This window comes from Phaenicophaeus curvirostris, chromosome 15 (genome assembly GCF_032191515.1).
Source record: "Phaenicophaeus curvirostris isolate KB17595 chromosome 15, BPBGC_Pcur_1.0, whole genome shotgun sequence".
In the NCBI taxonomy this organism is placed as follows: Eukaryota; Metazoa; Chordata; class Aves; order Cuculiformes; family Cuculidae; genus Phaenicophaeus; species Phaenicophaeus curvirostris.
In genome coordinates, this window is record NC_091406.1 from 3,365,014 (window position 1) to 3,437,102 (window position 72,089).

Here is a 72,089-nt window from a genome sequence, read left to right on the forward strand (position 1 = left end):
TGGCTTATGGATAAGGTCACTGTTCTGTGGTAATCTTGCTAAATGCTGTTGGTTTTGGACTAGCATTCAAAGGATAGATAAGCAAGAGCAAAATGATAACCAGAATGACTATTCCACGAGAATAATTTAGGGAAAAAGGCACATGAATTTACTGGGTAAAACATCTGCCTGGAGAATCTGGGATCTGGCTCATCCTACTGTCCTGTTCCTAGGTGTCACTTGCTTCTAAGAAGCTTGCAAAATGAAGAAAAGGAAATAAAGTTACTCTCTTGCCTAACTAGTAGCTGTGCCTCTTTACCAGCTTAGCACTTCTAGGCCATATATCCATGTAGGAACCCCAGTTGTACTTCTTTTTATATGTATTGACTTAGTGGAGTGCAAACATGTTAAAAAGTTCGCTTTCTCCTTTATATGAGTCTATAAAAAAGCTCTTAAAGTGGAGTCATAGGGTTTCAATGAGACAAATGAATGATCAGCCGAGACCTAATGGTCCTTTCGGATGGATTAGGTGCTTTAGTGTGAGAAATTTCAAGATGCTAATCAGCCTGGAGAGTTTTCATGCCTCCAGCACTATGTAATGACACAAAATATTGCGATTCCTCCGAGTTATAATGGAATAGGGGAGTGGGATGCAGTAATAGGTATCACTCGTGATATCTGATTCCAGTTACAGCTATGTTTTCAGAAGTCTCCAGGCAGCAGAGATTTCTTACGCATTTATGGGAATCTGAGTAAAACTAAACATATACATGCTAGCTTGGAAATTTTTCTAACAGCTATTTGGACACAGTAATGCACAGAAATAATTGTAAACACATGCATGAGTAGATCAGTGTGTGTTTTCAGTCCCTGCTTTTAGGAGCAATAACACATTAATATATTTTCTGAATTCTGCAAACACACTGCAAAATTGCAGCTCCATAAACTTAACTTTATGTGCTCTTCTAAACTGATGACACCAGTATAATATGAAGATGTTTTCCAGTTGGGATTTAAGAAGTTCTAAGACATGACAGAAGCGTTCATAGTATGATATTTCAACACAAATTTTAACACTCAAGGAGTTGATCCAAAATCAGCTCTCCAGTGAGGAATGGATCAGTTTGCAACACTTACTGTGGAAGCGATAGATCCCACTGCCAGAGCTGTAAACCACACATTTGCTGCAATAGCACAGGAGCAGGTTGCAGCTTCTCAGAAGGAATCACTTGCTGTACAGAGCTGTTGCACTTTATTTCTGTACGTTTGTAAATTCTGAATTATGTCCTGTCGTATTTGCAGGCGTGCAAGCACTGTGTTTATATCCTGTGTTCTTCACTGAGATCACAAATGGGATCATTCACTGAGAAAAAGGGGAAAAAAAACCCAGGGTACTTAATCTGCTTTTTCCTTCTATGAGTTGTATTGTTTTAGGAGATAAAGAGCAAAACTGAAATGCTGGAAAACAGCTCTTGGAATATCTCTCTTTCTACAGGTTCACTGAGCATCAAAAGGATGCACCTGAGTTACTGCTGGCATTTACTAATAATGCAAGGTGGAAATGGTTAACTAATAGCATGGGGCTAGGAAATCAGCATTCATCCCTGGCACAACTGCTTCAGGAATCCTGCCAGGAACTAGTAGCTGAAAGCCTCACTAAAACCAACAGGGCAACACTATTAAATGCCTGGAGTCTTAAATGGTTAGTGGTTTGTCAAGGTGACGTGCTTGTGGTCTTTATTGAAATACAAGCAGAGCGATGTCTCTGTTATTTATAGAAAGGTGTAACCAATGCAGTTTGCGAGCATTTATATTGTTGTTACAAGAATCAAATCTTATCTGCATAATTACAAAATTATATTCTGATAGGGATTCTTATTTAAGCCTGTTACATGCTCCAGCAAAGCAGAAAATCCTTTCCTGAGCACCGTTAATAATGGAGCATTAAGAATACACTGTTTTCTTTTCTTGGTTTATATACATCTATTTATTTTTAAAACAACTGTTTTATGCTGCTTTCTAGGATTTACCTCCCGGGTACTGAAGAGATCTTTTCCCTGGGCCTGGCCACAAGAAGGAATATCTCCACGACCGTTTCTGGTAATGTTCCCTGTGCCTTGCTGGGACCAGCCCTCTCCCTCCCACCGCATTCTGCAGCAGGGATTGGGACAGGGATTGAGGTGGAAGATGGGCTGAGGGGGGTTATTAGCTCTAGGGAAAGTGCACAGCCCAGGAGAGGCAGATGATGTTCAGACACTCCTTTCCGTAAGGATTGAACAGAACTTGTTTTTTTTGGAGAAAGTCATTATATGATGCTATAGGACTAAAATATCTTTAATTTCCTCCAAGTAGTCTTAGTCAAGCCCAATGAGGTGGATATGTCCAAGCACAAAATCCTGCTTAGGCAGTGCTAATTGGGAAACACAGTAATGGTTTTTGAAATGAAAGGGAAGGGAAGGAGTGAGACCCTCACAAAAGGAAGTAGGTGAAAGGAAGGCAGGAGGGAAGGGCAGATGGGGTAACTCCTGACAATTAAGCCTTCCTGGAGACATTCCCTGCTCCCCAGGCAGAACCTGCCTGGCTGCTCCTTCCACTGCTGCTGCTTGTGCGCAACAGATGCATTGGCAGAGCAAACAGGCAATAATAATAATAAAGGTGGCCACTATCAGTCAGGCTTTGCTTGCTGAGCCACTGGGAATTCACATCAGCAGAGGCTATGGGACTGCCTCTCCATTTAGTGCAGAGTTATGGTCAGACAACTAAGAGGGGAGCAATCCATAGTGAGGGAACCTCTGTAGGAAACCAGGTTCCTTGGAGTCCTGTAGCTGGGAGATGGTTTAGCAGGCTCACCTGTACCTACTCCACTTAATGCAATTAGCTGCTAGGATCCATGGGTGAGTCTTCCCACACTGTGGGAAATGAGCTTCTCTCCCCAGTTTTGTTAAGGCAAAGCAGTAGATGGAGTGGTGGAAAAAGAATGTCAAATCAAACCCTTTCCTGGGCAGGGCACTTGCAGAACTGGTAGGTGCAACATTAGTGTTATGTGGCTTTATTATCCACATGTGCACGTGTGGAATCAAAAGCCAGTGGCTAGGCTGAGCAAACGTTTAGGGTGCATAGGAGGAGAGAAAAATATCTGTTTTCTTGTGTGAGTACAAAGGAGTGCTAATCACACCAGGAACAGCTGCAGTGCACTTGAAACTATAGAAGACCAGCTGATTCCTACCAGCTTTCCCCAGCCAACTGTGGCAGCACCTGAGACCTGCCAGGTAAAAACTGGGCTCTGTGCTTTGTCCAAGTCATTAAAGCTCCACTTGGAGAGAAGTGAGTGAGGAACAGGCTTTGCTTCACTGCTTAGAGAGTTACTCAAAAAGAAAAACAACATACCTGGAAGAAATATTTCAGTCCAAAGTAATATTTACTTGAGGGCTTAAAACTTTGTAAAATGCCCTGCAGGTCATGAGCTATTCATCCTGCTGTGTATTTCCCTTTAAGAAGGTGCTTGTAAGTACTACTGGAACACATGTGTGATGAGGGGTTGCCATGGCAAACAGGTTTTGGCACTATTTAAGACAGAGTTTTATTGCACAGCAGAATAAATAAGCATGTTAAAGCCACATACAGTAACTTGTTGGCGCATACATTAATGCTCCCAGGGGCTGCAATAACTTAAGCACCCTCCCTTTAAACATTTTTCAGCGTTTTTTTTCCATTTTATTGACTACATGCATTTAGTATTAGGGCTAGGAATGTCCCATTTCCACCCCCTTTTGAAGTGAGTAATTGAGGCAAAAAAAAGGAGGGCTGTCTAATAAATCATAAAGGGGCATTGTGCACAGACAAGAGGGGTAATTTTCCTTTCCCTAACATACATGAGGATAAGCCAGCCTGAGACCTGTCTAAATCCTGGTGTTGCTCCCTCTAGACACGAGTAGATCGGCGTGTTTGTATTCCTGATGGAGCCGGAATAATCAGAAATAGTTTCACACCGTTTTCTGCACTCTGTCTTGCTCTTTTGTCCCAAGCCAGCATTTTACCACATCACAGCAGCCAGGTAGTTACTTCAGCTTTAGTCATTTTATGAACCACCTGTTCGGGTCCCAGTTTGGCTCCCAGTTCACACCAGTGACTCCCGTCAGGTCTGGAAACACTCGCAGCTTCAAGGAAGTGCTGCAGGGGAGGCAAGAGGCAAATCTGAGCCTGTAAGAGGGCTCAGGTTTGTGGTGCTCTTAAAGGTGAACATAAATTACACTTTATAATGAAAGCTCTGGTTTAAGAAGAGTTATTAGTGTATTAGGCTGGGCTTTATTAGCTCGGAGGGCTCGGAGCCGTGTGGGAGGTGTGACACTGGCTCCCTCTTCTGTGGGAAGCAGTAACTTTTCTGGTTTGGAGAACTTTGAGGCTGCCAAAAGCAGACGAAGCCCACAAACTGTCCACCATCCCCTCCCACCTCGGAGACATAAAAGCACAATTAGGGCAGACAGGGTCAGATAACGCCCAGCTGCAAGGCAAGTGCCAGAGCTGCCTCCTCCCCTGGGGAGCCCAGGGTGGCCGAGGGGTTCGGCTGGAGCTGGCAGTGATGGTTTCTTGTTAAAAACTGGGGAATTGGGGAATGCAATGGACCTAATTCTCTTCAGGTTACTGGTGAGTAAGAAAATCAGTGGGAGAGCGATTAGAGTCCATCTCACCCTAAACGACAACTGCAGGCAGTGCTGGCTCCTTTTGTACTTGGGGAAAAAACCACCCCATTTTACATATTTCCTATAATTTTAGGATGAAAACTGTAATGCATTTTACTCTTTGGGCCCTTTTTGCCTCTTTCCCCACTGCCAAGAGGACCCCACAGCCTTTGGCAAGGCTTGGGCTGATCACAAGAGCTGCTTGTCTGCCCTAAACTCTGCTGTACGCTCTGCAATTGAAGTGTCTTCAAACCTCGTGAAACAAGGGAGGGAAAGAGCCAATTGCTTGATGAAACATGCATGTCAGTAATATTGCATAGTGATAGGTTCATTATGAATTACAATCTGCTGAACGAGAGAACTCATGAGGGAGGGATTGTGCATGAGGAGAACAGAAAGAAAAATAGGAGGGGGGTGATTTTTATGCCTATGAGGGTGTCTCCTGGGCATAACTGGAGTTGAAGACCTACCATTTTGTTCTAACTGTTTGGATTTGCTTGCAATTAAAGCCTAGTGGAGCTGTCAGGGGCTGTTGACAAATATATTACAACCAACTTGGGCGAAGCAAAAGTTACTTAGAATTAATCCATCCCTGCATAACACTCCTGTTTCAGAAGAATGTGCCAGGAGGAGTAAGTACAACCCTGACCGCGTTTGAAGAACCTCCTCAAGGTGGAAATTTGCAAATAGGGCTACTGTAGTATGTAATGAGAAGCTGCAGGGCTTTCAATTATCCCACATAGTCTGTCTCTTTGCAACTTGACTGACAGCTAATTATGCTGGTGCCATTTTTTTTTGGCAGTGGAATTTAATCTCCCAGATGGAAAGCAAATCAATCTGCCCATCGCTGCAGCTGAGGCAGACTTTGGCTCAACTTTAATTTATTCTCTTAAGCCTAAGAAGGCCGGTCGTTTCAAGGTACAAAAATATCAAATTCCTTCCGTTAACCAGGCTGGTGAAAAAGTGTGGTAGAGTTGGGATTTTGTAGAATACGCTGTGAAGTGTTGTCACTCCCTTTTGTGTTAGAAACAGCGGTATCATCTCCCCTTGATTCCTCTTCGTGGAATCTGACAAGGAAGAAGCATTTATGAGCAGGTTGCTAGTGATAATGGTTAAACATGAGTTGGGGAGGCATTAAGTAGGATTCTATGGAGGAATGAACTAAATCTCTGAAGAACTCAACACAAAAAGGAATTGGTGGCAATTTTCAAGCACTTTAGCCAGTGTGCAATAGCCCAGTTCCCATTGGGTTTCTCGACAGGGATATAAATACAATCCTTCTACTTACCTGCACTCTTCAGGCCTATCAATTATGCTGCTCCCTCGGAGTTGATGTTACAAGTTTAGGTATTACTGTCCTCTGTAAAACCATCAGAGAGCAGAGTATGTGACCACAGGCTATGGACCTCATCTTCAGGCACCTGCAGCTCCTGTCAATGCTGTTTTTCAGGCTAGAAACCCCAATTTTAGCTAGGATCAAGGGGAAGGAGCTCACAGAAACTTGGTGTTAACGAATGCTGGAAAATTGGAGCCTTGTTTTTCTGTAAACTTTTGTCTGTTTGGCTAACGCTGTTTCAGTCTGTGAGTGGTACCTACATTTTTGCCTGTTATCTTCCCTTTTAAGGGACTTTCTCTGAATTCTTAATCCCTCATAAAATATCAGCATGTCCTAATAGCCAGAAAACAGGACCTCTTCAGTGTAACTTTGCCAGCAGGGCATCTTTTTACCTAGGGGATGAATTTCAGAGCACGGATGTGGCAGAGATGTGAAGATAGACCCTGCCTTTTAGGGCAGGGATGTAGAGGAGACAGTGAGGCTCTTGGACCCTTTAGGTAGAAGCAATCGTTTGAACTTTGCACTGGCAATTGTCACCTTCCATAAGGAGAAGCATGCTGGTAGGGAGGGACCATATTAGTACCCAGGCAGGCACATTAGGGGTCAGCTTCCAGATGATTTAATAATCTAAAATTACATAATTATTTAAAACTATTTTAAATAGTCTTAAACAATTGGAACAATTATTTGTTCTTAATTTGCCTAGAATTTTAAATGCTGATGATAAACTGTATAAAGGAAGGACCCAAGACCTCTGAGCCAAATGCAAGGGCCTGAACCATCTTTCCATACATCCCATCAGGGTTGGTCCTTGCTCAGCCACCTTACTTCTAGAGATGTCCCAACCTCTGCTACAGGGTGATGTACCTCTGAATTTGCCAAAAAGCTAAATTCACGCTTCCAAAAGTTCACGTCCAGGAATGAGCTGAAGGAAATTCAGCAGTAGTTGCTACTGACTGAAACTAACTGTAGGAGACCTGATTTGAGTGGGATGTAACGTGAGACTGAAAGTCTAACCTGTCTATCAGTGCACTAATCACCCAGGAGACACAGCAAATGATCAGCCCTTCCCACACTGTTAAAGAAGCAGAGGCTAACCAAATGCTCTTACTCACTGCTCCCATTTTTTTCAGGAATAAAAGAAAAAATTAATTTCACAAAATGAGGATTCAATGAGGGGAAGCTTCAGAGGACGCTAGGTTGTAAAATGGGGGGGAGCTCCTGAAATGACACAACTTGATGCACCCTGAGGTCAGCATGGCGATGAGTCTTCTCTTCTGCTGTGCAAAATATCAGTGGATTAAAAGCAGAATATTAGTGAAGAGCAAGGCTTGATGTAATGAAATGAAAATGCTATTGGCCACAAAATGCTTTTAACTTTCCAAAGTATTGAGGCAGTTGAGAGAACACCCATTTTGACTGTTCTTCTCACATCAGATCCATAATGAACTTACCATTAAGAGAGTGAGCTATAAGGGCCTTCTTATTCATGGCCTTCCCAAAGTGGGATTTGTTTGGAAATGGAGCTTGCATGTTGAGCTGTAACAAGCAAAACACGAGGGAGATTCCTGAAGTACTGTTGTCCTGGCCTCAGTACATATTAGCAGGAATTCCTTCTGTTTTTCCTGTTATGTGTAACCTGATAGGTTACCTCTTAGCTTTTTGAATATAAGCCATAACCTACCCAGACTGCCCCAGGAGGCTGAGTTCCAGCTTGTTTTTTGATCTCCGGTGTCCTTGACAGAGCGTGCTGGATTTCAGGCCCTCAGAGCAGTGTTCCTCAGGCTGCAGGAGATGTGGGTGAGCACTGACTGAGGGGCAGGGTGGTCAGAGGCCGGCTTGCTCCTTCAGGCAGACCTTGCCTGGCTATGAGTGCGACGGGGACCAGGCTGGGACAAAGTGATGGAATTGTGGTGTCCTCTGAACACAGCGAGTGAATAAGAAAGAAGGTGCTCTGGTACTTGCACAAGAGAACAGCGATGCCCCCATGAGCTTCAACACTGCAAATGATTTCACACAGCAGAAAACTTGGTCTGCAGTTATGAGTTAGAATGAGAAGAGCGAGCTTCTGACAGGTCTTGGGCTGTGGCCCTGCCCACCATGGGGAGCAGAGCGTTTTCTTTGAGGCAATCTGTAAAACCCTTGATAACTGTTACTGGTGACACTGGGATGTGGTGCTGAGAGCTCAGAGACTTGTCAGGTGGGAGAAAGACCTTTTTTTGCAGAAAGACATGAAGCTGAGCAAAGCAAACATCGCATTGCAAGCAATCCCAGTGAAGTCAGTAGAGGTGTTTACGGAGCCAGCAACTGAACACACAGCTGAGATGTGAGGCCAGAAGAAGCAAGTTGAAGTGATTGGAATTCCACTAGTTTGCTTTGGGATTTTCTAGTTGAAAGGCAAAAGCTGGCCCTCCCAGCATGGTGCAATGGGGCAAGACAGCTTTATTAAATGCTGTGGGAGGCTGTCTTTGAATACTTGTGCACAAACATTTTTTTCTGTTGTTGACATAAAAATGTGAGACTTCATGCAGTAAAGTCTACTGAGCAAAGACACCACAGAGCTGTAATCTGGACTTATTTTGATGTGCACATTCCTTCCCTGTTAAAAATACCCTTCTGTGCTGAAACCACCAGGGCCCTTCTCCCACCAAGCGCTTCTTCAGGCACCTGCTGAGCCGTGGTTTTTGTATTTCTCAATCCTCAGTGACACCTAGTGAAACTGGTGAGAAGTGCAGGCTCGGTTTTATTTCTAGGGACTGATGCAACTTCAGTCACGCATGCTTCACAATGAAACGCTGAAGTACTGCACCTTACTTAATTTGCTGCCACTTGAATGGCTGTCTTGGGAGACCTGGTACCAGAAGCATTTTGGCCATTTACAAACGTTTAGTTGGAGCCCACAGTATGGTCAAACACCTTCCATATTTGAGGCATAAAATTAATGTTCTCTTTCCTCCTTTTAAGTTTGTGTGTGTGTTTAGAATGACGCTGTTTTAAGTTTTCTCATCTGCTGCTGCTCCTCTTCCGCAGCCCATGGGAAAGCTGCAAGTACCTGGACTGCTATACAAAACCCCAAACTGCTGCAGGAGCTTAAGCTACACATTTTTCATATCTGGTATCCCTGAGCATACTGGAAAGTCAGTCAGATTTAGTCTGCTGGTTGCTCTGGATCAAACCAGAGGGGGTGTGAAGTGCTCTTTCATCAGCAAATGAAGTTTTCAGCAGAGATGGAAAACGTATGCCTACTCTCTAGTAAGTAGCACAGAGACTTCAAAGGAAGAGCTTCTACTTCAGAGCCAGCATTCACAGGCAACAGCTTTGGAACATGCAACCTCTTCTTCCTCAAAGTACAAACCCGAGCGGCTTCCGTAAAGGTTTACGCTGGTATGGATTTCAGCTGTGCAAGTGCTACAGCAATGAGTACAAACTGGGCTTGTAAATACTTGGGAAAAATACAAAGTGGCTTCAAACAGGCCAGTATTAAATAACTGGAACGAATTAAAGAAACTCTAGGCCTTGCTTGATCTAAAAGGCTTCAACATATCAAGCTAAAAGTCAATTAAGTCAGATTCTGAACAGGAAGATGTGAAGCACCAATGGGAAAGTCTGAATACTCACTGGAAAAAAAGATCCAACTGCCAAGTGTTGCTGGGCACGCTCACAGCCAGCAGACTCCACAGGGAGGAGGCCCAGCATCTCCAACCGCATTTCCAGGCTGCTGGTTCAGATCTGGTGTTTTATTGTCCCTCTTAGAGCAAACATTTAGAAAATGAAGGTTTAAGGGAAAAATTAATTCAAATACACCAACAGTTCAAACATTTTACTAAATTGATTCACACACTTTCAAAATTGTAAATATAATTAAGGACAAGAGGGTTTCTGTATTTTTTTTTCTTCCAGATTTATCATTAAGACAATAAACAAACACAAATTAGGTTTATAGCATCTGTTCTTTTAAAAAAAATGAAAGGAACGCCACTCGATGTATTGATAAAGCACCACGACACAGTTACAAAATAGGGTCGGCCTGTTTCTTTCACAAGTAAAAGACTACATACTCCCTAAGGGCTTTCTGCTTTAATCCATACTTCATTAAAATAAAACTATAAAATCTCCTAAATTACACTAAGTTCAGACGATGCCTGGGATACAGTGCATTAACAGCAGTAACGCCAACTATCAGTGCCAACATAAAACATTTTTAGAAAGTAAAAACAAACAAAAACCTCCCACCCACCCCAACAAAACCCCCACCTTTATTCCCCTAGAGGAGCAAATTTAAAATAAGGGCTGCTCTGCTTCACGATGAGTTAAGGAGTTGGGGAGGACAATGGGCAGAAGGGAGGGCTGGTTCTGTAGCTTTCTAGGCTTAGTTGGCATCTAGTTTGGCCATTTCCTGCACGTAGATCCCTATACTCTCGCTGTCAAAGAGCACGAAGTACACCGTCTTGATTGAAGAGGACATTGTTGACACAAAATAGCTGGAGATGGCTTTCAGGATCAGCTGAGCGGCTGTTTGCTTTGGGAAGCCGTTTCTAGAAGGAGATTCAAAACAAGAAAGAAAATCAAGACTTGCTGAACAAGCTTCTGATGGTGTAACCTTGAAGGGAAGGCTCAGTCCTTTCTCTACCACAGTAACTAAAGCCACAGCGCCAGTGTTGACAGCTTGAATTAGAAGCTACAAGCTTGTTTGTTTAGGCAAGACTTAAAATGTTCAATCAGAACAAGTCTCAAAATATCCGCACTAAGTCCACACACATTAATGGGTTGAACCTTACAGTATCTGATAGGTCAATTCTCATTTAATAGACAAGTAAACCAATGGCCTGAAGTGTTCCAGGAAGCAGCACATTCACCAGAGTTGCAGAGTCAAACCTGTTCTGAAAGCAAACCAACCATTAAAGAGAAATAAGAAGGGAGAGATAACTCAATATAGAAAATGAAGCATGAAAAGACACAATGTACAAAATGGTTTAACTACTATTAATGGTTAATAATGCAGCACAAAATTAAAGAAGTTAATAACAACAGTGGTTGAGTTTTCTTCCCTGGAGGGGTTCAAAAAAAAATGTGTAGCTGTTGGACTTCAGGGCATGGCTTATTAGGTGTGGTGGTGTTGGGCTGGTGGTTGGACTGGATGAGCTTAGGGGTCTTTTCCAACCTTCATGATTCTAAGTTACTTGCACGGCCTTGCTGCAGCCGGGAGAGAGGAGGAGTTCTGCACTTTGGCAGTGAGAAACAACACTAACAATACCCTTCCCATTTCAAATGTGGTAGAAAAAATGAAGCAGTCTAAGGGAAGGTGAGCAAGTCTGCTCTCCTGGGCCGTGGTGAGCCTGGGGGTCAGTCTAACTTTACTGGTCTTCGGAAGCCAAAGGAGCTGTGTCAAGTCTGAGGACACACTTAAGGGACTTGATAGCTTTTTCAAGCCCACCTCAGCGACATTTCCAACGCTCCTGACATCCTTTTTAATTGTAGGTTGATTCAATCTAAGCACAGTCAGAAGAAAAATACCTTGAAGGACATCTAATCTGTATCAACCGGAGAGACCAAAAACCCAGAGGCCTTCCTACTTCCCTAGTGACACCTACAGAAGAGGATCCTGCTTCCTTCCTCTGGAGAAGCCCCAGACAAACAGAACAAATCTCAATGCTTTCTCAGATGACAAAACTGTGCGACTGAGTTTCAAAGCTCAGTGCCTCAGCTGGGAACCCTTCTTACAAGTTTTTTCCCATTTTTCTCTCACAGCCCTTGTCTGAAAGTTTCATCTGATCTTAAAACCGGTCAAGCGCAAGTAGAGTGGTCTGAACAAAGCCTGAACTGTAAGTTTTATAGGTCATGGCAAACTCCTGAAATCACACCTGGAACCTGCTCTGAATGTGGCCCAAGCTTTGCTGCCCTATTGCTCATGAAGCGCTGTTCCCCTCCTCAACAGTGGATTCACCCTCGCACACCCCGAGCTGCAGTGAAGCGCATTGCAGTGATCAGTCTGAAGGTGATGGGACATCATTCACTGTTATGAGCAGGGCCCAAACAGAATTTGAAAGAGCCTGTTGTGCATCACCTTGTTGCTGGACATGCACTTAGAGACAGATGATGGTTACTACTTCTTGTTTTCAAGTGTGTATTATTAATGCTACTAATAATTTACAGATTACACGGATGACTGAGTCTCCCAGGAGTTTCCTCAGCAATTCCAAGAAGCTGGGCTAAATCCACCTCTGGCACTAATAGATGCAGCATCACTTCGCATTTGTTCACTGAAGCACCAAACTGATAATAAAACACTGTTGCACTCTCCCTCTCATTACATGCTGCAAGACACAAAACGAGAAAGGCAACTGCCTGTGTCACAGCCTGCCTCCTGCACATTACCTTGCCATAAAATACACTCTGAGAGCAATTCTGTGGTAGTGCTGCCTGTAATCTGATATGATACAGGCTGCCTGAAGATAATGCTTGTGATAGTTGAAAAATGATGACATGAAATAGTTCATGCTGTTTCTTTCTTTTCTGTAAATGCCCATTTTTTTCTTTCATTGAAGAATAAAAAAAGGAAAAAGCATTGTGAGAAAATCTTGTAGTCTTCTAAAGCCAAATGAGCTGGTCAAGGAGAATCAGCTGTGGGACAAGTTAATCAACTGAGAGCATTATTTTGACATAGAAGCTACTTCCTACTGCTGGTCTACACAGAATAAAAGACACCGACACTGTGTCTCCACACCTGATCACTTGCTGGATACCAATGAAGGCTGCCCCCTGGCAGATATTGAACAGATCTGTGAGAAATTTTGCTCCTGAGCAGGAACTGTCATGCAGCATCAAAATCAGGGTATGGACTATTTTTGAACTGCTAACAGGGGACTCATCAGCTTCCTCTTCAGAAGCGTTCCAGGAGGGTGGTCACAACAGGGCAAATGGAAGAAGAGCAGCCTGGTCAAACGGAGGCATGCAGACAGGGAAGCCGATTAAACGGAACTGTTTAGAAGCACAATCTCAAAAGAAAAGAAAGAGATACTGTAGAAAAATGAGAAGTAGGATGCTGACTCAATGGCCACGTGCAGGCCACAAGAAGAAACAGAAGCCTCTCATGTTGATCTACTGGTCTGAGTTAAATTCTTGTACAAAGGCAGTTTGAGACCTTGCCCAAGGCAACGTCAATTCAGATCAAAGTCAGAGCCTCAGAATGAAACCCTGCTCTGTGGATGAGTTTATGTTCAGTCCTTAACTGCTCTTTCCCTGCTCTCCTGTCAGCCCTAGCAGAGTGAACTCCAGGCTACCTTTCCACAGCACCCAACTTGTGCTTTCCACAACTTCGCTGTAGCTGAGCATCTGGCCCACGGAGCACTACAAGCATGCTATTTTATTTTCCCCTGTGATTTATTTGAACTGCCCTCATGTAATCCCATTCCTCAACTATAAAAGAGTATGAAACTGTTTATGTGGGTTTATTGGGTGATGTCTGCTTGACAGATGTCTGTACTAGAGCAGCTGCATGCATGTGGTGTCTTTGGCATTCGCTGTCCTTCAAAGCTTCACTTTTAATTTCTTTTTAACGCTCCCAACTTCATAAAAACAAGTCAAGAGTATTGTCAGAGTATATTCTGTTCTCTCCAAAATTAATTTAGGCTTCAATATCTCCAATTAAGAGAAAAAAGAGAAAATACACAACCCCATATATTTCTCAAAGCCTGTTCATCCCTCTCCATCTTTTAAAAGCACCACTTCAACTGGCTTGAGTAAGAATGACATGAATGTGCCAAGTCCAGAACTCAGCCACAGCCCGTGCCTGTCATAACCAGATTTTGTAACAGAATGTGAATCTCATGATTATTCAAGGTTTCATCATCTTTCCAGCACCACTCAAAGACTTCCCAACAAGGGCTGGGAATGGTTCTTCCCTGGGAGCAATCCAGAAAAGAAAGGGCTCTGCACAAGATACTTCACATTCCATGGTCACTCTACAGTCCAGGAGGAATACGGTTTCTCCCAAAATGGAATTCAGAGCTGCTCTTTGTACTGGTCAGCCTGTGAATCCGACAGCCAATTCAACAGGTCAGCACAAACCCTCCAAAATATTTCTCTAGCATTCCACAAAGTTTGCTCATGTTATCCTCTTAAATGACATCTGTGCCAATTAACTTGATTTGGAGCTTTGCCTGATGCAGGTTGCTGAAATATATCATCCTAGTGAAAATTCTTTTTATTGTCATTCACCCAAAAGCCCAAACAGTGCTTTCTGCTCTAACCCACAGAACGCGCAGGAATTAATCTAGTGTTGCAACACAGCACAATGGGAAGAATACTCTTGCTGTACATCAGCCAACTTCTTTCACGGCAAATTCAAAAGGGGCAGTTGTTCAGGGCTAAATACACAACTGTGTAATTCACCCCGGATTTGGCCCTTGGTCTTCATACTGAGTCATCATTAAGGGTCAAATGTTTCAAATCTCCCTCCTCACCCTAAGTCCCTAAGATTAAAAGTGTAGTCTTGTATTCAGACTCTTAAGAATGTGATCCAACTTTCAACAACACTGAGCATCCCGTACAAAGCCAAAGCACCTCAGCTTTAGACTCTGGCTTCCAGAACCTTGGCAATTTAAGCCCTTTTTCTTCTGAAAGAGCCCCATCATGCAAACTGTGTGGAATTCAGCTTATGGATTTTGAGCGAAAGCCTGAAGTGACTATGCAAATCCTGAGAATCAAGGTACTTCAGGTTTGCTGCGTAAATGAACACTAAGGCATGTCCTTTGGTCATCCTGAGATATATATTGCAGTAAGTTTTATTATGCACTAAAACTAGGTAAAATAGACCCCTTTTCTTCATGTTCTCCTCCACATCCCCAACTTCTAGGAACAAATTCATAGTCTCAAAAAAATCTTTTAAGAGATTGGAACATACAAGGTAGCTCTTCAAAAATGTGACCTATTTGGCATCAGGTTTGTGTAATAGCCTTACCTGCCACTGCCAATTGAAGGAAATGCAATTGATTTCAGCTTCTTTTCATCAGCCAGAGCCAAGCAGTTCTTCACCGTCTTTTCCAGCAGCTCCTCACATTTGTCTGAGCCCCAGCCTGGGCTGTTACAGTGGATCACAAATTTCGCAGGCAATCCGTGGCCAGCACTGACAACAGCTGGTAGGAAACGAAAGTGAAACATAATTGGTTTCCTCTCTTTAGGATTAAAAGAGTGCATTTGTGATTAAAATAGCAAACAACTGACAGACATTCCTTTAGCCCCTGTGAATGTCTTAGATTACAAATGACACAGCCTTAAAATAGAACAACATTATTACAGAGACTTTGTATTTTCTATTTCCAGCTGCACTTCGCTGTGGTAATTTATAAATCACAGCTCTTATTTTAGAGAGAGCAAGAATTCATGGCTGACATCAAAAGAAACACATTTATACTGGGGATTGTGCAACCTTGTGTAACGTGTAAGGAGAAAGGCAGTAATCTGTTAGACTGTAAATCATTCAAGGGATGATCTTGCCTTGGTTCAATTTATTGCAGAGCTGCAGTAAGTAATGGGATGCTGGACAGTCACCCAGAGTTACGACTTGTGTGACCTTCAGCTACTCCTGCTAAATACACAGTTTGGTTAGCTACCTTCTGATCGTGCTGCAGCCCAAGCTGGATCTGTTCAGAGCTATTAGTGCTCTGCAAACTAGTAAGGCAGGCTGGAAAAGAGGTGAATTAAGATTTTGGCTTTATTTCTAGCTTTGTTTCCGAGTAACTGTAATGAAAACATTTTGTGTGATTTCAAGACTTTGGGCGTGGTCTTATTTAAGCTTTTTTGTGTATGGGTCATCAAAGACCACTTAGACAACATTGGTTTTAGTTTACCTCCTTCATTACATCCTCGACAGACGGCTGGTGTGCATGCATTTATGTATTTACCATGTTTCATTGACACTGTTTATACACCAGCAGGTGAGGCCTCGTCTGTACAAAGGAAGGAATTTTTACCACATTAACCACATATCGTCACCACAATAATGTCAGGGACATGTGGGGACCAAGAGGATGCAGCACAGCCTGCTCACAAACTACTGACAGCCAAGGATTCTCCAGACAAGAGAGGCTTTCTCTCAGCAGGAGAAGACATTCTGGGTTCACCACTTCCTATCACAGGGTGCCAACAGACTATGCTCTGTCTGGCATGGTAAGATGATCACTGCCATTTCTGAACCCACAGGTCTGTGGTTGCAATTAAAAACTTGTACGTTTGGTTTTGTTAAAGCAAAAGAGGGAGGCAACACAGCCTAATCACAAGCTGAGGGAAGAAAACACCCAGGCAAAATCTCACAAGGGCACGTACTGAACCTTCACGAAGAGTCAGCCTCCTTAACATGCACGCTCTGGGATATAATCGTACGCAGCCGCAGAAGCAGAGGCATAGAATCACAGCTTATGTCTCCAAAAACAACAACAAAAATATCAATAATTAAAAAAAAAAATCAGGTTTGTAAATGTGCTTGGAGGCCAGAAATCCTGTACTCCACTCTGGAATGGTTATGAGGCATTTTGTTTTTCAAGTATAGTAAAAATAACTCTTGGAGCCCAATTGTCACATATGGATACTATCCTGTAGCTGTGCAGGAAAGAGAAAATACTCTGTCATGTGGCATTCTGACCGGAGGTTGATCAGAAAAGCACATTTTGAAAGACAATAGAAGCAAAAGCATTTATGCTCCTATGAATTTGTAGATCCTCAACATGTTGAATAGCCTCAGTGTTAGGCAATGCTAATTTGTCATAATGTGTGACTTAAATGTTGGCAGACTCAGAATACATCATAAATCCAAGAAAAATCTATTAAAAGCAGCTGACATCTCTCTAGGCAGATGTGAAATGTGGATAATATCTTCATCCTGAAAGAATAAAATACTGTATTGATACACATCACCAACTTTAATATTTCTCAGGGAATGTTTTTTAGCGTAGTCATTAATTAACTCATTAGGATTCTGCTGAGGACAAGTGTTAATTACCAAGAGCAGTTGTCCCTTATTTCAAATGCAAATGCTCTGAAAGGAGAAACAAGTTATGCTTTCACTGCAAGAACAGCAAGAGAGAACTATGAACATGCTCTGTGTGGGTTACAATTAGATTCCAGGTAAGGATACCTATACAACTGAGAAATCCAAGAATTGGATATCCGTATGACTGAGGAGCTGATGTGTACCAATTCTTCTCTAGATCATCCAACAATTCCTAACAGTCAGTTTCTGCTGGTGTAGCACAGAGCTCCCCACAGGGTAGGACGGCCCGGCTGCTCCTGGATCCAAGGGATGCACTGATGGCTAAGAAAAAAAATCTTTTTTCCAACCAAACCTGTAAGCAGTTTGGTCTGGGCTGATAACACTGCACAGAAAGAAGCAAAAACCCTGTAACTGATTCTACATCTTTTTGCAGAACAAGAATTCCAAGAAAAACTTATTACAAACTTTAAAAAGCAAGGGGGAAAAAAAAACCAACTCCAACTCAGTAAAGCCCCAAATGTAAGCAGCTGTAATTTTTCCAGTTGGAGCTGAAGTCCGACAGGTCCCCATCAGCTTCAGTCAGAATGCGTTTACAAAACTGCAGGCACTGTGTTTGTTTTTACAGCATAAACACAGATGGTGGAATCGGCCTTCGATATGAACAACGTGTATCAGCAATTTCACAGATGGTGTAAAATTATATATTGTCATTACCAAAGTTTATTACTCATACAGTAGATTTTTCTCAGATACTACATAAATTTGGATAACTAGGCATCAAAAAGTCACAAGCTTTTATAGTGATGATTTTGGCACTGATTAAATGAAGTATCCAAGCAGATGCTTAACTTTAAGCACATGCTTAAGTTCAGTGAAAGTGGTGTTTCAGCAAAGCAGATGTTTAACAGAGTTGGATTCAACTGTTCTGAAAAATAAGCATCTCATCAATTGCTTTTCTGACCTGTGCCCTTAATAATCAACATGCATTGTCTACGCGTGGACCTGTGCACAGCCCCCTTTCACTTGCAGTATCACATCGCTACACCATTTCCCAGATTCTTTGGGAAAGGTTAAGACCCAACGTGTGTATTTTAACTTTGGAGAACACAAGTATCACATAACCCGTAGAAGCTGTCCGGAGAGAGCATGAACCCAAGTGTGGTACCAGATGCTGACTGCGATGCCGCTTGCCGCTGCCAGCCACGCCAGGGCCCACAGTGGTTTGTTTGTAAGTTCCCGAAGCGCAGAACCTCACCTCCGGCTATGTCCAACGGCCCGTTCTTTTTGCGAAGCTCAATGACAGCTTCCACAAACTCCTTGCCGCCTTTCTTTTCCAAAGTGCTCCCTGAACAGAGAATTGTTATTTTACTCCTCTGATCCCACAGCAGACATAGGACTCATCGGTATTTTTCATTACATCATTCTGGAGTTTTCTGCCCAAACGTTTTTTTGGGGACTGCAAAGTAAGATCTAAACCTTTTGGGACTTCAGAATTAGCTAGCGATTAAAAACAACAACAACAACAACAAAAAGAAAAAACCAAAAAAGACAACCCTAACAACCCAAAATCCTGACATCGGTAACCCTTGCTAACATTCTCAGACTCCGGTTTTAAAGCAAACCATCTGACATGACATCCCTACCTCCTTCCTTATCAGGAGCATCCGTTACTGTGAGATGTTCCGGAAGAATGGGCTAGCTCAAGAGCGGCTGAAGGTTTGTAATTCCTTCCCCTACGATTCATTTCCCCTCTCTCTTACAAACTGTTTCAAAGAGCCATTTGCCACAATAAGAATTTGAAACTCACCTGATCTTGATCCCTGACCCCAACAGGTGGCACCAGGAATGAAACAGTCTCGTGAGTGCAGCGGGCTGCTTTACTTGGTAACTGCCCAGTTTGTTGAGCCACCTTTAACCAAGAGGAAGAGCCTCAGAAATAAGGAGAATCTCTAAGGAACATATTCCTCCTTCTCTAACTACAGCTAAGGAGCTGGACAAGGCATTCTGGGAGGAGCAGAGCTGTGCAGTGTTTCAGGGCAACCAAAAGGTATGCTGGTTACAAAGGCAGTCCATCACTAAGTGGTTTAGATCTTATTTTGCAGCTCTAGTTTTAAATATTAACATTAAAAAAAACAAAACAGCCCAAGAAAGCATTTCCTAACTACATAAGCATCCCACATAATTTTGCATTGTGCATATTAATTATAAAGGTAGATAAGTAAAAAGCAGTGATATTGCAAAGGCTCTGATTTGATATATTACTTTGAAAACATATTACTAGGATTGCTAAAGATCTGGACTTTTTTTTGGTGAAGCCCTTTACTTTCACTGATGAAGCAAGAAAAAAACGCATTTTCTGATGGAAGTGCACATAGTGTATGCTCAGGGAAGCAGCGCCCCTCCTCCAAGCCCCTGTTCACTGAACGGGGCTACAGAACTAAGGACTCCAAGATGCTTTTGTTTCAACACCATCGCTACATTTCTTGCAAAATGAAGATTCAAAATTGAAAACAATGAATTTGTTTATTCATTCAAAAACTTACTCTGTGACCCTGCTTCCATTTTGCTATTGGAATTTGTGGCTTTTGTGCTACAAAAGCTGAGAATAATTAAAAATGTATGCTTTTTTCTTTTGCTTTTTTCATAACCAATTCACAACAAAAGCTGTATGGCAAGGTCAGACCGTGTAGGGTCTTTGCTCTTTGTGCTCATTTAAGCCTTTTTATATAAATACTTCGGTTTAAGATGATTTAAAGAAATGCCTCACTAAGAATGTTCTGAAATGCCAAGTTACCTATCCTGGTGCAACGTGAGTAGAAGGAACCATCTTACAAATCTCTTAAAAGAAGATGGTAATGACCTTGTTTGTAGCAGGCAAGGTGTCTTAGGAGAGTGTGCTAGGAAGGCAGATGCACCCCAGCAGCGAGGTGCTTGGAAACATGCTGAAAGGCCAGCATGACACACAGTGCCCTTTGCAGAACCCATCTGGGAGATGTGGCTGATGCCAGGGTCTTTTCAAATCACTACGAGAGGGGAGGGAAAGAAACAGCCTTCCGTTACACTTATATTCTCGCCGTATGTATTTCCATATCATTCCTATATTTGTATATATTCCAGTTACATTCCCCTTGAGTCCATGAACTCAGATCAGTCCTAAACCCATGACATTCCTAATTCTTAATTCCTTGTTTCAAGGGGAAACATAATTAAGCCTTGTGCAGAACCCAGGAACAAAAAAGATCTATTAAATAGGTCATTTCTTTGCCATTGCAAAACTGTTGTACATTTAATGGAATTTAGCCTAGTTCGGTTTAATTCAGTCCAGAAGGATAAGCTTTTTCCTTTCCGCTGGGAATTAATTTATAATTAAAAGCAATGAACAACCTTGCCAGTTTATTTCACTGAGCTCTCTTCTTGTAGATCTGGTACAAAGAAGAGCAAAAGTCTTACAGGGCATGAATTGGTGAGGGTTGCTGATTTCCTCCTCAATTACATTCTTCTTCTGATTAATAGTGAGGGTTTATTTCGGAATTATATTCCAGAACTGTGCTGTAAATTAGCTTCAGCTGGGAAAGGGTATATGGTATTTAACCATTTTCCACTACATTAGCAAGTTTCTTGATGGAAGTCTTGCTTCACAGCTTCAAGGTTAGGAGCTTATTTGCTCACAGGCATAAATATGTGTCACTCCCATGAGAATAAGATCATTATCTCATGCTTTCTGAGCAGGCATTGGTATCAGTGTTGAAAACAGCGTTAGCAGAAATTTTAGGCTCTAAAATTCTCAGGATAAGCCCCCAGTACATTTAAATTGTTAGGGAAAAAATCAACAAAAAATTAAAAAGAAAAAAAATTTAGATGGGTAAAAGTTAATCATTGGAAGCTAAGCATTTGTGCACTTCTATTCTTCCTTACAGCAGTCAGAGGCAACAGGAACCTACACTAAGGAATGAGCAGTGCAGCTTTGAGACACAGCTTCCTTTGTAGGGTAGGAAAGCATTTCTTTGTCAAAGACAGGAGACAAGCACATTTGCTGCATGGGTCTGGCAGACTTTAGAAGCATATTCTTCAGAAACAGGGTGTTGTGGCTCTTTTAATATGTCTGTATAATGTTTGGCCAGCCAGGTCACAGCTGTTGCTGCCCAACAGGCAGTAGGGAGCTACATTTGCCTGTGTGTTACTTGGGAAGCAGCCCCTGCAGTTAAAGCAGGTGTAGGACACGCCAGCTCTGCAACAGGACACGCGTCCCTCCAAGCCAGCACTGCGACAGAGCCTCAGGCATGGAGACAGGCCATTTGCATAGCGATGTCAAGGTTAAGATGAGATGTACAACTGACGCTGGCGTCAGGTGACTGGTTTTTAAGCCTGGTGGCTCATCACCCTTACCAGCCACTCCTGTCTTCAGGCCAAATTCTGATTTGCCTTCTCAAATTACCAAGGCAGTTCAGTGAAAGTGCTGCTACCCTTCTGCAAAGTCCTTCAAAATACCGTACACAGGGAGTGATATTACTAAGATAAGAGTTACTCAGGGGACAGTTAAGATAATGAATCAAGATGTCTATCATGTTTTCTATCATGCCTTCTCTCATCAATGATCAACCACCTGAAAAACCTATGTAGTGTCCCCAGCCACGTGCTCATGGGCATGAGGACCGCTGAGCAGGGCTATGAAGGTAACAGGTCGATAAGGTGAAGTATGAATAAACTAATCAATCTTAAGAGTTCAGAAAATGCAGATGGGCTAAATCCAGCATGTCAGATGCAAACACCTGAAACTTGGCATGGAGAGGGCGTACTGGAACTAGTTAGAAATCTAAAGACTCAAACCATATTCAAACCAGGCATTTAACATGTGAAGCAAGCAATGCGGCCATTCATTTTCCCTGGTCACAGGCTGGCACTGAACGCACAGTTCCTGCACTTTAAATTTTGGCAGAGTGCATTCCATTGTTCCTTCTGAAAGTTTGATTTGGTGATAAAAATCAAAACTACCTACTCAGTTTGCAATTATTCATTTCTTTTTATTATCAGTCAGGACTGCTGGAAGTGAGAAATGAATGCAAATCTGCATAGCTACATCAAGCTTGTGGCTGCTGATTGACCATGCACACACATACAAACTCCGCAGCACTGAACTTGCCATTACCTACTTCACCACCGGTGTAGAAGTCAGAGTTTGTCGGGTGAACGACAGCATCACTGTCGATCGAGGCAATGTCAGCCTGTACAACTTGCAACTACAACAGGTAAACAGATGTATATCAACCACGTTGGACAGAGACCCAGCACAGGCTCTACATTTACACATGTACCAACGTCCATATTTTCCTACCTTTACATCTCCAAACCTTGCGCCAAAGAAGTATGCTGAGTTGTGTGTGCAGGTGTGTGTAGAGAAAGGGGTGTAGGGAACAGGAGGAGGAATATTGAGTATGACATCATCAAATCAATGTTAAAATGACAAGTCAGAGCAATGACAAGAGATCATTTCCAAAGTTTTAAAATCAGCTAATACCCCATTGCACTTTGCAGAAACCTAGAATAACCAGTTCCCCACAGAGCATGACACTAAAACATGGAATCTGTTTAAAAAAAGAAATTCAGGATCATCAAGCCAAACAAAATAACTAGTTTCTCCATTTTGCCAGCATCAATAAGCTGACAGGCACTAATCTTCATGCATATAGTGATTCATCATTTTGCTTCTAAAAATGATAAGTCTCCTGCACATGAAGGAAACCAGGTATTTGCAGACAGGGTTGCACTGAATCTGCTGTAAAAAATATAAATGATCGATCTTGTATTTTGAAGGTAAAGCATATTTTGTAATTATGTGTTGGGATGGCTCACACACATGTAAAAATATACCTATTTTTGAAAAAGGCCCATGTAAAAATAAGCCACCTGCCATCTTTTTCTTGCTAAACTACATATGCATGTTCCCAGAGGAAATGCAGTAGCAGAAGAATCATGAGGTTTATTCCATTAAGGAAGTTTTAAACAAACACAGCAGCATGTGTAATTAAACAAGAAGGGAAACCAGCACATAATGCATAAAAGTTAATTTTTCTTTCCTTTTGCTGCAGGACAGGCTTCTGTTGAAAAAGGATGTGGGTTTTTTTCCTCAATGTGGAAGAAGACAGAAGCTTTAAAAGCAAGGCACCATCTATGACAGCACCTACAAGTTCACTGTTGGTATAACATCACTGTTTTGTTTTCAGCTGAACTGGGAGTAATTGAAGCATAATGTAAACAAATTATTTGACTGAATTAAACTTGAAATCAAGATAGGAAACATTGGGGGGCAGTTAATTATTGAATTACTCCTCTTTAAAAAATTTACAGCTACTCTGAGTATCAGAAAACAATCTAAGACTGCAGTTAGAATGGAGAAACTGCTTATTTTGAAAACAACCTGACAAAGAAGTATTTTAGTCCTCAAAATATTCAAATAAGAAACCCCCCAAAAGAGCTAACAGTCACATATGATCATTATGGAAAAGAATTTAAATGATTTGTTTTAACTGAAATCAACTTGAAGACAAGCAATAGCTGCAAGCATTCAGATTTGGTGGAAAAGTATTTTGAATGTTCTTCAACAAAACAGAACTTGCACGATTTGAATTTCTGCTCTTATTAAATAGATGAAGTCCTAGGGAGTAAATTCTGGGTTCCATAATTTCCATGTGACCGTTAGTTGTGTCAACCCATGCCCCATTTACCTAGGTCATCTTTAAGGTCAATGTCAGCATTGGTAGGATTGATAATGGCCTCCACCTCGAAGCCGGCTAAATTACTGATTTCACTGTGAATAAGGTTCAGCTGAAAAGAAAAGCATGAGGTGGGAAATAACAGGACAGCTGGGAAATCACAGAGAAGCTGCAGAAAAGTGAGCTTTGCAACACAGATGGAGATAGCATCACTGCAAACAAATATGCAAAATAAAAGGCAGGTCATAAAGGAGGGTTATTATCCCAAAAGAACTCAAACACAAGACTCAAACACTGTTCACACTAGGAGGACATGAATGTACCTACTGACAAGCTCTAGTTTGGCTTTATGGTGGCCGCTATCTGGGATTCTTATTCTGGCATTAGAAGAGGGTATTTATTTCTCCTCAAAGTACAGCTGAAGGATACCCATATAATTTCCTAAGCATCGATTACAGGAATGTTTCAGCACTAAAACTGGATAGAAGATGCTGATCCTCCTTCTTTAAGCCATCAACATGAACAGGTCTTTGAGAAAGTCCAACACCTCTCTTCAGCGATTCCTCCATCCTAACAAGGGGACATCTTCCTCTTTCCTTATCAGTGGTCACCATATTCGGTATCGGAGGCACTTCAGTTTTCATTTTTGTGGCTCTCCTGCCTTTGTGAATGGCTGATGAAGTGCTGTAAGCAGGCACTATTATGTGCTTATTGCTTCTACCTTTAATTTTATTTGCTCTACTTCCTTTCGCCATTTATGAAAATAGAGATTTTTGACCTCACCCACTGATCTCCATTAACTCCTATCATTCACACCAGGTATTTAACACAGCTTCCCCACAACTGTCTGAATCATTACAGAATCAGAAGGCTTTCTCATCAGTGTACAGTGAGGTTACTACAGATACCTAGAGATTAACCTCACACCTGCACTGCCTGCTCATAAAAGAATAGAAAATTAACAAAATGTAAGGAAGTCCAGATTTCAATTTCTAGCAACACATTTTGAGCAAGACTTACAAACCTTTACATTAAATAAGAAGTCAATGAGAAGACCTGTAACAGTACCAAAATGATCCTGCCATGCCATACCAGCGAGGATGGTCTTTGGCAGAGCTTAGAGGTGACACAGTGACAGTACGATTTGTGTACTACGGGCAGTTGGGGTGTCTCATCATGATACGTGACCTGCACTGCAGAAACTTCCCTGCAATTCGAGGCAATGTGATGTGACTGCCAGCTTTGGCAGGAGCCCAAACTGCAGCACGCTGACAGGTATGTGAGGAAGCATAGAACCAGGCAGTTGTCACACTGCTTCACAGCCAGCGTGGGGAAATCGATTTCACCTGAACCGAGTTCACTACTATCAGAACTGAAAACACTTCGAAGTGCAAAAGTTTTCCAGACTTTTTCATACGGGGATCATTTCTGTAGCTGATTAGGCAGTAGGGAAAGCAACTATGAAAGAGGAAGTTCTCATTCGTTTAAGCAAGTCCTGAAGCCAGCTGCAGTAAAGCCAGGCTTCCCCTCTAATCCAAAGCTTGCTGGGTTCAGCCTATGAAGCATAACGCATACATTCAGGCATGACAAGTGATCTCATCAATAATTGAATTCTGTCTCTCGGTTTGTAATCCACGTTATACAAACTTAACCCTTCAAATCTCCTTGTGTAGGTGTGTTTATTAACAGGGAATACGAGCCAATTCATGTAACCAATACAAGTGAACGGGTCATTTCAGGAGGCCAATATCCATATATTTGAGTTTTATGAAAAAGATATTTCCATTTCATTCACATGATTACATGAATTCACCTCCTTTCTCTTTTTAAAAGCCTGCACTTTCATATAATCTGCATATGTTGCTTGAGTAAACTATGTTCCCTCAAAATAGGGTGATTTTGGCTAAAAGTGAATGTAATTCAGTCCTGCTTTAAGTATGGGTCTGTTTGGGAATTTGCAATAAAATCTAAGAAAGCTTGCTTTCCAAATAGCTTCGAGTCCTTTAATACTTCACACGTGGTGAGTTATTCATGCTTGAGTTTGAGTCTTGAGTTTGACTACAAGCAACTGCTGTTTAAAAAAAAAACAAAACTCAAATCAAATGAAACCAAAATGTTAAACAAACTTCATGAATTTTGAAATAAAAAAAAAACCAACAACAAAACACATGTGCACACCAAAAGACTGTTTTGTAGGGATCTTAGTATGCTCCTAAGCATATTTTGTTCATCTTATAGGTGACTGTCTTTGATCCCTAATCCTGAGTTCTAAAAGCTTTTGCCCCAGATCCATTGGCTGAAGACCATTTTGGTTTCAGACCCTTAATCCATCTCTACACCTACTCATACATGGGATTTATATAACAACTAGCTGGTAATTAAAGTAAAACGCTTAAAAAGCTGCCCATCACTGACAGCATTTGCTGGCAGCTAAGCATTATTTTGCTCAGTTTTGCATTTCCTGTTCAATGCACTGTTAGTGATCCGATTGCCAAAAACAACTGAAAAAATCAGTTGTTTTCCCATAAAATTAAAGCCTCCAGTAAGCAAATGGTCCACGTTCCTACCCACAGTATGAAGAATGTGTTAGACAGAAGTGATCCTCTAAAGGGCCACTCTAAAACAATAAATAGGCACAACTTGTATATACATGTGCCACAAAGACTGGACATAGCTTCAGGTAATGTTTAAATTACAGGCCAGTTAGATATAACGCAGACAGCACGCAGCACATCTAGGAGTCCTTGCATTTCTTATTCCAGATGAAATTACCTTTAAAGTCTTGGAATTTTTTCAGGTATGAGTTTCATATGGAAAACGGAAGATGCTGGTTGCAAACAACAAGGTGAGGTCTCTCTGGAAGTCCAAACCCTAACACCTAGACTTGAGGTCTTACAGCTCTGCCTCTACTCTGTAATTGTCTCAGGGAAAAAAAACTCGTTAACGTGCAGAATACCACGTTTCCACTGGGTGTCACTTGTACGATGTGCAATCATTTACATATTAAGTAGCTTTTAATACTTAATTAATGTAGCACTAATGCATTGATACAGGTGTCACTGAAGGGTTCTTTGCCATTTTCTGACCTCTAAGCATTCTAGCAGTCACCTAAAGATTTAACACAATAACAGGACTCTGGGGTTATCAGAAAGATGTAAGGTTATTCTTGCAAATAAACCCCTGCCCTTTCCCTTCTGCAAAGACGGAGCCAAGAAAGCGATTTTTCCCATTAAACTCTTATGAATGACGTGATACAAAGAACAGGATTATTTTCTTCCTTCTCTGCATCTAGTAGATTATTTCCTGACCTAGCAAAGAGTAGGTTTGCAGACCAAAGAGGCCTGCTGTAAAGGTGCTCCTGGATGTCACAGGAGGTTTGAAAGACACCAGTCATTTGTTTGAGTTTCTGTGTTTGCGCTGCAGTTTACTAAGAACACACAGAACAGGGAAGTATACTAAAAATATGCATAAATTCAAGAAAAATCAAATAACTATGATTAATATGAATATTTTTGCTTTTTAAATGGAAAAGCTCAAAATGTTTTAACATATTAAGTTTTTCTACCATCCATGTGAAGAGCGTAATTGTATCTCCACTACGATGGACTTACAGTATCTCTGAATCAGCCAAAATCAGAAGCCCAAAGGCATGATTTTAAGGCCTCCAGCTGAACCAGCTAAACACATCGTCCTCCCTGTCCAAGGGACTAACAGATTTTTCCTTCCCTCAAAACACGTTTAAGGAGGGTAAGGCTACGCCAAATAGAAGAAAGGTCCTTCTCCAAACAGGCAAACACCTTCTGCCCTCACACACTTTGATAAAAAGGCATCATGCCCAAGTCTAAGGAATTGAACTGCAACCCTACTGTCCTGAATCACTAGTGAAGAAAATCCTTAGTCCACAGAATCATAGAATGGTTTGGGTTGGAAGGGACCTTAAAGCCCATCCAGTTCCAACCCCCCTGCCACAGGCAGGGACACCTCCCATAGGACTAGGCTGCTCAAGGCCCATCCAACCCGGCCTTGAACACTTCCAGTTCATTATGTTTATGAATACCACATGGCACTAATTTAAGACAACTACAACAAAACATTTCATTTTCTGTTAAGAAGATTTCAACTTAGATAAATATTTTAAAACTCAGTGTTATCTTTTTAAACAGCAATTGCATGTAGGAATGGCCAAGCAGAAGCACTTAACTGATTCAAAGTCACTAGAGTTTTTTAGATAACTTACATTTAATTTGTAGATTTCCAAAATAAATACCATTTTTTTGACTTCCACGTGTCCCTTAGATAATTAAAGCCCACCATTATCTATGAGATCGCAGCCTGTTAAACCTGCTCATAGCAGCAGACATCCTGTCACACCAAGGAGCCTCCTGGCCCATGCAAAACACACCACAAGTTTAGCAGTGAGGAAGCATTCAACTCCCACTGGTGCCATGATTAAAAATTTTATCTTTGCCTTTTTTAACAAGAAAATCAAAATTATTTTGATTATTTTGAAAATAATTTGTGGGGAAAGGTCTGAAAAGATTTCCAGGAATAAGCCAGCATTATTTTGTTGTGGTTTTTATGCTGAATAAAATCACTTTGTTTGCTACAGTGCAAAGATTTTTTGCATTTTTGCATTTTCAGTCATAAAAGAATTTAGGTTGGTCTAAGTGTGTTATTTTGTGAGTAAAATGTGAACAGAGACATAAATACTTTATTTATCAGCTCAATGACTAAGAATTCCATTTTTAACTCACACATAATAGGATACAGAAAATTCTTATATTTGTTAGCCATAGCCTACTTTTCTTAGATTTTTACACTAGCCTTTTACTGCCTCTGCAGAGGGAATCAAAAGCAGAATATGTGCTAGGACATCTCAGCAGCCCCTAGGCAATCTCTCCCGCTCAGAAAACAATCTTATTTGTTTGGAGTGTTCCCTCAAAGGAGACAAACTGGGTTTTGTTTTTCTTTTGATGATGTGTGCTGTGTTAGAAGCACCTGGCCCCTCTCCTGTGCAGCGCTGAGAGTGAACCAGTAAGCGAATAGACCTGTCACACCAGTCAGGTTTTCAGGCAGCCACACTCCAAATGTGAAGGCCACAAAGTCCATTTCCCAGTGCAAGGAACTCACTGGAAAGCTCTACAACAGACTTTGCTTTGCTCACTACAGCTTCAAGCAGTCTTGGTGCTCACGATCTCCTCCACTGAACCCAACAGCAAAGCCCCGCTGACCGAGTGGGTTAGTTGTGCTGGAACACAACCCTAGGCCTTACAGGCTTTTTATGGTAACTAAAAGGAGTTCAAATCCGGTCCAAGAGTCTGACATTACTTGCTTTTTTGAAACAGTAATGTAGTTTAGAAATGTTGGCTTCTAATTTAGTCATCAAAATGTTTTTAAAAATATGTTCAAAACCATCCCCCAGTAGTGGTCAAATAATACAAATCCCACCAACCAACAGCCTAGCTCAAGCTGGAAAGCTAAGTGTGGGAAATAAGAAGTCTGGCAAAAAAACCCCCAACATCACTCTCATGCACGTTAAACTTAGCAAACAAACTGTGGAAGGATAAATGGAGAACAACCTCAGTGAGAAATAAAAAATGAGTCAGAGGAGATACATTCCACAATGGACAATGGCTCATCTTTTATGACTTGCAACACAATGCTCTGATTACTGAATGACTGGAGAAAGATGCAGTTTTACTTCACAAAAGTTTGTACCACGAACTAAAGGCAGGTTTCAAGATAAAAGACCAATTTAATTTAATGATTTGCCTCTTTAAATGATTCCTCTCTTTAAGCAGATCTGTATTTGTGTTAAACCACCCAATGTCCCAAAGCATATTCACAGGGAGAGAAGGATCGTTGACTTCTAGCTTTTCATAAAAGCACCATTTGTTATTACACAGCATTAACTTTTGTAAAGAGCAGAGCAGAATAAAACACAAAATCATTATACTGACCAAATGTCTAAAATAGGTTTTGATAAAAACCTGTGAATTGGCAATGAAGTGGGCTGCCCACTGGAAAAGTCATTTTATTCTTAGAATTCTCTCATCTTTGGCAGAAGCTTAGCTGTAACAATTATGCTGTTCATGAGTAAGGTGAGACGGATTACAAGCACACAGGCTTTCCTTCTATTTGAGTATTTAATTACATAGCTGTATCAAGACTCACTTATGTATTTTTAAGTGCTCTAAGAGTTGTTTTCAGATACTTTCTTCAAAAAGTAATATCATACACCTTCTCAAGCGCTCAGTGGGGAAATGTCCATTGTACCCAGACGTTTTGGGGAAAAGAGGGTGGTGGGAGGGGTTATTGACTAAGAAGCACTGAAAAGTAGGTATTGATTTCTAAAAATGCAGGAGCGTACCTTCTGGCCAAGAAACAGACTTTTGGTGGACAGGACTGTGAAACCGTCTGCAGGAGTTCCCTCTGTTGTACTGTCGGCACTGGCTGATTTGCTCACTTCTCCCTGTTTCTTCTTCCAAAAAAACATTCAATTAGTTAACCGAAGGCTGATAGATAAACAGTTTAATAACACTAAGATATATGACATGCCATAAATGCTTACCAGGCAATAAAATGCCAGTACAAACACTGGCATTTGGATTTTATCCTTCAGTCTAACTGAAGGGACTGATTACAGCTGAAGGAACTAGTAGGAAAAACGACTTCAATGTCTGCCTATCTACATAAGCCCTTTCTTGCCTAAGACAGTGCACAATTTGATGATAGTTGTCTTAAATATTGCAGGAAAACACAAACAGCCCAAAACTTTTAACAGCTTTCTAATGGCTTGTGTGGAAAAAGACAGTGTGTATGTGTGTATATATATATTTTTATAGATAGATACAAACATTTGTTTGTGGGCAAACACACATTTTAAGGTAAAAACTGACTTTTCAGAGGGCAAATTTTAGCTCTCTGTGAAGAAATACAGCTTTGAAATCTGGCCATGCTTAAAGCCCATGTCAGAAGAATACATCTACCTTCTACCTGCCTTATAGTAGGACACGAGCTGTACTATTTTCTTTGCCAAGTTTAACAAGATCACCTTTGTCTCCAGTGAAAGTGTAGGGGGAAAGGGAGGTCCCCCTCAACTACCAATCCTTTTTCTCAGCTCTATTACTGAAGCAAAATGATCGGTTTCAGGAATGAATCAATTTACACAATAAAAATGACAACTAGGAAGATTTTGAAAACTATACTTCATGAAGATAGTGAACTGACTGCTGTGGTTATAAACTCAATTGGTGATAAAAAAACCTTCTTATTTTCAATAAAATTACTACTTACGATTTAACATGAATATTTGGTGCCTCAGCAATACCTATGCTGAAGCTAAACAGTACACCTGGAATATTAAGTAAGCCACTATTCTCTGACGGTCCCTTTCCAAAATTTTATGCAGTTTTAGTGGCTAAGCAACTAAAATGACTTGATACAAGGGTACATTGGGTACTTCGAGAAGCTGTAACCATGCTTTACTTTACACAAATGTTTTGAAAATTAGATTTTCATGGATCCTATTTCAATTCCCCAGGAGTTTACTGTTAGCCAAATACCAATATAGTAAGCAGACAATACAGTTTATTGTGTTGAAGAAAAACAGAAGCCCACAACAGACTTCCTGCTTTTGTAATCAAGTAGGGGGAAAAAATGCCAGATTTAGGGAAATTATTAGTGCGTGGTTACTAAAAGCACTGCACTTGAAATGTCAGCTACTAGGTGTTCTAAAATACAAAACTAAACCCAAAAGTTCAAAAAACCAAAAAAGCAGAAGAGTGACCAACTAAACAATAACGGAGACATACTGGGTGAACACAGAAACTTTGTTTGACCTGGAAAGCAACTTTTCACACCCTCTGTTTCATGTGAAATTCATATACTTTTCTTCTCTTGGTGCCTCCACCCTGTGCCCACTTAATGACTGTTTCATTCAAAGAACAGTATTTGGAGCTTGCCTGCCTGTCTTGCAGACCTGTGCCACTTCTGAGGGTTTCAGACTTCCAATGCACTGGGCAGAGGGCAGCCCTCCTCGTTCAGCATTTGCTGACACTGAAATCACTATTGTTAACAACACAAGGAACAGAAAGTTCACCCTATGTAATGCTCCCTACAGTTACTACTACCAGGCTTATTTGGGTTTAAAACAAACATATTACTCTACCTTGGATTTCCTTGCCCCTTTCTTGCCACCTGTTTTCTTTGATACAGTTTTTTTCTGTGATGGAGATTTTGCCTTCTTTGCTGGAGGTGGAGTGATGATGGCTTCCAGTTTTCCTTTTGATCCCCGCTTCTTTGCCAACAGCTCTGGGTGAATATTGGGTAACACTCCACCGCTGGCTATGGTGACTCCTTTCAATAGCTAATAAACAAAAGAAAGTTTTGGATGACAAATCCCAGTAATTACTCAGCAATAAACAGGAAGTGGCATTTACTGCAAACTTTGTGCACTGCCTTAACTGGTTCCTGTAAATTTCTCAACACATTATCCTTCAAGAGGAGCAACATGAGATGTATGAAATGAAGCTGATAATGTACTAGATTTTAACTACAAAGGGGAAATGTATTCTTGCACTTATGCTTGTTTCTGTCACTATCTCTCAGGCTCACACAAGAACTGTGAAACTGTGCAATGAAGAATGGGACCCCCAGAGTCCACAGCATGGGACTGCAGTAAGTACCATGCTGTGGAGAACCCTATGTGTGTCCTAACTGCTGAATTTTCTTGAAAGAACATTTTTAAAGCAATTTTTTTTTTGTAATAAAAGAAACTTCAAATGGAGGGTAGCATTTACATGCATCTCTAGACCTCTAAGTCCTTCTTCAAACAAATCTCTACGTAGTTGAAGAAAAGCAGACCAATATTCAAAAGCGTGCTGCTCATTCAAGGCTTTGAAAGCATGTTCTGTATTGAAGATTACTTTAACCCACGTTTCACACACATAACTGGGACTAATTCTCTATTCAGGAGGACACAAATGGTGACATCGAAGTCCCTCAAGTACTCCCACATTCTGATTCATGTTTACTGCTCCCCAACCACAACTCAGTGAGGCTCCAAGCTTGCAAAGGGATGCTGAATGGGAAGTATTATAAAATTTCAGGCAAAGCCAAAAGGTGGTAGGTTTGGGGATATTAGTCTTTTCTCCTGCCTCATAACGATTAGGTTTGGGACAAGTACCTTTTCAGATGTGTGCTTATAGCACCTCACATGAAGGTACCTGAATCCCAGCCAGCGCCTCTAGCTGACACGACAACACTGTAATGATAATGCCTACATTTATTTTTGGAGAAGTTTAAGGCATCTTGAAATCTGCAAAGAACGCAGACTTGCAAGAGTTCCAGAGCAACTAATTTTCTGTGGTCACAACAACAGACTTCAACGGGCACAGGATAGGTCCCACTGAGTCCTAAGCTGTGTAAGGAGGAAAGCAAAAAACAAACAAAAACAGGCATCGGCAAGATTTTTTCCCTGTTTCCGTAGGGTTTATGACAAATGTCCCACTCCACAGAATTGGCTGTAATAGTGTAAGCAAATGTCATATTCCATCTCCATTGTATTTTTACACCTTCTAAATGTCCTGAAATGCATAATTAAGCTGAGTGCTGCAGTCAGTTACACAGGCAGTATGCTAGTGAGTGAATGAGCTGCTTCCTGGTGGGATACTCAATAAGCAGAGCTCTTGAGTTACAATTCAGCTATATGGAAAGACAATTTAAAAAGCCCTAAAGGAAATCCTGGCCCCCACACGATGGAGTTTTTTCTTACCTGATTTAATTCTTCATCATTCGCTACAGCCAACAGGATGTGTCTAGGAGTGACTCGACCCTTCTTGTTGTCCCTTGCTGCATTTCCAGCCAATTCAAGAATTTCCGCTGGGGAAAAAGTAAGCCCCTTTTAAATATATTGTGATCATGAAGAAAAATCAATGTGTTATTTAGCATGCATGCAAAAAAAATCTGAGTAATATAATGTTATCCCTCACTGCTGCAGAATTCCCTCAATAAACATCCAACTCTAAAATCATCATTTTCTTTTTATGAAAGGGCAAATGCATACTTTAATTCCCAAGGTCTAAGTTATGTTTACTTTTTTGTCCTTTTAAAGCAGTTCCCCAAGATTTTTGATTGTTCAGTGTTCTTCTCAAGGCTACTGTATGTTCATCTCCTATGATCCCTCTCTTATCAGGTGACAGAGTACCAGATCTACAAATGCTATTGTTTCTTCCCAAACCTGTCACAAATGTGAACTGTGGCTTGCATTGTTTCTAGTTCTTTATTACTGGAAAAGATGTTATTGTCAGTTTCTCAACATTATGGAAGTATGTAAACACACATCCAAGTTAGGACACTAAAAATACAAACTCTGCTGCTACACTGACTTAACAACTTTCTTCCCTCTATCTGAGAAGATAAAGTAATTGATGAATCATGCTTTATGCTCCTAGTAAATTATCTTAGAAGAAACTTCCAGTCCTGACAGGAATCAGGAAAGATTATCTTGCTCCCCTCAAGGATCAATGAAGTGAAAGGTTAGAGCTTTACCTGCTAACTTATCTGTCCTCAACTCAACAAGCCTGAGGCAAAGAATGCAATTAATTACAAGAAAGTCTAGGCAACAATTTAAAAAATGATACAATATGTTTATCTGACTTTGCAATTATGTGCTATGGCTGTATCCATTATCCATAATTTTTCATCTCCCTCAGTATAGACTGCGTTTCACTCTTGCTTTTGGTACACTTCCATTTGCAAACTTGGTAAAGTTTAGAGAAAAGGAGAAAAAAGAAAATGAAAATTTCCAGCTAATATTTTAATATTTAATGTTAGAATAAGGTATGGGATCAATTTCACATTTAACAACTGACTATACTATGACAGCTCTCCCATAAGCTTGCTTTAAAGGCAAACAGAACAGAATTAAGACATTAAGCTGGAAATGAAAAAGACTAAAATCAAAGCCCACATGACCACATGCCTTTACCATAACACACAGTAAATCTCAGGTAGTACTGCATAGCACAGACAAGGGCTTTTCATTAGACTGAACTGAACATGATCCTCCAATTATTTTTCAGCCCAAGCCCCAGAATAAGCTAGTTATGACACCTGCTGGAAAACCTACAGCTGCTTCTGGATGCTCTACAGTTAGACTTCATAGAGGATTTTAGCAGGCTTTCACTATTTTCGTGTTCTTTAAAGCACACAATTACCTTTATTATAGGGTGAGAGAGAATATTAAGCCTAAGCCCCCAAAAGTAACTCAACATTTCATGCTGACAATAATAGCTCTAATTTATTTTAAAGCATGATTAGCAGGGTAAGGTCAATCTGACTATGCTTTCCACACCTCCAAAGAACTGAATTAAGCTGGCATAATCCTTTTCATGTACTTCTCAAAAGCCACAGCTCAGACGTTAGGTTTGGCTTGCATTTAGTACTGCATACACCACCAGCTGGGACAGAAGAAAGAAGCTGCACTCTGGGTTACACCCCACGCATCCCCACTGACCTCAGTAAGATTCTGTGTCACTGTAATAACACCAGCATTTCCACTTCTCTACATCAGGAATTGTTTTGTTTGTATATCCGACTTTATTACCGGCTGAAAAGTATGGGTAGGATTTGCCACAAACAGCAGACTACTTTTTGGTTTGCCTCTGCTTCCCCCACCTCCACTTCTTTACTGCATCAGGCACTGCTAAACAGTCGAGCCGTGTTATCGAAATAACTATGCAGACAGGTCATTTTGTAACTAAAGAGTCTAAGAAAGTGTTATGCCTATAAAGCACAGAGGAATGTTTTATTTGTTCCTCATAAAACTAAAATGTCTGCCTTGTGCAGTGGAGTACTGTTCCTGTAAGTGCTAAGCCCTCTTCCTTGGACAGGAAACTCATTTTGAAATTGCAGTTTTCTAATGGTCCTTTAGGGAAGTTGAGGTACGCCGCTTCCTTTCCAGCAACAGAACTCTTTGCACTGGTGTTGAGGACCACGAAAGAGAAGCTTGAGGAAAGGGAGAGAGGAGGAGGGCATGGAGGGTGGGATTTTTCTTCTGACCTTCTCTGCAGCTCTCCAACAATAACCAAACATTGCTCGTGCATCCAGAGACACCCACAGCACAGAGAACAGCAGAATCCCACCATGCGCAAGGCTGGTCAGAGGGCAGGACTCTCTCCTGCTTAAAAACAGAAGACTAGGAGGTATTCCAGCTGAGGCCAATACAGGCAACCTTTTTATTTGATTTAGCACTGACACAGACAAGCCTAATCCAAACTCAACAGATCATAGCATGTAAAAATACTAGAAGTAAAGACTTTCTGGATCCAGATGGGATCCGGAGTACCTGCCTGAATTTTGCATGCAGCCAGCTTTACTTTCACATCTGTTTTATGCTGCTTTAATTCTAAAGATTTAAATGATGTTTTATCCATGTTTTAAACCAATTTTACATTAGATGAAAATTTAGTGCTCTCTGTAAGCGAGCTGACTCAGATTTCCAGAATAACCACTCTGGATTTAGGTGTGGAGCTGGAAGGAGTAATAGGTGGGAAAAGGTATTTAAATCTGAGACTGGATCTGAATTCTCAGGTCAGAAGAATTCACATGTACCATTCTACCAGGTTCAAAGGGTTGAGTTATTGAAAAGTTCTGTTTCATTAAAGACAATCTTCCAACAGCAGGGAAAAAACTAGACATTCAAAAATCAATTCCTGCAGCCGAACAGGGTCAAGAGAGAAAGCTTTGCTTCTAAGTGCAGAGGCCAAAGAAAGTGTTAATAGCTTCCTTGATGTCAGGATTCACTCAGCTTGTATTTATCCAGCCAGAAGACCAAAACAGGAACATTTTACAAAAATGAGGCCTCACAGAAAGGATGTAAGTTGTATAGTGTCTATTCCATTCCAATCATATACGTACTCAAGGCATTTCCCCCAAAAGGATAATTACACCACCACCTCTCAGTCAAAAGGCAACCAAGCCTCACTTTACAGAAGTTCTGAACACCAAGATCTCTATTTTTTATTTAAACCAAGGAAAATACATGAGATATTCAATATTATAAGCTTTTGAAGGTATAATTCTTCAATTACTGCATACTGAAATCTTAGATTAATATGAAGAGATAACTCTTTCTGTATGCGGAAAGGCCCTTTACTGTGCTTTTGAATAACAGCAAACAAAAAAAAGCAAAACAATGTGCATTGCTTTAACTGCAGATATAAACCAACCTAGTGAAAAAGCTATGAGAAGTATATAATTAGGAAAGAAAAAAAATCAGTAGGAATGCCATGTCAGCATGTAAAATATTCACATATGGACAGCTGTGATGTAGCAAGAAAAAGGATGAATGCTTGACCATAACACGAACACATCAATTTGATTTAAAAGACAGTTATGACTAATACTTTACTTCTTTGCAGCCATCATTAAAGTAAAAGGTAAAGTAGGAAGAGAAAGTCCTAAAAGTTATGACATTTTCTCTTAAAGTTTACCTTAGGGAAATGGATTTGGGTAGTGAAAACTGGTCTAAGCCTATTTTCAGCACTTGAACCAAAACTGCTTTTCTTCTGCTGAGGTTTTTAAAAGTTCAGTTACACGTCTTTACAGGAGAAAAGAAAACAGGTTGCATATCTTTGTACTTAAGCCTGAGATAAGACCACAGGAAAAATCTGTTCTCAAGGTACTTCCTACTCAAACACAACCAAAAAAGTGTCAGAACTCTCCACAGAAACCTCGTCGTAAAGCAAGTTTTCAGGGCGAGTCCCTTATCCTTTACTTGCAGCAACTGTGTCAACTCTCAGACATCCTACCAAGTTCCCAATTTCACTACTTGCATAGTGCACTGTTTCACAGTGGCACTGCTCTGCCTCGACTACCATTGCTTTGGTATTTCACCACACTTGCACATTTTGGAACAAGAATTCAACCCAAGGTTTAAACAAAACCAATTACTATTAGCCCAAAATAAAGCAGGCACGGCAGAACTGCAGGTCTTGAAACAAAAGCAAATACATTATCCTCCCACTCCTGCTGAATGCTCTAGTTCATTTACTTAATTTTCAAACAAAGTATTACTGGTCATTACTGAATAAAACTAATTTAAAGCCTAAATGACAAGACTTTTAGCTTATCATGCATTCCAGGCTATAACACTTTCTAAATGTAAATACTTAATTCAATCTGGTCTGATTCGTCCCCATCTCTCTTTTGGTTTACATCTAAAACCCTGGTGGTGTTGCATTGAATCCCTTTGTCCACCTTCTCTTCAGGGAGATGAAATCATAGCTTTGAAAATAAAATTTGTAACAACTAACAGGTGATGTGCTGACACAACGCCAATTCCTGAAAATGCAAGTTCCAACAGGAATAACTCAGAGGCTTCTCAAAATTTTTCAAGTCTCCACAGAAGAAAATTGAAAACAACATCCAGAAATCAAAGAAAAATGAACGTTGACACAATTCCACTAAGAAGGTATGTATTTGATGCAAAGCCAGCTACATAACAAGGAGTCTGTTTATTGTACTTCAAATTAATCATCCTTCCATCAGCATTTTATTGACTTCAGAATCATTTTACATGATTCCGAAAGATTTTAACCCAATCAACCCCAATCAACCCAGACTGTTAAAGAGTTTCCTACATTCTTCTCTCTGTGTAATCCCCTGGAATCCGCAGTTGTAAGAGGGAAGGTAGAATCATTAACAACACTTTCCCTCTTCAGCATTCCAATAAAATAGTTCTTAGTCTTGGTTCAAAGCCATGGAAATATGATGCAGAGAAAATCAATCCAAGAAATTTTACTGCTTTGAACAAGCCTTGATGAAACCTCAACTCTCAACAGGGCAATCATTCTCTTAGGATGCGGTAAAAAAACCCCAAACCCTCCAGTCTTTAGTGTCTGAGCTGTATCAAAACTAGGCCCCTTACAGGAGAAACAACTAACTTTGCCAAGTGACTGCGTTTTGCATTTTTGCAAGGCAGATGACAGACTCATGTTTATGTAAAACTCCAGTTCAGGCCGCAAGAGCCACTTCCACTTAGAGCCTTCTGACACGAATCACTTCTTTTCAGATCTTTTCTACACTTTAACACCACCCATTATTATTTGTAAGCAATGCCGTGTTATTTAGCTTCCTAATTTTTTTAAATGTCTTGGTTTGCTATTGCTATGTAAATTATTCTGGCTTACCTTTGCAGGCACATTAGGAACTTGGATTTCCAAACATTAAAGAAGTCAAGTGGTAGAGGGCTATCATCTACTGAAATTCAGTAGATGAATTTAAACGTTAACATTATTAATGAAAGAAAAAGAGGACAGGACTTCATATTGTAATTCCGGATTTTACTTTAGTGACTCCAAATCCCGGGCACGAAAGAGGAAATAGGTAAACATACCAAGGGTGAGCATATCCATGCCCCTACACAGAGGAGGAAGGCATACAAGTCAAAGACTTCACTAAACAATGACCAAAGCTGATGCAATCCACATATGCTGTGCTCTTATTTTTTGTAGTGGAGTCATTTCAATGTGATCTGGCAGATGGTGATAATGGTTTTGTTACATACAGCCTCTGACAGTCAGAGAAGTGGGATTCAATGTTTATTATTGAAACTACTATGACTCATTAAATTGCTGTTGTCCCAAAGTCTTTCCCCCACACAAAGTCTTTTCATAGCAAGATAGCAATGGAAGCCATAATAAATACCAGTATTTACAGATGAATACAACTGTTATTATTTATAAGAACAATATTTACAAATGTTTTCCCCAATACTTTATAGAAGGAGCACAGGAGTGACCGTATAGCCCATTCAGCTCCTTTTTTTTTTGGAAAAATCTACATCTGGAGAACAAAATATGTGAAAAATTCCATTACTTTGGATGTTGTGTGGCAAGTGAACGTATGGAGTAGCTGTAACTTCACGGGAGCAAAAAATATACCTAGCCTGATATCTTGTCCCCAGCCAGTGCCCATGAGCAGATGCTCAGGAGGATTAAAGGAATGGGCAAAATTAAAATGCTCTTTTTCCAGAACATTCCCTCTGATTCTAGCCATGTACAGCTTTGTGGTTTCCCAAATTAGAAATCGCATCTTTGTGTTTTGTCCTCCAATGCGTGCTGTTTCTATGGGTGTACCTAATAGTTATTTTCTGAAAAGCTTCAGAGAGGTTTGGTATCCATTTTCGGTACTCGTAACATCTTGCAGTAACAAGCCTCACTACATGACAGACATTTTTCCAATTTGGAGGAAAAGAACCTCCTGTTTGTTTTTAAAATATTGTATTTCCCTGTATACTCCTTAAACTTGTTTTTCCCCAATATAGTTTATATTGAGGATGGAGCATTTCACCTGACTGCACCTATGAATCCACATGGAATTCACCCCTGAAAGAAATTCAGGGATAAATGTAGTGTGGAAAAAAAGACTGAAGACCAAACACAGAGCATGATCTGAACTGAGGCATTCTTAAATAATGGAAAAAAGAAAAGGGGAGGGGAAGAAAAAAAAATCATGCTTAAAAGACTTGTTTAAAGTTTAAGAAAGTCTGAGGAAAGAAACTGCTTGCTAAATAATGCGTGGTACTCCAGAAAGGTAGGATCCCTTCCTGCTTTTTAGCTATTTGTGCTACAACTGTCATTCCCAAGAACGAAACTCCAGAGAAGAAAAGCCTTAAGCTTTACAGATTATTTTGTTTTCAATAAGAGATATATATCAAGACAAAGACAGGGGTAGGGAAAAAAAAATGCAATTAGCCACATTTTTGTTTAACATTTTAGTTAAACTCACTCTTTGTACTGAACAAAGAGCGATACCAATACTAAATGAAGCAGCAATTTATAGTAATTTAGGCCCAGTATAAATCCATATTAAAAACACCCTGGATCTGAACAGGTAGTTGCACACTTGCTCATGTAAGGCATGGGTCCTAAAAGCCCCTAATGTATTTTAAATCTCTTTTGGGACACAGTTACTGGCATAACACCATAATAGGGATTAGTGTTACTAAAGCTGCCTGTTTAAATAGAAGAAATGTATCTTGGTAGCAAATGCGTGATTCAACATTATCAAAAAGATCCTGTCAATTAATTCTCTTCCTAAATTTCATTACTCTGTCTGGACGATTATTTATGGTATTCTCAGAATGCCTGGAACTTGAATCTGCTTTTGCCCTAATGCTTTTTTTTCACTATGGACCTCTGAGCTGCCCTTCTGCGTCCAAGCAGGTCAGCAGCACATCTTCTTTGTCCAACAGGACAAATACTCGTTTCCCTCTGTGACCCCGTGCAAATTTTCAGCAGCAAGCAGAATGGAAGAGGTGAACAGCAGTTCAAGTTGATCAGCTTGCACATTGGAAAGTGAGTATCTGAAGTGAGCATTTAAACTTGCTGCATTAAGGAACGACTTTCCTTTTGCAGCCAATCAGCAACTGGCTTAAGGAAGTTTTCCACATCGAAAATTAATCAACATGATTGCAAACTGAGCTCCAGCACACCAACCTTCATTAAGGGATTCTAGCAACATCAGAAAGCTTGAAAACAAACACTCGTGTAAGCATCAGAATGCCTCAGATGAAATTCAAACCATGGAATTCAAAAGGTACCTATTTCACATTTTAACAAAATACATGATCAACAGCACACAATGGGCAATAAAAATCCAGTTGAGAAAAAAAACATTTAATGGAGAAAACAGACATTTAACATTTTCTCCTACCTTATTTCAGTACATACAGAACAAACATAAATCACAGTCTCATTATTTCCATATTCCTGTTCTCCTGCTGTTTTATAAACCTCGCCATCTCCTCATTTGCTACAACTTCCTGGCAACTCAAAATTATTTACAATGTAGAGAAGACAACAGGGGCAAGGGGAACAGAAATCGCAATCGCTTGCAGACCTGGTTCTTGCTGCCTTTAAATATGCTCAAGAGGTTTCTGTTTTCAAAGGGCAAAGGAGCGTCTTTTTCAGTTAGTAAGAAAGTTCAGACTATACTGCAACTTTGTACAAGTGATATATCTGAAGGAAAGGTATCTGATTTCATGGATGGCTGGACCAGTTCTGACAAATACCAACCACACAACTCTATCAGAGTGGCTGGAGTGCCCCAAATGCAGCCCATGGTCATCCTCTTGACTGACTTACTGGTTTTTTTGACATGAACTGATGCTGATGCACTATTTTGCAGAGAAACTAAAGAGTCGATTGCAGTTTTCTCAAGCACACGTGAGGGAAGATAAAAAGGCAATGAACCATTGCAAAACAGGTGCCACAATAAGGAAAGAGAAAAGGAATTACTAATGCTGAACTTCTTGCCAGCTTAAAGCAGTTGATAATGCTTAAAATTAGTTTTGCAGCATTAGCAAAAATTGATCACTATTCTGACTACTCCCTGCAAGACAGACAGTGCTGCATGAGCCGCTACTGCAAGGGAGAGAAAAGAAACAAGAACCATTCATTAGAGTTATTCGGTATCCACACTGTTCCCACAGAGCAAAGAAAGGAAGTATATCCAGTCACTTCGATATCAATAAAACTCACTTTCTGCACATTCACCCATGAACACACACTTGCATCCTATTTCTAGTGGATATTACACACTATTTCCTTAGATGAAAAGAAGGAAAGAAAAAGCAGGTGGTATGCTTAAGAAACCAGATTGCTTTCACTGGGAGTGCTGACAAGAGAATTGTTTTGTATTATTATTTATAGGTACTAAGAACCTGTAGTGAATAAGTAAAAGAAGGAGAATACTTGTTGTGCAACCCGTTGATATGTCAAGTATATTGATAAGGAAAAACATTTTATTAGCCAAGACAAGAAGATAAATTGTATATCTAATAATATAGTCGTTTTATTATTATTTTTAAAGTTACTATAACAGACAACAGAGGGAAGATGTATTCCAGCTAGCCCTGTAGAAGTTGTCAGAAGCCAAGGGACTGAAAAGCAGCACAGCGAAGACACAGTTTTTAGTTCACAACAACCAAAGCAGCCAGACTAATTCCTGTGTACTAAAACCAGTGCATGTTCCTGCTAGTGGAGCTGTGCCATGTATAAACATGCTAACAAAAAGGTACGAGAACAATATAAATGCAGCTGGAAAAGCACGGCATTGAGCACAGACTAAAGAAGGGCTTAAATTACAAATGGGCCCATGTACTACCAGAAATCACAGAATGCATAGTTTTAATTCTTGATGTGTAGCAGTACATACATGGTAACCTTCACAGTACAAAGTAGTCTGATCAGTCATTGCTACAAATGGATCCAAAACAGAACTCCAGACCTGAACAGCTGGAAACATCATGCAAGTTCAACTCTCAAACTGAACCAAACCAACATACCAGATCTGAGCAATTATAGGCTAATCTCAGATTTACAGAGTTAAACTTTAGTAAAGGTCAGCAAAATTTAGTACTTCATATACTAAAGGACTGAAGTCAGTGTTGTATTCTTGCACACATATGAACTAGCTTTCAAACTTTTGTAGGTTTCTTTCTATTAGCTCACGTCTCTGTCATGCCTTCTCCCAGTCTTTTCTGAAGTTGTTCTTTCCTACAACTGCTTTTGATATTTTATATTTCTCTCCTTCTTCCTGGACGCACATGGTTGCTTTTTTGATTTAGCCAATTTATTAGCATGCCACTTCACAGGGTCTCCTTCCTGTTATGTCACATTCCTGCTTTTATTTTGAAAGGGCTGAAATGCTTTGATTCAGTCTGAGATCACATGCTGACATGAGCATCTTTAAAAACTCTTCTAGAGAAGTGTCAGAACTTCTCTGGGTTTGTGAAGTAATAACTGCCAAGAGGTAAAAAACACAAACCAAAAATCTCCAAGCATCCCATTTCAAGGGCGTATTTCTGAATCATACTGAAAATGACCTGAAGTTCAGAAAATGTAGTGAGAGTTCAAAGCTAAAAAATTATGCAATACAGAGTGTGAAAAGCTTACAGAAAGAGAGGGAGAAAAAAACAACTCGACTGACACAGTCCTAAAACTGGAATCTATTACTAACTCAATACGGTAAGAAAAGAGAATCTGTGCTTTTGAGATATATCCATGTATAAGAATGAAAGAAAATCCTGAGACACAGGATACCAGGAGTCTACCTAGCCTTCAGAAGGCGGAAAGTAAAAAAATAGCTTAAAAACTTAAAAAGGGAGAAAAAAAGAAGGTACTTTTTCCCTTAGATCTCTCCTTCCCCCCTCCCTTTGTTTTTTTCTAAAGAAGCGATGTTTGCAATTTTTTTGTTATTGTTAATCTCCTCAGACAGCAGTTAAAGAAACACTTTCATTTCCCCAGCCTGTTCTTCACTGTCTAAACCATCACTGCCCCAGTAAATACTTTAAATCAAACAGCTAAACAATAACATGTGCTGCTCATTAGCAGTGCCTTAAGCTCACCTGTATTGTTCTGTTTCTTTAAAAGGGCACCATTCAAAGCACCCTTCACCCTAAGCAGCACTTTATTTGAGTTGTTATTGCTGTAAGCAGGAACCTAGCTGAAGGAAATGTTAGTGTTTTAAGGCTATGAAGTTTAAAAGCATTCTTGTAAAGAAAGGGCTGAAACAAAGAAAACTATGAATATAAACAAGTGAAGGGGGAAAAAAAGCGTATTTGATGACTGAGAAAATTCAATAATGCAATATGAATACCTTACAGAAACAAGCAGTCTATTAATTATTTTCTACCAGTCTTCATCTTCAGGGGAAGAAGAAACTTTACAGAAAGAAAAACAGCCTATTTCTGTTCTTCAATGTCAATATCCATTATAAGGTGTATCTAAAATTGACTTAAGAGGAGGGTCACTTCAGTTTAAATACTCCCAGCAAAGCTAAACCACACACTCTGCTACTTTGTGCTTAAGCCAAAGAAACAACGAACTCTCTCTACCTCAGAGACTCAGGGCACCATTAAAGCCTGAAGACTACTGTTCCTTGAAACGCTTTAACCTGCTGCAAGCAGAACGCTGACACAGGCAAATGCACTGTAAAAAAAAGTACTGCTATGAGCAATGAGATACAATTCAAGCTTTTCCTTACTCATGCTAATAGTCTGTCTCCAAACACTAATCCATCTGTGCTTTTCGCTAGATCCCTAGCCTACGGGTACATGCTTGTAAGTCAATTTGGCCACATGAATGTGACTGAACTAATGGTTAATTCCTATCCATTTTTTACAATTTATTTGAACCAAACTGAAAATGCAAAAAGCACACGTGCTGATGCTACTACAGTTAGGATTATTTTTCCATTAGAAGACTACTTTTGTAATGTTGTTTGTGGGGTAAATTTGCAAAGTTTACTTTTTTTTGAGAGAACTGCTATGTAGACATCCTTACTAGCGTGTCTAGTTGTGTATGTCTTTAGGCAAAGAAGTTTCTTTTGAAACTTCATTCTAAATGGAGGAAAAAACCCACCACTTTCATTGTCCAAAAAGGTACCATGAGGATGAGATAATTATTTAAGGTGTTCTGTGCAAATACAGTCTGTGTTATTATTTTCACTACGGCTACTTCATGCTGTTCAGCAAAACCTACCAGTCAGATATTCAAGTACAGCAGCCATATACACTGGAGCACCAACACCAATTCTGTACTTCGGGTGGCCTTTCTTAATGTAACGTAGCATTCTTCCAACAGGGAATATGACCCCAGCTTTTGCCGAGCGGGAAGTCTTGGTTGACTTCTTCTTTCCACCCCTGCTGGACATTTTGTCTGTACTGGGTCTGGAACAGCACTCTGTATATTAGGAAGAAAGAAAGAAAAAGAAAAGGAAAGGTTATCAATAAGGACTGATACTGTAATACTATTTACTGAATTTCAGGACAGAACAGTATTTCGGGCAGGCACTGCATTAAGGTTCCTAAAACAAAGACACAAGTTGCCTCTTTAGGGTGTATGCCACAAGAACCTAAAAAAAGGTTACACAATGTTTACTTGCCATAGTAATCTTGACATAAATTTATATAGTAAGCATATAAGCTAGAGAAATTATTTTGCTTAAATCTGTCTTGGAATTATGTTTCTGAAATTCCTAACCAATTAAACCCAGCACCATTGACAGAGTGAAGTACATCACGCAAAAGAGCTGCTGCATTAAAGCAGAGGATGCTTTCTGCAAGATACAACCCTCTGCTCTCTGGGTAAAACTCTTGATTGGGACTTGAACAACCGTGGTAGGACTGTTCTACTCATAAATGACTATGTTGCTAATAGGAAAAACTGCATCCAATACAGGCTTCATAAAGTGTATTCACCTTCCTTAAAGAAAGAGATTTTTAAGCATGTGCAAGTTTACAGAACAAAGGCCTACGTATGGCAAACTACGCCTCCTGTACATTAAATGTACTATTTTTAGAAAGATCTGAAATGAACCCCTTGAGATTTGAACCTACCACAAATCAGCTGTACTGCTTCAATGTGCCCTCTAGGAATTGGAGGAGCTTCAATCTGCCACCTTTCCTTAACGTAACAGTGGTCTAAACACCGAGCAGACATCTGACAACTGTATCTCAGTTTATGTCGGCGAAGAAACCTACTGCTGATACAGCTGTCAAACATATTTTTCTCTCTCTTTGATTTCTGCTCAGGCTGTAAATAGAAGCTGACAAATCCAGAAAGGTGGAGGGTTTGCAGGCTCTCAAGGTATCTTTGAAGCTTTAGGTGACGCACTACGTTTTGAAATGAACCCAGAGGAAAAAGGAATGTACCTATCTCCCCCTCCCTCACACATGTCTGGATGTTGGTAAACCAGCGGCATGTATCAGTACCTCTGTGCATCCTAGTTCCTTCCTTGCTACACAAATCCTATCCAATGCAACAGCAAATTCACTGGTGTGTTTATATACTCACCAACGAAACCTCCTGCTTTCCCATGACACCTTTCTCTGCTTCCCTTTTTGTTTTTCTCTCATTTACTCAGATTTCTCTTCTTGTCCTTATGAACCTAACTTTATTTGCCATATATTTGAATCCACAACAAGCAAGTGAGCTCAGAATTAGGCAGAACAGCTTCACCACTAAAGAAACACAAGCATCAAACACTTCTCCTTTCCACATCCATTCATCACAGAGTCAATACTTGCAAAATATATTAAGTAAAATAAATGCAACGGGCTTACTGCATGTTAAAGGTAAACAAAATAATCCCACCTTAGCAGCTCAGATGAAAGCCACACTACGTTTATTACACTTATGTAAAAAAACAGACAGGAAACTTTGGAATGGGGAAGTCATCAAAAGGGTTCCTTCTCCTTTCCTCTGCTCTGAGCTCAGCTCTGTAACAACTATTATTCTGCAAAAGAAGCGGAGAAAAGCCAATTTTTCTGCCTTGTGAAAATGCCTAACTGGAACTCACAACTGATTTCAAAAACCAGTCATCCAGTTAGCGCTGCCTTTGTTAGTGGGAAGGCTTGGTGTGGCTTCGAGTTGGCTACAGACTTTCTGCCAGAAATTATTTTCATACTTCATTATCCATTTTCATCACTACTACAGATGTTTAGTCTCACCACTGTTAAGAAATTCACTCAACCAAACATCAGGGAAAACAGGCACGGGAGACACCTGTGCTTCCAGCTTCCTTCATAATTCCTTTGTTTTGTAACCAATTGGTGAATGAAGAAAAAACATTTTTTTTTCTAGGGAAAACCTGCAAGCCTTAAACAGTAAGCTTCCATTAATCATTTGACTTATGAGTCTATCGAATAGTTGGAATAGCTGGAAAAGAATACAGAATACAGAAATTTCCTGATGTTAGGGTTCGTTTTTTTGCTTTGAGGGAGTGTCATCTCACCATCAGCTGCTGTAACATTTGGATCAAAGTACAAGTAAAGCATGGAGCAATACTGAATTACTGCCAGCGAGGCTTTGAAGGAGTTGGAGTAAAAACAGCTCACCCAATCTAAAACTCCAAATGGAAGACACACACGGATGGCCGTGCTGTAGCTGGTAACAGAAAGAGATGAAAGAGCACTGCCCTTTCATGTTTAGTTCCAAGAAAATTACTATTCATAGAGAAGTATGGGAAGCGGTTCCTTCATATGTTGAAACAAATGCACACTGTATATCACTGTCTCTGGGTACACATCATCTGTCCAAAGCTATGTTGAGTTTTAACATACTGTCAATTGTCATCGGTCACGCTAAATCAATCTCCCTTACATCACCCTTTAGCAACACAATGCTGTTAGCTTCCAATCTCTCTCATCTGGTGTTCAGAAGATGTTCTTCCCTTTAACACACTATTTTCTACTTAATACTTCCAAGCCTCCTGTTATCTCAGCTATCTAACACCTACCCATATATAAAAATGGTGTGTTTTTTTTTCTTTCATAAGCAGCTTATTCTATGACTTTAGCAAATCCTAGACATTTATTTATTATTCTTTATTTTATACTCCTGGTCACATTCCTTCCATTAATATTCCATTAATATCTAGGATAACCCTGGACCTATCTTAACAATTAACCTGATCCGCTCATACTGTACATTAAAGAGCTTTCTAGCTGTAAGTTGTGAGGAAAAACTTGCCTGAACCATAAAAGTGGGGAGGCTTTCATATTAAAAAAGGCAAGAACTTGTGGAACTTGCAGCATCAAGAGTGAAACTCAATAATGACAAGATTCAGAGCTTCCTGTCTCAAGGATCCCATCCCTACAACATGTAGTGACTCACTGTGTTTTTGGATGTTGGGGGTGGAGGGAAGGAAATTCCAATTAACTTCCAAGTACCACTTTTAATTTTGCCAACTACTTGATTTGGAAGGGAGATAAAAAAGAATCTAGCATGGAAGACCTTTCTTTCAGGCCTAATTATGGATTCAGGATGACTGTTTTACAGAACCTGTTTGTCCTGCCTTTAAGCTGAGGGATGACCCAACGAGCTCTCCAAGTCTCTTCTCCACTTCTAGTTTTCCACAGCAGAAGAGAAGAAAAGGGAAGGAGATTTCACTTGCATGAGCCACAAAAAGCATTTCTGAAATCAAGTGTGAAGAGCATGGCAACAGATCAAAACCCAAAGAAAACTCCGTGCCTTACATGTTCTCGAATGGTTTATCTCTGTAGCACCAGAAACTCTGGAATGCTGCCAGCGTTAATGAACCAGAGCTGTTTGCTGAGTCACTGCTAGCCAGCAGATGAGGGAGGCAACCAAAGGGAACCTTATCACATGTGCCATGGTTCAGCCAAGATTTATTATTTTTTTAATGATCCTGCTCAAATCACAGTCAATGATAGTCAGTGGCCCAGTCCTTGCCTTTCTTGCCCTTCTCCTGTCTTTGCAAAGGAGTTACTGAGAAAATTTACCAAATACCTCACAAAGTCTTCAAAGATTTGATAGTAAAAGTATTTAATATCAACATGAGCATTCATGATGGTATCACTATGATAATTAAAGGATACCACTGAGGAGTCTGCTTATCCCAGCCCACCTTTGACTCTGAATTAAATTTAATGCTTTATCCTTCAGTGGTTCTGCTTGGACACAGATGTCCTAGTTGCAGAATTTAGCACCTATTCATAGCCTTTTGAAAACACCTTAAAGACCGCAGCAAGATTCACACTGCTTTCTAACAGCTCAAAACTCAGAGAGTGAGAATAAGATGGTATATTAATTTGGCTCACAGCAAAGAGTCAAGCTACCAAGTTCCTCTGCTGTCAAGTCTTTGTGAGCCAGAAATACAGTTTCTAAGAAACAAAGTAATATTAAGGTGTAGCAATGAAATTGGTACAATTAACACTTTTCTATTTGAAGTTGGCTGCAGTAACTCTGGTTGGCTACATTTTTCTGTGTGAAGACATATACTCCACCAAATCACACTTTCAAACGCCATCTCCCTAAAATGTGCATGGGCATCATAATTCTGAAAGCACAGTCTCACATCCTGCTAAAAGGATACTTAATTTCCAAGTACCAGTACTTCATTAGCTCAGTCAATCTGACACTTTCATCAAACAGTAGTAATAAAACTCCCTACTGTTAATAGTTTTCAGGTACTGGTTCTTAGTGACTTAACAAATTACTATGAATGCCATTGCTGTCAGGCAGGGACTCATGATCATGGGCTTACGTTCTATTATCTGCACTCAGCAAACAGCTGATTAAATTTAGATCTACATGATCACATCAGTTAAGTGCAGTGGAGGCCAGGAGACCATCACTACAATAGGATAAATACTAAGATTTAGTAATTATTTCTCTTGTCTTTCCAGTACAAAGACTAAGCTGGAAAGTTCATTTTTGTATCACAAGAGATTAACTGTCATGCTATGTGCTTTCCATTGTTTCATAAGATTAACGATATAAGTGCTGCCATTCTCTCTTAAATCTATTTATGTACTATAATAATAATAGCCAGCCACGGAACTCTTTTTGAAAAGGTGCATTTGAATTTGCTTTGACAACTAACTTGCTCTGCTCTTGGCTAATTAGAAGCTACTCTGGTGTATTTATAAGATGCGCTGCTTATAGAGTTGGTATGAAATGGTCTCTAATAATGCCTACCTAGCACAACAGCATCTCAGTCTGTGACTGTGGTTTCCAGGTATGACAGTAACAGAAGGAGAGCTAATCACTCGGTTATAGTTTGATCTGATGTGATTTCAAATTATAGCTTGGATGCTTGATCAAAGCAGTAACTCTTTGTGGTCTGAAACAGACAGAGGAGTGAAACTGGCAGCAAAACAGCTGCTCCAGCACTACATTAATTTCTCATCTTAAAAGGCAGCACCATACAGACATCTATTTTCTCTTGGAAAACTGAGAGAACATTCCTCGCCTAGGAATGCCCAACAGATGTACTTCCCACTGAAGGTTAATAAGATTAAAATTCCCCAGAGCAATACCTCAAAGGATGGGAAAAAGAGGAACAGCATTCTTACAAAATCTGTGTGCAAAACAAAATACTGTTGCACAATTGTATTGAACTGGCAAAAGTCTTTCCCTCCCACAATGGGTCTGAAACAAATATCCCCTTAATGTGCAAACCTCCACTGCAGAGTACTGCGAGCATGACAACAGTTTTAGCTGGGCATCCTGCCACCAACAGTCAGGAAAACGTAAATACAATTGTCTTCACTGACCACTGCTGGGAGTACTAGCATAAAATCAACCCCATTTGTGCTTAACAGCTTTTTGTATATTAGATAGGAAGGATAAAATTTGATATAGGACCTTCAATAACTGGACTATTTATGAATTCTATGTTCAGAAAAACTGTTTTAAAGAACATTCTGAAAACTTCTTTGCTCCTTGACATTTTTGTAAGAAAGCAAAACCGCAATATATTCTGAAATTAAAGATAGACGCTATGCTGCTGAGGGAAGGGAGTGCAAGACCTTGACCCACTGAGGAGATCACGAAAGGCACAAATCAAGCATCACTCCTTTTGGATGAAGGACCACAAACTGAATCCTGCCCCTCCTCTCTTCAGGATGGGCCTGGGTAAGGAACTATAACTTGTTTATGTTGTCTACGGTCTCTTTCTTTGACAAGTAAGCAAGCACTGTAGTCTCCGCAAACACGGCATGTTTCTTCACCAATTTCACCTCTAGGAAGCACTGAGCTGACAAAACCAAATGCTCACTGCTCTGCCCACTGGGTCAACATTCTCTCTCCCCAGGCTCTCTCTGGAGGCTCTTTTTTCCTCTTGTGGCGTCAGTTCCAGATTCCTGTTCCTTTATCCCTCCTTTACAACCCCTATGGGCAGGACTACCTTCTATGCAGAACAGACAACAGGCCTTGAGCCTGGCTGACAAGAGTTAAACAAAAACACTTCTGAATTTCTTTGAGAGCGCAAGATTTTGACCATTCTTCAGGAACGTGACTGTATCATCTACCTTATCGAAAGAGTATCTTTTATCAAAGCTCATTGCTGTGTATTGGAATTCTACCTGCAGAACTAGGCAGCTCCCAAGGACAAATTTAAACATGCCGATTTCTTTAAAGACTAAGTTTGCAGTGGTGGATTTTTCTTAGTGCTAATGCTGATGTATAAAATAAGTGGTGCTTATTACTGTCAGTAGGCCAAATTCTAGCCTTACTATTAGTTTTTAAATGTGTTATGGCTTAATCTACACTGTCAGCATCTGGCTTTACGGGCAATCAGAAGGCTACCTCTCATACACAAAAAAATGAAGTTTCTCTCCAACAGCCCAAGAAGCCTAGGAGACATCAGTGTGAAAGCTTACAATACACAACACAGAAAAATAACCTGCAACTGCTACAAAGTAAGTGACAGCATAGCTCATTTCTTTCAGAACACTTTAAAGAAAACCCAAACCCACTTGGATAACACATTGAGGAGTTTTCTAGGGACCACTAGATACAAAACCTCTCATACCCAATTGCATTAAAATATACTTTTCAAAGCAACTGTAATCATCTTGTTCCCACCTAAATCTTTTAACTCTGCCCAAGAACCTGCATTCTGTTTTTATTAATTGCTCACTTGCTCATTTATTTCTTCTGCTCTTAGGAATGGGGGAGGCAGTGGATCTGCAGAGTTCCCTGCAGACCTGTTGCTAAGTGACAGCCACACACGGTCCTGGGGAAAAAATGGTCGTTCATTTGTATGGTCAAGAAGTAAATAACAAGCCTCATCCAAATATACTTCAACAACCAGTCTCCTTCCATCAACATAAACCAAGTACCCTCACTTCTATACCACTGTACTTGCACAGGAGCTGTTTCCAACTGCCAGCTTCCGATGCCAATTCATAGGCCTTCTGCAACTTACTTTTAAAGATCACAGAGCAGACAAAAGGATTATAGGAAGACAGAAGTTACGGAAACAGTTTGTCCCCCGTACTGGGTCCTACATCCACAAACACGTCGGTTTTCGGTCTGACTGCAGCTGCTTCTGTGATTTACCCTGTGCGGAGCCTCAGGAACCTGCATTCACCTGCAGCACCCGCAGTCCCTTTGCAAAACCCTCACCCCGCGCCAGCCTGTGTGGGCTGCTCAGACCCTGCAGGCAGACATATTGCAGGCTGTGCAAGAAGTGACAGCTCCAAAAGAATAAGGGGCCCCGTTTCAAGCTGAACCTTTATTTTTACCACTCTTGGAAGCCTTTGCTTACAGATTTTAAAATGTCATTTGGCTTTTGTTAATTCATTCAGTTGCAGCAGGGAACTTCTGTGCCACTGTTTCTTCACCCCGAAGCGGAACGCACTGCAAACGCGTTCTGCTGCTTTTCTTTGGCAGTCTCTCTGGATTATCTTCTCCTGCCTGATGACCCGAGGTGGGAAAGACTTTGGAAAGGAGCCCGTGCGTGCGGAGAGAGGCAGGGAGAGGCGAGGAACAGCGGCTCAGCCCCTGCCACTGCCTGGGATCGCCGCGCAGGGTGGGTGCCCACCGTGTCCCCCAGCCCCCGCGTCGCAACCCAGGGCAGGATTTCATAGAAATCATTGAATCGTACAATTGCTTGGTTGGAAAAGACCTTTGCGATCATCGAGCCCAACTGCACCTGTCCCCGACTAAACCAGATCCCCGAGCACCTCATCTACCCGTCTTTTAAACACCCCCAGGGACAGGGACACAGCCACCTCCCTGAGCATCCGTTCCAGTGCCAGAGAACCCTCTCGGCGAAGAAATTTTCCTGAAGTCCAATCGGAACCTGCCCTGGCGCAACTTGAGGCCATTCCCTCTCGTCCTACCGCCTGTCACTTGGGAGAAGAGACCAGCACCCACAACGTCCTTTCAAGGAGCTGTAGACAGTGAAGAGGTCTCCCCTCAGTCTCCTTTTCTCCAGGCTGAACAACCCCAGGTCCCTCAGCTGCCTCTCCTAACCCTCGTTCTCCGGCCCCTCGACGCCCTTGGAGTGAGGGGCGCAAACCTGAACCCAGGATTCGAGGCGCGGCCTCGCCAGCGCCGGGCACGGGGGCTCGATCGCTTCCCTGCTCCTGCTGGCCACGCTGCTTCTGATACAGGCCAAGGCGCTGGCTGCCGCCTGGGCCACCAGGGCCACCCGGGCCACCCCCCACCCCGGCTGGGTCCCTGCCCTCCCCTGACGCCGAGGCCGGGCCGGGCCAGGCCGGGCTGGAGCCGGGGGGGGGGGGGGGGGGGGCGTGGGGGGCAGGACCCCTCCTCCCTCCCGGCCGCCCCCCAGGCCGGGCCCCCCGCGCCGGTCGCCGCCCCCCGCCTTTCCCCACAGGGCAGTGACTCACGGCGCGGGCTGAGACTCGTCCCCGAGGGCCGGCGGCGGCCCCGGCCCCGCTGCTGCTACCGCCGCCGCTGCCGCCGCTGCTGCCGCCGCCGCCGCCGCCGCCGAGCTCCGCCCGCCGCGCCCCGGGAGCGGCCGGAGCGAGCCCAGCTCCCACAATGCCCCGCGACGCACCGCTCCCCCCTCCCCCCCCCCCCGCCGCGAGACCGCGCGCGCGCCACGCCCCGCCCCGCAGGCCCCGCCCCCCGCACGTGTGTGAGTGAGAGTGAGTGTGAGTGTGAGTGTGAGTGAGTGTGTCTGTGAGTGAGTGTGAGTGTGGATGAGCGTGTGAGTGAGTGTGTGAGTGTGAGTGAGTGTGTCTGTGAGTGAGTGTGAGTGTGGATGAGTGTGTGAGTGAGTGTGAGTGTGGATGAGTGTGTGAGTGTGAGTGAGTGTGTGTGAGAGTGTGTGTGAGTGTGAGTGAGTGAATGTGTCTGTGAGTGAGTGTGAGTGTGGATGAGTGTGTGAGTGAGTGTGAGTGTGGATGAGTGTGTGAGTGTGAGTGTGAGTGAGTGTGTGTGAGAGTGTGTGTGAGTGTGAGTGAGTGAATGTGTCTGTGAGTGAGTGTGAGTGTGGATGAGTGTGTGAGTGAGTGTGTGTATGAGTGTGTGTGTGAGTGTGTGTGAGAGTGAGTGAGTGAATGTGTCTGTGAGTGAGTGTGAGTGTGTGTGTGAGTGTGAGTGTGTGTGTGAGTGAATGTGTGAGTGAGTGTGAGTGTGAGTGAGTGATAGTGTCTGTGAGTGTGAGTGAGTGTGAGAGTGTGTGTGAATGTGTGTGTGATTGTGTGAGTGTGAGTATGAGTGTGTGTGAGTGAGTGTGAGTGTGTGTGAGTGAGTGTGAGTGTGTGTGTGAGCATGTGAGTGTATGAGCGTGTGAGTAGTTGAGTGCGTGTGTATGAGTGTGATTGTGTGAGCGAGTGTGAGTGTGTGTATGAATGTGTGAATGAGTGTGAGTGTGTGTGAATGATTGTGTATGAGTGTGAGTGTGGATGAGTGTGTGAGTGACTGTGTGAGTGAGTTGCTGTGTGAACGTGTGGATGAGTGTGTGTGTGAGAGAGTATGTGTGTGTATGAGTACGTATGAACGTGTGAGTCAGTGCGAGTGTGTGTGCATGTGAGTGAGTGCATGTGTCTGCATGTGTGTGAGTGTATGAGTGTGTGTATGAGTGTGTGGATGAGTGTGAGTGTGGATGAGTGTGAGTGACTGAGTGTGTGAGTGACTGAGTGTGTAAGTGAGTTTCTGTGTGAGTGTGTGACTGAGTGCGTGTGTATGAGCATGTATGAATGTGCGAGTGTGTGTGCAGAAAGGAGGAAAATGCTTTAAAGGAAGAAAGCGAGACAGAACTAGGCACAGGCTGCATTGAAACGAGGCTTAAAATTACTGCTGGTCTGAGAAACATCACTCAAAAAAGTGTTTCTGAGCTAAGGGGTGAGAAGCCACGGTACGCATAGGACTGCAAGTCGTGTGCACTTCCATTCCCCAAGCTCAGGGAGTAGAAGTGGGGTGTTCTCATCCACACAGATGACCACTCTTGGTCTGCTTTTCAGCGCAGCTAAGCTTTCCCCCCCCCAGACGTCTCTCATCAGGTTGCTGTGCAGCACACGATCAGCTGCAACCTTGGCCTGACTGTGCCCCCCAGTGCTAATTGCAACCTGAATACTATTCAGACCTGGGGGCTGCCTAACAAAGGCTCCCCGCTAAGTAAAGTCCCTATCATCGTCCCCGGTTGCCCTTAACCCAAGGACATGGATACAGTTCTCACCAGGCCATCTGCCGTGGCTCATCTAAAACAGCTGAGGACACACTCTGCTTCCCTTGTGTTCCCATCCACACACCCCATCTCCCTCCCACGTCCTCTGCCTCCGCGTTCACACCACAGCAGGGCTCTGCTCCCTTTTTCCTTGCGGGCGGTGTTGCCCACGCAGTCACCCTTCCCGCGTGCTGTGCACAACACCGAGCAGAACTCGTCCTCCAATGCTTGCCTCTTCCCACTCAGCTTTGCTGTCACCCACGCAAGTTTTATTTAAAAAATAAAAAAACCCAAACCCTCCAGATATCTCTGCTGACATGATGAGCTGCAAAGGACCATGTGGGATCTAAAGAACCCAAAACGTTGTCTAATGGGATTAGTACAAGGCTACAAAGGGAAGGGAGCTGATCTGCTGGGTGGATAGAGTCATCTGGGAAACCGGTGCAGGGTTTTTTTAATGTTTCTCTGCTGTTGTCGTTCATTTTGCTCGGTTTGCAAGGGCAGTCTCTGGATTTTGTGCTTTTGAAGAAAGCCTTCAAAACACAGTTGGTAAGAATTTCCAAGTGGCTGAGAGCTGGCTGAGTTTGCAGAGGGGCTGCACAATCTGTGGAATAGGATGCTAGCGTGGAGACCACTGCGATCATTTTAATGTTAACGGTGACTGGCTTGTCTCCCACAGATTTATTGTACTAACCATCTACTTGGTCTTCGAAGAGCACTCATTTTGAGAGCATGACATGAATATCTGGAAGGGAACGCTGCCCCAAAGTCTGTGAAACTACTCTGCATAAACTATCTCACTAAAACAAACCTTGGCTTAGATTTTACTCCCTTTGCTGGTTTAGTGATGTATTTATTTATTTATACAGAATGATAAGAAGTGACTTTCCATAGCTCTGCCCTCTTTATAATAATGTAAACAGTTCCTTTCCTTGCATCCTTACATTCTTATTTTATTTTGACACCTTGACTCTGTAATCAGTTTTAGCAACCTCAAGGGACTATTTGCAGGTGATACTTCTGAGTGATTGAGAATCACCTAACTTGTTTCTGCAGCATGGGTGGTGGAGAAGGAAATATTACTTGGGAGGGGGCAGAGTGGCGTGGGAAGGGTTGTGGCTGATGGTAATCCTCTTAAACTTACATAAGCGTTTTCACTTTGGGATAGCTATCTTAATTCTGAATGCGTCACCTCGTTTGTCATTGGAGTTTATTTCTCGTTGCGTGTTTATTATATTGGATATTCAGAATGCATGTCCTGAGTTACTTTGGGCTGCTGAAACCTCTCTCCAGGATGTGGTGTGCCCAGCCAGCAAGTCCTTGCTGTTTCCCTTCCATCTTCACAAGTCAAAAGGAAGCACAGCTTCCTCAGACATGACCTTCTTCAGCTGTTTAGCCTCCTCTCTTTTTTTTTTGCAGGCTGCCCCACTAATCCATGCTTCAGTTAAGTCCTTGCAGGCAGGCTACAATCACAATATGTACCTGTAACGTGCGTAGTGCTGTGGATGTTCTCATGTTCTCTCTGTCAGACGGCACAGAAACCTTGTACCAAACCCACCCAGTGCTTGTAATGCTCTTAATGCAACCCACAGACCCAATATCTGTCCCAGCAGAGTATTAACTGTGATTTCCAGAGGGCTGACTGGCCTTCCCCCAGATTGCTGTAATCCACTGTGGTTGCATGGAGAAATTCCTCCCTACAGTACCTGAATATGTACGAGACAGGTCTTCTCTTTCACTTCGCTCTGGTTTCCAGACACCATAAAGATTTGCAGTTATTCAAAATTAGCCCATCAAGATCAGGAGCTTCTGCAAGTGAGATCGACCACAAGCTGATGCTGGAACCACGGTGTGTTTTGGTACCTGTCTTGTGCAGTGTTGGAACCATTGATCTTAATGATCCTTTTTAATCTTCATTATCTAGACAAAGAAAGAACTGCAGTCTGGTTTCCAGCACGCTTCAAAAACTGACAGCTGACTTTGTCAAAGCGAGCTGCTGTTTTACACTCAGCCTTTCTCTCCCGCAGGTGAACAGAATTAATTCCATTTTCAGATAGTGGCTCTTCGCTTTGACATCCAAGTCATGACAATTGTGAGGATGTTCTCCCTCTTCTGAACTTGGAAAACAATTATTTGTTCCTGTCTCAACAGTACTCAAGGCACTGTCAACTCTCTTTTTATTGCCAGGCAGGTTCTATAGCAAAAGTGCCAACTGGCAATAATATGATACAGTGAGATTAATACTTGCAGGGCACAAGAAGTGGAAGTTTGGGATTCTTTTCCCAGGCTGGTAGACAGAGATAAGTTAGTACAGATAATTTTGTTCTTTTGTTCCAATATTTTGTAGGCAGGGTACCTTTTATTTTTTTTCAAAAAAAAATGATATGTGTGCCAACCAGCTTTTTCAAGTATCTTTGCCATTTTTGTAATTGCTTTCTTCTAGAAAAATATCAGCTATGGAAATTTTTATGCCCTCTATCAAAACAAATGCTTAAGAGCATAGAAAATGTCTTAGATAAAATCTCTTATTTTAATGGAAGACAAACATTTTCGATTTTAAATCTGGAAAATGAGAGTCACTGTGATACTTCCACTTTTTGACCCAGGTTGTGAAGTCATTCGTGCAGCTAATGGATGCTGTGACTCGCAATAATGTCAAAACCAATCTGTAGATTAGGGGTAATATTAACCGCTGGTATAATGCATTTCAAAACCTGCTTCTTCCAAATAAAAGCTGAATGCTGGTTTGAGTTATGAAATCAGTAACCAAACAGCAGCATGACACAGTGACATCAGGATGCTTGTTTCCTGGAAATATGGAGGAAGCGTGCTCTAAAATAACGCTGTAACACCCTGGAGCACACAGAGAATGGACAGCCTTGCCTGCCTCACGTGTAGTCAGCCTTCTGCTCTGAGCTCAGCCTGAGTTCACTCTTTTCTGGCATTCAAAACAGCCTCTTGCATGACTACATTTTTAATGTCAAGTGGCTGGGGAAAGTTCTGTGTTATTGTGCAAAGAAAGTATTAAAGCTAAGAGCTATGATTTATATTATTAAGTCAAAGGATTCAAAATTACATCCCATGATAATGTGCTCAATGGTTCCTGGGAGCTGGTGAGAAGCTTGGTGGATAGCCTTGTAGTAATAACTCATATTTCTTATTTTTAGTTATTAAATCCCATTGCTTCCCCCACATTAATATTCCATGTAAGCGATAGCTATAGTTGCCAGAGGGATTTTGTATAATTGCAAATGGTAGGAGACCTAGTCAGTAATTGCAGAAATGCAGAGGGAGATGTCCAGGAGATGATCTTCTAAGATGTGGCCGTTGCTATGGAATATTCTGCTAACTGCTGTTCTACAGGAGAGCGCTATGATACATCATTTCCAATAAGAGGTTATTTTTAAAGTGGACCCATTTCTTTGCCTGCAAAAGCAAAATCAGATCACCTCTCTGAGGAATATTAATTAAAAAAGCTCCTGTGCTGGACAACAGACATTATATAGAATATAGTTCATGAAGGAGTCAAGAGAATTAGAGTCCATCACAATACCGGGCAGCAATGAAATCAAAGGCTTTCCTATCCATCTCAGAGACAAGCTGTACACTTCAAATTAAACAAAACTTCTTTTACTGTGTGGGTGGTGAGTTACTGGCACAGGCTGCTCAGAGAAGTCGTGGATGTTCCATCCCTGGAGGTGTTCAAGGCCAGGTTGGATGGGGCTTGGAGCCCCTGATCCAGTGGGAGGTGTCCCTCCCCATGGGGTGGAACTTGAAGGGCTTTGAGGTCCCTTCCAACTCAAATCATTCTGTGATTCTAGGATGTGAAGATCACAATCACCAACTGCCCTAGTAAACAAAAGCTTATAAGAGGCTGAACTTCATAAATTTGTTCGTATCAGAGAGATTGTTGTTTCTTCTGTTTATTTTCAAGTACGTTCTCTGCATGGAGAGAGGGGCACAGAGGGAAGAAATGATAATGCTGGATGCTTGTTTGTGATGGACATGGAAATACCAATTATGCCTGCATATTCATGTCAAAAGTAGTGCCAGGTGACATGGTCACCCTGGGCTGTGCTGAAGGACCCAGAGGGCTAAGTAGCGCTGGGAGTGCAGTAGCTGTGGTGTTTTGTGAGGACAGTTTCAGTCTCCATCTCTCTTTGGGATATGTTATGTGGCTCTGTTAAGAAAACAGTCAGGAATTGTAGATTTAGTAATGCTGTCTCAACAAGATTTGCCAAGTCCCTGCTGTCACTGTAACAGTCTGCCTTTAGCTTTTTTTGCAGTAGAAATTGAAGGAAAGTTGCAGATTTCAGCAATGGAAAGAATTTAATGGAGTGGTAGACTTGAATGACAAGTCCTAGTGCCTGATTTGCTCCCCTTAAAATCCACGTTGAGAAGCGTCTGTGCGATGACTGGAGCACATGAAGATGTTCCCATGGTGTGGACAGATAAAAGCTTTAAAATAAGGAGGAAACAAAGCAACATCTCCCTCTGTGGGAGTCACCTGCATCGCACCCCAGGCTCTTGGCGGCTGATATCTCTTGCGGTGCTGGCTGCCTGTCCAGTGGTCCAAGCCTCGTCAGCTGCACCTGCTAATTGCAGATCTGCCGCGTGGGCTGACAGCGAACAGATGCTGAGGGTATGAACCATGGCTAATTATTTCTAACTATAGTCTTGGCTTCTTGAAAACTACTCAGAACTCGTGCTTTTAAAGAGTTTACACATGTTAATGAGAAACCCAATGATTATTGCTGGGGTTTGCTTTCCCCCCGCCTCTAATGGGCTTTACAAGATGATTGTGCTTACATGTGCTGCTTTTGATGGGTAACCGGCATGTGAATAACTGTATCACCAGCCGAACGGGTCCGTCCTTCTGTGCTTTGACAGTCCAAGCCTTCTGTATAGTCCCTGGAAGAAGGAATCCCATCGTTTAACCAGTTACAGAGGGAGGAGAACGTCACTATGCTAAACTCAAGCAAAAGTCTAAAGATGTGAGACAGACTTTTTCTCTGTCACTTTCAGATTATGTCTCCAGACACAGTGAGAATTAGCATGTGCCTATAACACCTTTTTTTTTACCCAGAAATATATTCCATGTTGTTTTATTTACATAAAGCCCTACAATTAATTTCGGAATGTGTTATTCCCTTCTACTTGCTTCTTGTTAATTAATGTGATGAAATTTTTGTCCGTAAAAAATGGCTTAGGGAAAGTCCTGGGGTGAAGTTGTTTGGAAGTGCTTAGAGGGTCATTCTGAAGCTTGTGGATCAACCAGGCAAGCAGAATTAGTCTCAAGTGTCAGTTGAACTGTCCCACAGATTGAACTGTGGAAAGTAAAGCATTCTCTGGGTGATAGTTGTGGTGAATACTTTCCAAACAATTCATACAATAGAAATATGGTGACATAAACTGTTTATTGGGTAATAAATGAATACAAAATATGAATATGAAACCAAATGAAAATCTAAATCTTCCTATGTACTATTTTGAGAAGAAAATTGTCAGTATTTGGTAAGTCCCTGAGTGTACTGACTGTTGTGAATACCCCCTAGAGACTGGGAATATGCCTCTTAAATTAATTTTTTATTTCCCTAAATGCTATGCACTGAATTCTCAGAGGTTTCTGTCTCATTAATAGCATAACATTTTTCTAAGGTCTGGCCAGTTTTGAGAAAATGAGAGATGTGTGGTTTTATGCTAAATTACCCTTATCACACATGGAAACATTTACTAGTGCACAGCATTTCTCCTGAGCGTACCTCATATTCTTCAGCTGCTCTGTGGATTATTTTTCCACTGAAGTTGTTTTTTAGGTACTAAAATACAGAGGAGAAAATCCCAATTTTCTTTCAATATATGGTTTTGTAAAAATATAGGCACGCAGGGGTCCCTGCAGAAATGTCAGTTTTCTTCACTAATCCCATTACCCTCGTTATTGTGCATACGCATCATGTTCTGCATGTGCATGTACAATTAGTGAAGCCCACTGTTACACAATTACTTGAAATATATCTCTGGAAACTGGATTTTGCAAAGAAGGCAACATCTGGTCACTCAAACCACTATTACAAGCCTTCTTCATGACATGCGTTCCTTCTTTTTTTTTTTTAATTGAGAGGACGTTTGTTGCTTCTCCTTAGACCCATTTGCATTTCAAAATATTTCTGGGCTGTTGTGGCCAACATTTTCAAATATGATCAGTGATTTTATGAACGTATCTTTTAGACATGTTCCTATTAAGCAGAGCTATAGAGATCATTAATCACTTCAGAAAGTCATTCCCAATATCTTCCTTAATGGGATGTATCATGAGATCTTTCTTAAGCCCCTTTCCACTGAAAGGGGAGCATCCTTAAGCACTTTTGCCATCTGTATGCAAAGACATGATGCCATTAAGGAGCTCAGCCAGCAGGTGGAGTTTAAATTGCATTTGAACAGCAGAGGTTTGGATTCTGATTAAGGCTTAGCTGGAACTGTGCTGCTTGGAGATGCCTCTTACAGTTCTGGAAGAGCATTGGGTCATTAACTCTTCCATTGCTGTCAGATCATGTGTATGTAGGCCACATCGCTAGTGCGAAGATGACACATCCAGTTTATTGACTTGCTCACCTTATCTTTTGGGTAATGTGGAAGACTGCTAAATATTTGTCACTGTGTGTAAACTAACTTTAAAAAAGTCAGTTGTCAATTTTATATATACCTGAACAGACATGAAGGAACACTCAGGTGAACCGAATTCCCATTTCAAGTTTTTCATTTTTTGCCTTGATGGCAAAAAAATAGGATTAGTATAGGATTAGGTTAGGATTTGGCAATGCTTCACTAGAAGCTGCATTAAGCACTGAAAGAGTTGAGAAGGTCAAGAAATACCTGACAAAAATCATAATGTTGCATTGGTAGCAATGGGAGGTGGATGAGAGATGGGTTTATTGAATCTGTCACTAAGCTTTATTGTGAATCTAGTGCTGAACAACAGCCAAAGCAAGAGAAACTAGAGCTGGCCAACCCTTCTGAGCAGGACGCGGCTATAGCTGGCATCTGCCTGGGACTGGAGCCAGGCTCCAAGGCTTATACCTCCATCTTAGAGATGAACTGTGTGGTCTGGCACCACTTTATCTTAGACTATGAGTTCTGGCTTAAGGTTGAACACAAAACCTGTTTTTGTGAACGCTGCTATGATAAACTATTCTGTGCTGGAGGCAGCTTCCACTGATATCCAGAAATCAGCGTGAGAAGTGTGTAAGGCTGCAAAGGAAACCAATGATGGGATTTGCTTTGGATAATAGGGATGCAGGCAGTGGTGGTGCCCAGGGACGTCCTTATGGCACAGTTTCCAAGGGGAAAAAAAAAAAGAAAAAGAAAATATAACATGTGCTGCAGTGATTTGAAGGGCAAAATTTTGCACCTTCCTAAAAGGAATGGCTTGAGGAAACTCATGGAGATGCAGGCTACAAAATCTAGATTGATACTGGACACAAAACCAGGCAGGAGCATGCAAAAAAGAAAGGGAAGGAGGATGAGATGGGCAGATCAGGGCCTGCCAGGTTCCCCTGGCTTCCTCTGAGCTATGCAGGAGAAGAAAAGGAATTGGCAACCACTAAAAGCACATGATGACACAAGCCGTTTGCTGCAGAGACAACGTGAATTACAGGCACAGCCCTGAAGAAAAATACACAGGCTGAAATTTAAGTTGTAGAGGCTGCAGGAAAACCACTGCTTTAATCTACAGCAGGTCTTTTCCTGAACTGGTGACACTAAACCTGTGACAAAGGACTCGAAGGGGAGATGCCAAGCCCCACAAAAAGCACGTTCAAAGCAGGTGACGCAGGCTGCAGAAAAACTGCTGGAAAATGCCCTGGTGTTTGGAGGAGATGAAATGTCTTTCACGTCTTGTAACTGAAAACAGGCTTGTGAACTCAAATGAGGTGAGCTCCTGCTCAGCAGAATGGCTCAGAATAGAGACAGAAATAATGGGAGCGATAAACCGAGCATCTCAGCACCCAGAAGATACCCAGCACCCAGAAGATATTAAGGGACCTGATGGACTTACTGCATTAGACCCACGCAGCGTTGAACAAAACCCTAGCAAGAATTTACTACTAAATACCCTCAGTTCATCGAATGCCTGGCAAGAAGAAGAGTTTTCTCCATGCTAGGTGCCAAAACAAGGAAAGTTGGCAAGGGATGCTGGAGAAGGAGAGCCACTGTGGCCAGAGAAGCTGCGATAAACAACGCCAGGAAGCTTTTCAGGAGGCAAGCCACCCCTGCCTGGGTGGTCTCATGCAGCAGGCGCTGGTTTGTTCCCGCTGTCTCGCTGGCTGCAAAACTTCTCAGTATTTTGCTTGCCGCCTTAGAAAACCTCAGTAATCTGGAGTCCTGGATGATGTGCTTTCTGCCATAGCAGAAGATCGGCTTTGCTGCTCCAGTGCTGTTCCATTGATCTGTTCCAGTCCCTGGTCTAGCGTTTCGGTTTCACATCATCACTCTCTCATAGCCTGCCAGGAGGCAGCGCTGAATCAGCAGTTCACTCCACAAAGACTTTCTCAAAGAAAGCTACAAAAAAAGCAAAGAAAATATATAGTGTTCCACTCTTGAAATGATACACTTTAAAATGCCCTTGCCGTCTCCTGGTGCAATCCTTCATGCCTGATGTCAGCACACTCCTGTCCTTCGGTGCTTAGAGTCCCAACGTTCTCATACCTGCCAGTATGGAAAAAGAGTTGCAGACATAAAGGAAGAAAAATGTGCAAAGGATGAAGGCTGCAACTACTTGCAGGCTATAAACCTCCCTAAACTACCAGTGGGAAGTTCTGCCAAGATCACGTTATTTCTTTTTTTAATTAAATAAACTTTTCTTATATTCTTTTTTTTCCTTCAGCTTCTAAACAAAATCTAGCTGACTGTCTATGAGGTACGGGGTCAATGGGATGCACCTGAAATCAGATGGGATCCCACTAGGAATGCGATGCTTGGATTCCCACATATTAACTGCAGTGTTTCCAGCACACTGATTTTTATTTCAGACATCAAAGGAAATGAACAGGCATTAAAAGAAGAGAAGGGGGAAGGAGTTCAAAGTCAAGGGTGGTGATTTGCTGTATAAGATAAAAGAAGAGATGGTGAAGTAACACATGATTTTACCTTTTGAATTTCATCTAAACCTCTGTCAATCAATTCTGCCACGAGCTCCAGCTTCACTCGGGTTTGCTGTACATTCTGTGTGATCTTGTCCTTTGCTGCCAGCGTAGCAGCCCCTGGGAGAGAATTTACTACTAGAGCTTTGCAAAACTGACTCTACTGTAATGTTTTTCAGGGAGGGTCAGACTAAGCTTGGGGATTTTACGGTGGCCAAGGGTGAGGAGTGTTTGGATGGTCACCTTGAGGCTGTCACGGAGACTTCTAGGAGAGGCCAGTGGCGTTTTATATAAGTGCTGGAAAAATGGCAAATTGCACCGAGGCTGGGGAGAGCAGCCTTCACTTCATTAGTCGGTAAATTACAACAGATGGTTTTCAAATTACTTCATCGGCAGCGAGGCTTTGTTTTCTGCAGAGATCCATGCCATCACCTCAATCTGAGGACAAAGCAGACAGTGGGCGTTTTATTATGATCACATCTTTGCCCACTTCTACCAGCAGAGAGAGAGTGAGGAGGGAGGAAAGGAAGCTGGGGAATTGGCTGTGGGAGAGGATTATAGAAGATCATCACCTTTGGTTTCTAGGAAACTCATATTTTTATTTTTTTTTATTGTTAAAGGGCCCTTGTTTCCGTGCAGGAGCTCTTGCTCCTGTATTTTGTAGCTTTCAATGTGCCAAAGGTAGCTTGTCACCAAGGGCCATTCCTTTTTTTAGGTTCTTCTTCTCAGTGTGTGGTGGTGAAACGTTCCCCTCCTGCTGCAAAGAGCCGTGTTCGTTCCTGTCGCTGCTGCGTGCGTGCGTGCTGCTCCTCTGCAGATGGCTGTGCTGGAGTTGCTGTGATACAAACGCAGCCCTGCTTCGCAATGCTCCTTCCTCTAAATCAGGGATGCAGCTCAGCGGCTGCAAAAAGCAGAGCAGTGGTTCAAAAGGCAAGAGGGACCCCTCAGTTTTACTGTTTGGACCAACTGCTGAAGTTGAAATAAGGTGCTTGCAATCAGTTTGCAATGCATATTAATTGCTGTTGACTTTGAAGGGGGGGATTGTAGCTTGAGAAACAAACGGATACAACACTGCAGCTGGAATAGGAAGATTTAAGCTAGTGAGGCTGCAGGAGGATTCATCAGAAGAGAGTTTACTGGTTTTATCAAAGACCTCAGTCAGATATACATGTTGAAGATGTGTAATTTCTCATTAAGCAGTACTTGCAGTGTATTACATGAGCTATTTATTATTTTGCTTTGTATAGTTATTTGTCAGGGCTCTGGATTGTGTAAAACGTGCTCGAGTACCACGTTCTCCTTGGTTCCTGGACTCCTGTTATCCAGGCAGCACCAGCTGGGCTGTATCTATTCCTCTAGAAGTCATACAGGAGACACAGGACTATATTAAAACACTTAAATGTACAACCCCAATGACCATTACAGACAAACTAATAGCTATAAAAGCAGAGTTAATGTAATGAAACAGAATTTCAGTGTTAAGATAATATAGAAACTCACAGCATATGTAGCAGAATGTGAAGACAACCTATGCACAGGGAGGTGATGTAGTGTGATTGTGTCTAGGACTTAGTCCATGCTTTCAAGAAGAAATAAATCCTGAGGTAGCTGCAGAGCTGCCATGGAAATAGGAATGAAGAGGTGCTGTGAAATGGGAATTAAGAGATGCTGGAATGGTTTCCGCAGGGTCTGACAATAAATAGTAAGAGGGTTAGAGAAATTATGAAGAGGTCCAATATTTTACTGCAAGGAGTCCCACTCAGCTCTTTCCCTTCTTCTGCATGAGCACCAAATCCAGAGAGGCCTCAGTGCAGGAGGTTTTGAGTTTCATGCATTTCATAGTCTGGTTGATGCCTGAATATGAAAATTATTGGGAATATGAGCTGATGCTGTCCACATCCAACTGATGAGTAACAGAGGTGGGATTTTTATTTCTCCAAAGCGGTAGCCTTTCCTCATGAGCCAACTCAATTCCAGCCCGTGCACCTAATGCTTTCATCAGAGGTTCAGATATGAGAAGGATCTGGTGTCTTTGGCATCCCAGAGGCTCTCATTATGGTTTTAGGCAACTGCTGGCAGGATAACGGATGTGCAGCAATGGTTTTCATTGAGGTATCAGGAAAATACAGGGAGAAAACGATTCATTAAAGACAGATTTAATCCAAGCCTTCTCTTTGTAAATCTCTCTGCAGTGCTGTCATTATGAATGATGGGCTAAAGCAAGTTTTTCTCTGATGCCAGGAGGGAAACTGAGCTGCACTTTCCTAATGAGAAAGTCACCTCCTTTGTGAAACTGTGAAGACATTGCAGTTCCACTCTTTGGGAAGCAATGGTTTCAAGAGACATCCTTTTATTTTCACTGTGGGTTGTGAACTGAAGGCAGTTGAGCACCAGATGAAGAGTTGCTTTATGATATATTTCTTCAGATCAAATTTGACCCGCCAAAGAGACTATTAAAACCTTAAACTCAAAACATACCAAGGTTTGCAATAAATACTGGCTACAACTGAAATGCAAAGAAGAACAACATGAAGGTTTCCACTATCTATGTGCCAGTTAATGCTCCTGAATCCCAGTGACTAACCAGATGTGCTGTCCCGAAGGTGAATCTCTGCAGTTTAACCCCAAATTTTGAGCACATCATGGTCTGAAGTTGATGTACAAATGGCAGTAAGACCAAATTACTTTGGTGTGGCCTCATTTTCAGACCGACAGCAAAGAGAATAAAGCCTGAGGAGTAAAGGACAGGTTTTAAACTGGGTTCAAATCATAATCAAGCAAACTACTAAGCTAGTTGGAAATGCATAGCACTGAGTTGTCCGTTGGGGTAAACGGGCAGAGCTTCAGAGCTTAGGTGTTTAAGGGATGGGTGGACGAGTTGCTGAGGGGCATGGTTTAGTATTTGATAGGAATGGTTGAACTTGATGATCCTATGGGTCTTTTCCCACTTGGTGATTCTATGATTCTATGACTCAATATTCTATGATTCTATGACTCACTGGATTGATGCTGCTGCGCCCTTTGATGTCAGAACACAACACGCTCATGGTATTTTACCCTGGTGACACTTTGAAGGTTGCAAGCCAGCCATGTTAAGGAGATGCTCTAGACTTAATATGGGGCAGATTGCATCTACTTTCACCTTCACTTCCCATGTGTGACCTACAAATGCTGTGGAGTCAGTCCCCACTCAGTCCATCGCTGTGGTACGGAGGCTCCGGCAGTGCCGTCCATCAGCCAGTAGGCATCGGTTCTGTGAGAAGAAAATTACAGCTGTGATTTTTATTATCGTTTTACCACAACCTCTTTCCCTATGATTCATATTGCCTTAAGAGATTAGTTTTCTTTACCATTTAACCTTTCTCAATATTTCTGCCTGAACCAAATTTATGTCTAGGATAAAGCTATGTCCTCTTTTTATTGAATCCAGGTACTTTTCATAATGAAACTAAGGTCACGTGATCTTTGATTGTGGTACTTTGAATTCTTTATTGAAAATGTATATTATATATTTTTATGACATTAATTAAATGTCTCAAAATAAATGACAACATAAAATATAATTAATGTCTCTGTTTGGCTCATTATCTCTTTGGATTTGATTTGTGTGCAGAGAACTGGAAACTCATCTGATTCGTATAGGTTTAGATATTTGGGAGCACTGCCTCATGGTAAAATTTAGGACTGAAGAGAGAGGACTCAGTTAATGACTCTGGTACTCTATTTTATTTTTTTTTTATTTGCTTGCAAGTTCCCTGGGTAAATTGCATTCTCATCTATACAGGATGTTGTTCCACCTTCATCACCAGAGTGCCTTCCAGCTAAGCATTATGTGATCCAGCTAACATCTGCCATGCTCATTCTCTCTTTCATCCTTACCCAAGCGTGCGCGTGTTTTGTTGTTGGTTTTAGATCTAGATGCTGCCATGTGTCGGTGTTGCAGAAAGTCATATGTGCATCAAACACTCTGCTAAATAACTTGCATCTTGAGCCTGAAAGGCCCCTGGTTTACGGCCTGAGATTCAGAAAACTGAAATAGGGGTATGTAGCTATTATAGTCTTGCAAGAAAGAAACTATTATAAAATCCATCAGGATTTCATTATGTATATTTTTATATTATTCCAGATCTTTAACCATGAATTAGACCGTTTCTACTAGAAGCTGTACAGTCGATGTTTTCAAATCATTTACTATTTAATTATAAGACAACATATCTTGTCTTTTGGTGCATTCAACCACCCTATTATAGAAAAAGGATGCAATTGCCTATTAATTCTCATAGAGGAGTTTTGAGTCAGCAGAACTAGATTTCTGTGAAGTCTTACAAGTAATTCCTATGTAGATAATATTATTAGCATTGTTTTTATTATTCTTCATAATAACAACATTCTGTACAAACACAGATAACTAAAAGGGTTTAAAACCTCTTTCTGGGGTGCAGCAGGGAGCTTGGGTGCTGTTCAGACTCCAGTTCAAGCCCTGCTTAGGGCTTCATGAGAGAAACCATCTGACGCAGTATTCACAGTAGAATATGGAAGCTCTTGAAAGCCAAGTCCAGTGTTTGAGGGTGATTGACATTTATTGACTTCCTGCACCATCTAGTGGGGATTAAAATTAATTGCTCTCATTTTATGAAGATTCTAAGCTATTCAGGATGCCTGGGACTTCCTCTCCTGGGCACTGAGAGGAGCGCTAGAGGACTGGGTTCTCGTCATCCTTGCACAACAAGAGCAGGCTTCATAGGGAGCATCAGTGCTGCCCGAGACCACTTTTGACTCTTACTGGAGCACATTGCATCTAGCAAAACATAGGACTCAACCACCTGAATCTAGGCCAAGATGATCACTGGGGAAGGCAGACCTGAAGGAGCGTTTCTGGTGTATCATTAAGCTGTGGGTGTATGAAGGACTTCAGAGTCAGGCAGGTCTCCTGACCATGGGAAGCAGAGAATACCATGAAGACCTAGAGGAAAATAGCTCCTAATTGTTCTGGTAGACTCCTGTTGTGGTCGGGGCGTTGGGATGAATTTCAAGAGGTTATTCCTTCTCTCTTGTGACCTGGCTGGAGTTCTAGCTCTGAGGCATCCTGAGTGACTAAGATTTAGGAGGAACACTATTCATCAAATGTAAAGTTTTTCAGGTTGCTCAGTGAGCCACAGAGGAGGAGCCAAGGTCTGATCCTGCAGATGGAAGCAAAAATCACTGCAGTAACCTTAATATAAGGCATTTCCTTGAACATAATTTGCTTAATTATCAGTGAACAGGATGACATTAGGTGATTACACTCCTAAGTTTCTGCTCAGGAAACAGCAGCCAGCTTTTTTCTGTTGCTGGGCAACAAGGACATGCTTTGAAATCTGGTTAAAGCAGTGAGTTATAAACATTTTTAAATAGACATGATATCAGTACGGAGGCAACCCTAATTGCTATAAACAGCCAGGAGGTTGGAAAATCCCACCTACAGAATATGGTTTATGAATTAAAGAATTGCCCAGGCTAGCTGAAAGGAAAGAAATAATTGAAGGAGGGGGAGAGATCTCCTCCCCGGAGAAAGAGCACTAATTATTTTCATATGATTGTGTTTGTTATTTCTCGTGCAGTCCTTGTTCAGTCAACCCATTACCCTTCCCTTCTTAGAGTCTCTTTGTTGGACATGATCACCTGCCTATACATTTATCATTACAGCTGTAATGAAAAGCACACTCTGCCTGGGAAATTAGCCTGTCATAGACTGGAAATTGGTCTGTGGAAGCTGTTCTTCACTGTAGATGTTCTCCCCTTCAAGACCAGGGCTTATCTTGACCGATTGTTTTAGTCCGAGTGATGGAGGACCAAGTGGATTTGAAACGCTGTCCCTGCAGTTTGACAGATCTCCCTTCAGCTTCACTTGAACAAGATCCCAAGAAGTTAGCTGATCTATTAAGATGCATCTGCTTGAGATCTTCCTCCTCCTTCAGAAGGTCCTAGCAGTATGAGATGTCATGGTGACATTGACTCTGGGAGCCTCTCCTGGCTTTGGTCAGCTTTATAGCATGACAGAAATCAGGATAAAGACCTGAATATGATGTCTGGTTTGTTTTCTCCTTGGGAGTACAGCATTCCAGTTTTCCACCATGACTTTCACTCTAGCAAAACATCACTCAGCTCTTGCTGTACCATCCCATGCTGTTTCCCAGTTTGCAATGGCAAAATTTCCTATGCCTTTGTTGCAGAGTTTGCTTTTCCTTCTTACTTTTGGTTGAAATCACCTGTCACTGCAGACGCCACCACCACCGGCTTTGTTGCTTTGCCTCAGGGCTCAAAAAAATCTCAGCTGACCTTGGTGAGAGGCAACTGGTGCGTAAAGTTTGTTACGGAGTCACTGGAGATTGGTGTTTCTGCTGCCACACTGCAGCCTTATATTCATGGAGGAGGAGGATTGCCCTGGTTGTTGGGGTGTAATTCACAGTCAAAATAACATTTGGCTGTTCTTAGTTGGTTTCTTGCAGGTTAGCTGGAATGAATTTGCCAGCCCCGGTTATCAGCAATAAAAATTGGCTACAGCTTCACTTCACATCGGATGGCAACCACTGGCAGAAGGGGTTCAATGCTCTTCAAACACAAGCAAATCGACTGCTTTAAAACACTATCTTCTTTAAAAAGCCCATATTGCAATGTGCCAGAGCAAATCTCTTCCTTAAAGATGCTGCTGCATTCACATCGATAACCCAACATATTTCAGCTCAGAATAATTACAAAGCTGATCAACCAAGCCATATTTATCTACTCCCCTAGAAGGCAAAGGGCCTTCCACCACAGAAGTCTGTTTTGTGCTGGGATGCTGGGCTGTGATAGATATTGCTGAAATGCCTGTCTCACAGGTCCTGTCAATAAAACCTGAACCTGACTTGTTTGGTATTGCAAGCTGTTTGTTAACACAACCCGTAAGGCTGTTGGCCCCTGCCTAGCGAGGACAGCCAATTTCTTGACCTTAATAGTCATCAAGTATGTCAGGAAGCTGCCTAACAAAGTGTCTTCTTAGAATAAAGAGTCTAGTTTGCATGGGCATTTGTGAATATTCATATTTAGATCTACTGAGAAGAAAAAAGGAATGTCAGCAGTTTTGTGTGAATCTTCTATTTAATTCACTATTTCTTTTCTCTCTTCAGCTTTTTGGGGTAAGTTTTGCCAAAACATCCTTTAATTGTGCATGTTACTGTGACAGATCTGGCAGAGCTGCCAACAGAAATGACTGCAGATGCTGTGCTGAGCATATAAAAATGGAAACCCCATGAATACCCCTCTTAAAAACCTGGCTTTGAA

General features: G+C 41.6%; 1 protein-coding gene across 5 annotated transcripts; it reads right to left on the minus strand.

Annotated features, from left to right (window-relative positions):
- Window positions 1–9,799: 9,799 nt before the first annotated feature.
- Window positions 9,800–53,957, minus strand: MACROH2A1 (macroH2A.1 histone). 5 transcript variants are annotated; one of them, XM_069869353.1, is made up of 9 exons: window positions 53,867–53,957; window positions 45,243–45,443; window positions 33,467–33,573; window positions 31,862–32,059; window positions 30,062–30,169; window positions 22,128–22,218; window positions 18,237–18,326; window positions 14,954–15,128; window positions 9,800–10,529 (listed from the first exon to the last, which is right to left on the minus strand). In XM_069869353.1, the coding sequence occupies exons 2-9, from the start codon at window positions 45,412–45,414 to the stop codon at window positions 10,364–10,366; spliced, it is 1,107 nt and encodes a 368-aa protein (XP_069725454.1). In that variant the 5' UTR covers window positions 45,415–45,443; window positions 53,867–53,957; the 3' UTR covers window positions 9,800–10,363. The 5 variants fall into 5 exon arrangements, with proteins under 5 accessions (XP_069725454.1, XP_069725452.1, XP_069725453.1 ...); XM_069869351.1 differs by lacking the exon at window positions 22,128–22,218 and adding an exon at window positions 23,704–23,803; XM_069869352.1 differs by having other exon boundaries at window positions 30,062–30,172.
- Window positions 53,958–72,089: the final 18,132 nt, after the last annotated feature.

What these genes read in the sequence shown, in the direction of transcription:
- MACROH2A1 (XM_069869349.1), bottom strand. Translation starts at nt 45,414, where the DNA reads ATGTCCAGCAGGGGTGGAAAGAAGAAGTCAACCAAGACTTCCCGCTCG. An exon ending in GTCTGTTTCTTGGCCAGAAG is followed by an intron (nt 23,804 to 30,061) that starts GTACGCTCCTGC and finishes TTTTCTTTTCAG; the next exon opens with CTGAACCTTATTCACAGTGA. An exon ending in TGACCTTAAAGATGACCTAG is followed by an intron (nt 18,327 to 23,703) that starts GTAAATGGGGCA and finishes TTCTCTGTTCAG; the next exon opens with GGAGCACTTTGGAAAAGAAA.